General features: G+C 33.9%; 7 protein-coding genes and 1 non-coding gene across 11 annotated transcripts; 4 read left to right on the top strand and 4 right to left on the bottom strand.

Moving 5' to 3' along the window:
- The first annotated feature begins 2,287 nt into the window (after positions 1–2,287).
- On the top strand, positions 2,288–6,508 carry LOC125850671 (protein DETOXIFICATION 16-like). 2 transcript variants are annotated; one of them, XM_049530525.1, is made up of 9 exons: positions 2,288–2,512; positions 2,663–2,761; positions 3,571–4,115; positions 4,217–4,303; positions 4,403–4,459; positions 4,546–4,784; positions 4,868–4,986; positions 5,669–5,755; positions 6,110–6,508. In XM_049530525.1, the coding sequence occupies exons 1-9, from the start codon at positions 2,351–2,353 to the stop codon at positions 6,149–6,151; spliced, it is 1,437 nt and encodes a 478-aa protein (XP_049386482.1). In that variant the 5' UTR covers positions 2,288–2,350; the 3' UTR covers positions 6,152–6,508. The 2 variants fall into 2 exon arrangements, with proteins under 2 accessions (XP_049386482.1, XP_049386483.1); XM_049530526.1 differs by lacking the exon at positions 4,403–4,459.
- A 1,900-nt stretch (positions 6,509–8,408) lies between these two features.
- LOC125850668 (putative RING-H2 finger protein ATL71) lies at positions 8,409–9,019 on the bottom strand. The gene has a single exon (XM_049530523.1). It carries the CDS (start codon positions 8,953–8,955, stop codon positions 8,416–8,418), a length of 540 nt encoding a protein of 179 aa, XP_049386480.1. The 5' UTR covers positions 8,956–9,019; the 3' UTR covers positions 8,409–8,415.
- Positions 9,020–11,566: 2,547 nt separating this feature from the next.
- On the bottom strand, positions 11,567–16,456 carry LOC125850665 (dnaJ protein homolog 2-like). 2 transcript variants are annotated; one of them, XM_049530519.1, is made up of 7 exons: positions 16,304–16,456; positions 16,051–16,219; positions 13,587–13,752; positions 13,353–13,494; positions 12,989–13,262; positions 12,704–12,902; positions 11,567–12,087 (listed from the first exon to the last, which is right to left on the bottom strand). In XM_049530519.1, the coding sequence occupies exons 2-7, from the start codon at positions 16,198–16,200 to the stop codon at positions 11,759–11,761; spliced, it is 1,260 nt and encodes a 419-aa protein (XP_049386476.1). In that variant the 5' UTR covers positions 16,201–16,219; positions 16,304–16,456; the 3' UTR covers positions 11,567–11,758. The 2 variants fall into 2 exon arrangements, with proteins under 2 accessions (XP_049386476.1, XP_049386475.1); XM_049530518.1 differs by having other exon boundaries at positions 16,051–16,208; positions 16,304–16,399.
- A 4,809-nt stretch (positions 16,457–21,265) lies between these two features.
- Positions 21,266–23,200, top strand: LOC125850670 (glycosyltransferase BC10-like). The gene is made up of 2 exons (XM_049530524.1): positions 21,266–22,348; positions 23,052–23,200. The coding sequence occupies exon 1, from the start codon at positions 21,312–21,314 to the stop codon at positions 22,344–22,346; it is 1,035 nt and encodes a 344-aa protein (XP_049386481.1). The 5' UTR covers positions 21,266–21,311; the 3' UTR covers positions 22,347–22,348; positions 23,052–23,200.
- A 2,677-nt stretch (positions 23,201–25,877) lies between these two features.
- Positions 25,878–36,495, top strand: LOC125850666 (exocyst complex component EXO70A1-like). 2 transcript variants are annotated; one of them, XM_049530521.1, is made up of 13 exons: positions 25,878–26,179; positions 27,663–27,758; positions 29,367–29,572; positions 30,133–30,381; positions 31,597–31,735; positions 31,806–32,018; positions 32,263–32,468; positions 34,437–34,637; positions 34,730–34,829; positions 35,326–35,435; positions 35,530–35,676; positions 36,073–36,161; positions 36,242–36,495. In XM_049530521.1, the coding sequence occupies exons 1-13, from the start codon at positions 25,991–25,993 to the stop codon at positions 36,250–36,252; spliced, it is 1,956 nt and encodes a 651-aa protein (XP_049386478.1). In that variant the 5' UTR covers positions 25,878–25,990; the 3' UTR covers positions 36,253–36,495. The 2 variants fall into 2 exon arrangements, with proteins under 2 accessions (XP_049386478.1, XP_049386477.1); XM_049530520.1 differs by having other exon boundaries at positions 36,073–36,495.
- A 1,240-nt stretch (positions 36,496–37,735) lies between these two features.
- Positions 37,736–37,808, top strand: TRNAE-CUC (transfer RNA glutamic acid (anticodon CUC)). The gene has a single exon. It is a non-coding gene; the product is annotated as a tRNA-Glu (tRNA).
- A 273-nt stretch (positions 37,809–38,081) lies between these two features.
- On the bottom strand, positions 38,082–47,006 carry LOC125850667 (pentatricopeptide repeat-containing protein At5g04810, chloroplastic-like). The gene is made up of 10 exons (XM_049530522.1): positions 46,249–47,006; positions 44,924–45,051; positions 44,385–44,525; positions 43,114–43,200; positions 42,657–42,810; positions 41,861–41,920; positions 40,824–41,252; positions 39,739–40,034; positions 39,362–39,491; positions 38,082–38,972 (listed from the first exon to the last, which is right to left on the bottom strand). Exons 1-10 carry the CDS (start codon positions 46,966–46,968, stop codon positions 38,484–38,486), a joined length of 2,634 nt encoding a protein of 877 aa, XP_049386479.1. The 5' UTR covers positions 46,969–47,006; the 3' UTR covers positions 38,082–38,483.
- A 2,005-nt stretch (positions 47,007–49,011) lies between these two features.
- On the bottom strand, positions 49,012–53,823 carry LOC125850672 (uncharacterized). Its single transcript, XM_049530527.1, has 2 exons — positions 53,100–53,823; positions 49,012–49,435 (listed from the first exon to the last, which is right to left on the bottom strand). Exons 1-2 carry the CDS (start codon positions 53,644–53,646, stop codon positions 49,215–49,217), a joined length of 768 nt encoding a protein of 255 aa, XP_049386484.1. The 5' UTR covers positions 53,647–53,823; the 3' UTR covers positions 49,012–49,214.
- Positions 53,824–54,497: the final 674 nt, after the last annotated feature.

Here is a 54,497-nt window from a genome sequence, read left to right as displayed (position 1 = left end):
GAATCATTTTTCTCTGGACTTGGAGCAATAGTAAAATTGTCTACGCGTGATCTATAGCCTATAGGTCACGAGTCCGAGTCGTGAAACCAATTGTTCCATTGATGTTTGCAACCAGGGCCGGCTCTATGTATACAAAAATAAGGCATTGGCCTTAGGCCCCCAATTTTAGGGGGCCTCAATTTTTTATCAAGAATAAATTATGTGTTAATTTTTTAAAGAAAAACATTAATTATTTATGATAAAAAGTATATATTTAAAATTATTATTTTCTTCTCTTCAACCCCATTCAAATAGAAGAAATCAAGAAAATATTGTTTTATTTTCTTACACTCTCTCTACTAATACTCACATTATTTTCTTTTTAACTCCTTTTACACTCTCTTCTTTAAATTGTTGATAAGTTAGAGTAATTTTCTGTCAAAAATATCAATTAATAGTTGAAAAGTGTTGAACAAATTGAATTGTAAATTCTTTTTCCATTTCTTCTTAGATTTTCAAGCATTACAACAACCATAGTAAAATGTGGGGTAACCAAATTATCAACTTCATCAAAGCTATGGTTCTAACTCTTATATTTATTTGAAATTTGTCAACTTATTACTTGTAGAACCATGTTAACAATTCATATAATGATTGCCCGAGTAAAATAATATTTTTCAACGTTGAATTAATAAAATCTTATTTAAAACTAATAATTGAAAAAGAAATCGAATAAATCATTTATATATAAAAAAAATATTAGGTAATACTTTGCATTTAGAAATGTAAGAGAAAATAAATTTTAAATAAATGCATGTGAAGTTTATTTAGATTTTAGGCCTCTAATTAAGATTTCGCTTTAGGCCTCCAATTACGTTGAGCCGCCCCTGTTTGCAACTATGCACCAAGGTAGGCTGTTTGCATATGTCTGTGTGTGACTTATAGGTCACAAGGTTTGAGCAGCGAATCAGATGTTGATGGTTGCATCAGGGTAGGTTTGTTACGTATATGTCTCCGTGTGACTCAAAGGTCATGGGTTCGAGCCTTGGAATCAGTCATTGATTCTTGTGTTCAGGGAACACTGTTTACATATATGTCTCTCTGTGACAGGTCTCGGGTTTGGGTCGTAGAATCAACCATCTATTTTCACGTCAAGGTAGGTTGTCTAAGTTACACCCCCTTGCAGAGGCAGAGTTATATCATTAGCTATGGGTTTGGACGAATCTAGTAGCTTTTGCTTAGATTATGTATTTATATTAGAAATTCATGAAGTACATATAAATATTTAGTTGTGAACCTAGTAACTAAAGACAACTTATGTGTTTTGATTACAAATTCAAGATTCATAAACTTTAAATCTTAGTTCCGCCTCAATCTGAGACATGTAATACTTGACAAGCAAGTTTTCTCAAGTGGCATAACTCTACTTTTTGAATCAACCAAAGAAAGAACTACAATTCTTTCAAACAAGAACAGAAGATACTTTTAAAAGTTAAAAAAAAAAAAAAAAAGGCTGTGTACTTTTTTGAGTTAATTTCTTGTATTATCACTTGACTAACAATTTTTATTTTAAAAAGTCACTCAATTTTGCTTTATAACACAAAATCACTCAACTAATGGTAATTATATCATAAAGTCACTTAACTTTATTTTGTAACAGAAAAGTCACTCAACTATTGTTATTTCAGCTACATAGTCAAAATTGCCGCTATAAATAATATTAAAACTGAATGTCCATGTATAATATGTGTATTAATTTATACTTGAAGAGCAAGTTTTGGTTGGTGACTAATATAATTAGTGAATAACTTTTAGTTACTATGAGACTAATCTAATTAGAATCTAACTAATTACTTGGTGACTAAGTATTTTTCTCTTCTTATAAATAGGAAGGATCTCTTACCATTTAAAATGTTTAAGATCAATATCAAGATCATCAAGTAAAGTCCCAATATAAGTAGCAATTTGTGTTCCATCAAACTTAAACTATTTTTTCAACTTCTGTTACTACTCAAAAACACTTATTTTTTCCTTAAAAACTCGCTTAAACACCTCAACTCCTTAAAATAAGTACTTTTTTCAAACATACTATAAAAAAATCATCTATATTTTATCCATTCATAATTAGATGTAGAATTTGAACAGATGTTTTGTACTATCTTCTTGTTTTGGAACATTACAAGTTAAATACAAAAAAAGTCATATTCTTATTTTATATCTGTCCCTAGTGTAAAAATATAATTCAAATTTGTCCTTATTGATCTATTCCAAATCTATATGCTAAATATCTTTTTTTATGTATATCCTTGGGCTAAATATCTTAAAACTTGAATCTATTTATTTATGTGAAGGCAAAATTTGAGAAGGGAAAATGGATATTCAAGATATTGAGTGTCCACTTATAATATCAAAATCAAGAAATGAAGAATCCAAGAATAAGAGAAAATGTGATGATTTTCTTGAAGAAGTTAAGAAGATTTTGGCATTAGCAGGGCCTTTAATGTCAGTTAATTTTCTTCTATATTGCTTACAGGTAAGGGCGTCAGATGAACGAGTTAGGTTGAATTTGAACGGATTAAAATGAGCTAAGTTGATAAATTTATCGAGTAATCCATCCAAACTTAAAGGGGTTGGGTGGATCATGTTTTTATATATGGGCTGATTTTGTAACCTCTATTTATAGGTGATTTCAGTTATGTTTGTTGGTCATCTTGGAGAGTTAGCTCTTTCTGGTGCTTCAATGGCTACTTCATTTGCCACTGTCACTGGTTTCAGCTTGTTGGTGAGTATTTTGTGCTTCACATCTTTTATATGTAGATGAGAGTTTAGTGTTGTCAAAGGCGCGTAAATGCTCCAAATTTGAATATGTACACCTAAACACGTCAACTCGTCTCCACTATGTCAGTTGAACACTCCAACATACAAAATGATCACCTAGACACCTCTAAGATTTATCCGTTATATTGTATCGGGTGTCCACAAGACATTATTGGAGACAAGTTGGAGTGGTTAGTTGCCAGTTGAGATTAAATTGAGGTGTCTAGACATGCACTCTCAAAGTCAGAGTACTTGTCTGCTAAGGCCAAGTTTGGGTGTTTGTATACATATTATGCCTATAATTATTAGTCTTGGACTATACATTCATATATTTGTCTCTTTTGTTTTTCCATTTGCGCCTTTCTTCAATAAAGCTCACACTTTATTTGTGCTTTGCTCTTAAAGCCCAAACAGACCTTAGAGCTTTTTTTCCCCATTTTCGCCTAGTTATCTCTCTATATCAACTTATGTGGCATGCATTTGACTAGGCACGGAGTTTATGAACGAAAGAAAGTAAGACTTTGAAATGCGACATGACATTTCTCTGGCTACGAAGGAATACCATAAGGATAAATTGTTTCTGATATGCAGACATGTTTCATTCTTTTTGGAACAGACTAATAAGGAAAGAGAGTCAGATAAAACGAAATAGACAAGCATATGATATTTGAAGTAGAAGAACTTGTGTTATAACAGTTTGCTTCTTTAACTATTACTCAATTTGTTTAATAAAAATCTACTTTTTGATCTTTGCATTTTTATTTTTTTTATCAGATGGGAATGGGAAGTGCATTGGACACAATTTGTGGGCAAGCATATGGTGCAAAGCAATATCATATGCTTGGTATCCATATGCAAAGGGCCATGATAGTTCTTCTTTTAGTCAGCATTCCCTTAGCCTTTATTTGGGCAAATGCAGGACATATTCTTGAAAACTTGGGACAAAGTCCGGAAATTGCAGCCGAAGCAGGGGATTATGCACGTTTCATGATACCGAGCATCTTTGCCTATGCACTACTACAATGTCAGATGAGATTTCTACAAGCTCAAAACGACGTCCTCCCTATGATGCTTACTGCAGGAGCCACAACTTTGCTGCATTTATTCACTTGTTGGTTTCTCGTGCTAAAAACCGGCCTTGGCAACAAAGGGGCTGCTCTGGCTAATGCTGCGTCTTACTGGATTAACGTGTTCTTGCTAGCTGCATATATTGGGATATCGCCTTCTTGCAAAAGTACTTGGACTGGATTTTCAATTGTAGCGTTTTCTGATATCCCGAGATACCTTAGACTAGCTATTCCTTCAGCCGTTATGGTTTGGTAATTCCTCGGCCACTTCTTCTTACCAATGCATAGAGCCATAGACATATAATTCCATTGAATATATGAAAAAATCGCCTTTTTTATATGCACGGTTTCAGCTTGGAGAGTTGGTCATTCGAAATGATGGTTCTGTTATCTGGTCTTCTTCCTAATCCGAAACTAGAAACCTCAGTTCTTTCAATCAGGTTAGTTCTCAAACACATTTAGCACTATCACATTCAACATCATGTTTCATTCATATTTCGCCTTGTGTTAACTCACTGTTATATACTCCATTTTTTCAGCCTTAATACATCTTCAATGATATACATGTTGCCTTTTGGACTAAGTGGTGCCACAAGGTGAAAATTTTCATACTCCGCGTTTTCCTTCTTTCAACATTACCTTATAACTGTTTCTCACATTTTTTATCTTTGTTCCTCATCAGCATAAGAGTTTCAAATGAATTAGGCGCTGGACGACCAAAAGCAGCTCGTATAGCAGCATATACTGCATTGTTCTTAGCTACTACAGAAGGAATTCTAGTAGCAATGTTCATCATTTCGATTCGTAAATTTTGGGGGCATTGCTACAGCAATGAGGAAGAAGTAGTAACATATGTATCTGAAATGTTGATGTTTATAGCAGGATCACACTTCATAGATGCAAATCAATCTGTACTTTCAGGTTTGTTTCAAATCCTAAAAAGGAACAGTTCCTTTTAGACATTTTTTCAACAATCTTATAGTTTCAATAATGTAAAATTTTAGGTATTGCTAGAGGATGTGGTTGGCAAAAAATAGGTGCAATTGTTAATTTGGGAGCTTATTATCTATGGGGAATACCTGCTGGTATTGTATTAGGTTTTTTCTACCATGTTGGAGGAAAGGTACTTCTCTATGCATTTTGTTTACTTCTTTAACTATGTTGCTCGGACTCTCTAACAGTGTCACACAGTTCGTGTCAGATTCTTCAGAAGTAGTGGATGTTTTGAGGATACGGGACGGTCGTGGAAGCATTTATGGACTATGTTACTCGGACTTTTCAAAAATGTTGAGGGTGCATGTACGAGTGCGGCAACATTTTTGGAGAGTCTGTTTGACATAGTTCTATAATGCATTATGACAATGAACTCTCCAAGAATGTTGTATGGTGCGTGTTGAATCCTTCAAAAGTAGTACATTTTTGGAGGATCCGACACGGTGCGGCAACATTTTTGGAGAGTCCATGTGATATAGTTCTTTAATGCATTATGACAATGAACGTAACTCTCCAAGAATGTCGCTTGGTGCGTGTCGGATCCTCCAAAAGTAGTGCAGCTTTTAAGGATCCGACATGAACGTGGGAACGTTTCTGGAGAGTTCGTGCAACATAGTACTTTAATGTATTATGACACCAAACTCTCCAAAAATGTCATATGATGCATGTCAGATTCTCCAAAAGTAGTGCATCTTTTGAAATCTGACATGAGCGCATAGGAGCATTTCTGAAGAGTCCGAACAACATATATAGTTCTTTAATGTATTATGACAACACTAATGATTTTATACTTTTTTGTATGTTATTAAAAGGGACTTTGGTTGGGACTCACTCTATCACTTCTTGCTCAAGCCCTCATTTATTTAGTAGTTACACTCCAAACAAATTGGGACAAAGAGGTAAATCTATTTATTTTTTTTCCCTCCTTTAAAAAAAACTCATATCAATTGTTTTGATGTGTCACTTCTTCCTTAAGGTCTCTTTAGAGACGGTAAAATCAATTCATTTTTTAGTGACCATTCAAATACGCCCGAATTTGAATAGGTTGAATTCTGACAATTTTGTTGACTTGACCTAACAAATTGAACCCGAAATGACGAACCTAACTGTTAGGTTTTTAAAAAGGTGAAAGTGCAATCCGCACAAATTTAATCCAATCCGTCCATTTGTCAGTTCTATTTTCATTATATATTTTTGTGTTTTTTAATAAATAATGAAGTCTTCTTTGTCCTTTTTTTTGTCCTTTTTTGTAGGCAAAGAAAGCAGCTGATAGGGTGATTCCAGAGTTAGCATAGAAGAAAATGTTTTAAAGAAAGTATCATATAGAATTGAACATTTTGGATCTACAAATGGTTTAGTTTTGGGACAATTTTGTTCTTGTTTTAGTTTTGAAAAAATAAATGTGAATATTTTGATTTTGTTTTGGTTACATAATTTTTGGAATTGGGAGGTATGAACTTCCCAATGACAAGTTTCCTTTTCAACAAAGTCACTTTCGCCGTCAGAGTTTAAATTAGAGGGTTGATTACAGATTCATCTGAACTCAATAGCTTTTACTATAAATTAGTTGTTATTATTATATACATTATTGTAGACCCCTTCAAACTTCTAATCTTGAATTCGCTTACGTAACAAATGTGAGTTTGCATTTTCTTTGATCTCTAAACCTAACAAGTAAATATAATTACACACATGGAAGATAATACATGATATTAAAAATTGAGTATGAGAAAAGCCATCTTCCTTCAAATATAATGCATGATTTATAACGCCTAACTTATATATTTTAGACGGCTTCAAATAGTTTTTTTAATTCTATTTTGTATTGGGTGTTTGTGTCTACTTTGATTATTTTATCGAGTATTTTCTATTTTTCACAAACATAGATGTCATGTAACTTTATTCACTAAATTCAGACAGATTAAATTTAGAAGAAAATCACCTTAAGTTTTATTTTTTTGCCTTTTGCTAAAATTTGAACGTGAAATCATGATTGTCCCGTTTATTTCATTAATCACTATGTTCACACCCTTGAACCCAAGTGAGTCAAAAGGCTGATATAAAATTATAATTCTCTCTTTCCTTTTCTTTGCTTTTTTTTTTAAAAAAATAATTGTTTTGTCTGTATGTGTGGGGTGGGGGTGGGGGTGGGGGGTGGGGGAGAGCCAATATCAAACTATCCACAATATATCAATATAGCTGTCATAGCCCCAACCAAATTCTACTTAAAAGACAAAATATATATTTATTTAGTTTGTTTCCATTTCGTGTATGGTATTTACTTTGGGGCACTGATTAATTAAAATTTGTATCATATGAGATTCATTTAAAAGAAATTGCTTTTTATCAGTGTTTTTTTCTCTTCATATGATTTAAATTTGAGACTTTTAATTTAGAATGGAGGAATCACGAAGGAGTTGTGCATCACATTAATGATCTATTTGCCGATTAATTAATTAATGTGATATCTTAATGAATGTATTGAAAACTGATAGGAGAGCCCGACATAATTCGTTTCTAAGAAATGACCTGAATCAATAGGTTCAACTGTAATTATTGACTCGTTAAATAAAATTAAAAAAAAGTTCAATTAAGATTCAATAATTCGCCAATCGATTAATAAATTTTAAAATAAATTTGGGACTTTACACTCTCCTTCTATAATATGATTTTTAGTATCTCGATATATTCTCTTGTAGTTTTCTTCTTTGGCCAGCTCAAAAGCTATCCATATGCATGATTTGCATTTTTTTCTAATGAATTGACATTTTATAATTTATATGTGTATTAGTACTTATTATGGTGTTGGCAATATAAACAAATCATTGTTGTGCTCAAAATATATTTATTTCTTAGAAAAATTAAGAAGGTTGTATTATTTCTTTCCTATTTTATTTCTTTTCAATCTCTATCTTACTAGTCAACTAATAACTAATTAAGATTATTAAATATTTTTCTTAATAAATACAAAAACTTAGAGATAATACTATAATTTATGTGTGGTTGCCACGGATGCGAGAAGCCATCCTCACAATAATATCTTTCCGTTCTCGAGAAAGGTTCTTCCCCTCTTCTTTTAAATTTTGAATTTGACTAAAGAGCTGTTTTTTGAAATTAAAAAAAAAAGTTACAAATGTATGTGAACAAGAAACAAATTGAAGAACATGCCACTTTACAAAAAATTCCCTAATTTGGTACTAATATTTACTTTATGGTCATTTGGATTTTTTTACAACAAGGAGAAGATAACATTAACCCCCACACCCCACACCCCAACAAAAAGAAGGAAAAGGAAGAAAAACCATATTATATCTTCTTTAATAAGTTTGTTGATGAGGGGTGAGTGGTGATTCAAATCACAAAATGCGGTGGAATAGATGAGATTCTTTCACTTTTAATCAGAAGTATTGACTTTGAGTTATGGGAACAAAAACAATCTTGATAAAGAACATTTTTCTCTTTATTCAGTTTTGTGCTCCACAAATTCAAATATATCAATGATGAGTTTCGAATATCAGATAATTAAAGAAAAAATGATATATGATTGTACTCAACTTTATTATTTCATTGGAAGTGGAGAATTTCTACAAATTGGGCAAGTTGGATGAAGCCTTAACCAAGGGTCAATACATTTAACATGAAAAATATGACCACAATTAGACAATAATCTTAACATATCATTGTCTTTATAATCACCCAAACAAATAGAACATCCGGAGGCAACAATATCATCATCAATATTATTATTATTATCCTCTTTATGATAATAATGAACTTTTGCTTGAGAATATAATAACTTTGGATAATTTCTCAAAATTTCTTCATCAATACCTTGTTGAACAAAAACCAATTCATCACCAACAATTGTAGAGCTACCATGAGAAGAAGATGATGAAGAATTATTATTAGGCATGTTAGAATTGTTGCGCGATCGCGATCGCGATTGGATACATAAGTAAGAAGCATAAGCCATGACTGAAAATAATATTAGGACACCAAGTGAAAATCCAATTCCATAGCCATAATTTTTTCCAAAAGTTTCTTCACTTAACTCAACATCATTTGGACCTTCACTATCTTCCATAATTGTATTGTTCATGATGGAGTAGAAGGGGAAAAAATGGAGGATCTAATTGTGGACTTTTTGTGAGATGGAATGGAAAATGAGATGCATAGAATTATTTAATTATATATATATATATATATATATATATTAGTGAGGGACATGATGTCATGAAGGACTCAAGCAACCTAAAAAGGGTTGACCAAGGAAAAAGAATCAGCACAAATGCTTCGTACATTGGATTGTCATATTATTGCTTTGAATAGAGATAATTATTGATATATTACAATATAGGTCAAGTGATACTGATCGTGTGAAAAATTATTAAATTGTTAGTTCATATATACCCCCACCCCCTCCCCCGTCTCTAAATACTTGTCGGGTTTCATTTTACAAAAGTCAAACATATATTTTGATAACATTTTGCGATATATCTTTTCAAGAAAAATTGTTACTTATAATATCAAATTTGATTCTCGAGAAATGAAATATGACAATTAATACATGATAAAAGAAGGTATAATTTTAATGATTTCTTTTTATATTTGTAGGGTGTGGGGGGAAGAGGGGGGCGGGGGTTAAGGTCATTACCAGTCATGTAGCTTCCCAAGATTGCAACTTGGCTAGTTAAACTAGAAACTCATTCTTTATCCATGTTGACTTTAACTGACTGGTGGAGTTGAGAAATTTATGTGAGGAAAACTTATGCAGTGATAAAATATGTGTTGTGAGAGGGATTGATTTACAAAACAATTATAATTGAGTTTAAAATTCAAACTCTAGTACAAAGTACTATTTCTCATAGGCCGAAAAGTGACCAGTAAATATTATTTCTAGATGAAAAAGTACCAAAATAACAGTAAAATCGGGAGTAAATTTATAATTAAATATTTTTAAATATAAAAATATATCATTATTTTTATAATGGACTAATAATATCACACAAATTGAAATAAAGGAATCTAAGTATATTTCTTATCCAATATAATAAATTTTAGTTTTCAGCAAAGCCAAGGTAATAAAGGCGACCAATGGAATAATAATTGATCCCTCAAGTCAATAAAATCAACTGGGAATTTTATGATTTCTCATAATTGAAAAGTGACATTCAACTATAAAATATCCATAAAAATAGGTCTAATGTTTGACAATATGGAAATCCAGCTACTTTAAAGTTTATTTACTTGAGGAAATTGAAGTGAATTCAATTGTAATGGCTCTCCATGTTAAGATAATTGTTTGTATGGGAAACATATAAGTTGTGGTTTTTATTGACCATTTGAAACAGTTTCCCCACCTTTACACAACGATTAGAGCCGTTAATATGGATTAGGCTCGTTAGATCGGTCTGGACTAATCCGTAATTTAATAAAGTTGGGTTAAGATTTTTAAAGTTCATTTAAGAAAAGAGGATTTTAACGCGACCTAAATAAGCGTGTTGATTTGTGAGGTTTGAGAAATATGAATTCTGTTATTTGGGGTTCGACCTGGAAACTCCTTCATTTGGATGGACACCCATTAATCATTATCACTGCACTAAAGACGTAGCTTTGTCAAGGGTGTCCAACTTTAAATGTACATCATTTAAATGTAAAATTTGACATATCTATACAATTTAGTTTTCCGACAAAGGGTGTTCAGTTGGACACTTTGGGGTGGCTGTAGCTACACCCCTGCACCCTTACACTCTTATGAATAAAATTTTCCAGCCATACCTTGATGAGTTCGTGGCCGGCCTGTGGGTCAAATAAAAATTGATTAAAAAAATAAAAATAAAATAGAGTATTAAAAAGCGAAAATTATGCAGAGTAGCAAACATTTAGGCTATATTAGGTACTATAGCCACAGTTTAAGAAAATTGTAATTCATGGCTACAGTTTCCCTAATTCCTCAGATTCGCCTGATTTGTATGAATTCAGAATTTGTATAATTCGGTTTATGATTGTATAAATTCAGAATTTTGTATATGCTTATCCTAGCTATTTGTATGTGATTTATGAAAAATTCATAATATATTACCATGTTTGTATATTGGCAAGTGGAACGTACAAACAAAGTTATAAAATATTTCTAAATGTATAAATACAAAATTTGTATATACTTATCCTATTTATATATTCACAAACGAAATATATAAATTGGCAGAAATATACTAACCGCGACCTCTATAGCAAAAGAACTATAACTATGGAGCATAGTTATTGAAACTATAGCTATAGAGCCTCATTATGTCTATTATGTTTGTTATTTCTAAAATTTTCTCTAAAAAATAATAAGAGTCCAAACTCCAAACTCAAAATCTATTTAAAATTTTAATTTAAATACAAATTATATTTATAAAATATGTAATTATGTAATACATAGAATAAAAAACTCCCTAGGAAATCACTAGGTAATAACCTATTTATTCACGATCATCATCAGCCGTCTTCTCTTAGTAGTAATACGTCATAAGTTTCATGGAATATTTCAAAAGAGTTCATTTTTCACTTTTTTTATGAATGGAAAATTTTCATTTTTTTTTTTTTGTGTGTTTTATTGTGATCATGGGTAAACAATTAGATTATTATATGCTCGAAAACAATCGATAAATCTTCAATAGGTGATGGAGCTCCTTTAGACACATACAATAACACAACTAATAATCTCAGGTCACAAAATTTTGCTTATAGTTTTATGCAAAATAAAATTTCAAAGTCATAGTAATAATCTATATCTCCTACTAGAAGCAATGTTGTTCCTGACTGTCAATTCTTATCAGCCCTATTATCAAACCCAAGAACAGGACTTGATACTTGACGAAATTAAGTACTGTTATCTACTGAAAAAGAGTATCAAATTACTGTTGTGCACATTGCACTCTCTGTGCACCACCACCATGCATATCGTCATCATCTTCATCGTATGCCTCTTGGGCCTGTTGCTGCTGCTTCCTACGCATCTCCTCATCAATGTTCACATCATGCAAGGTGGTTTCCTCACACTCGTCCAATTCCATATCGGACGCTTGTGTTTTAGGCCTTGCTGGCAGCACTGCTTCAAGATTCTTGCACAACTCTGGGGTTAATGTGTTGGGGAAGTCCACGGTGAAGTGAATGTACAGTTTCCCTTTCATGAATGGCCTTTGGTACATTGGCATTCCTTCATCATTTATGGCCTTAAATTGATCTATGGTGCCCAGAAAAAAAAATGAGATTTCACGATATCAGTAAACACAAAAGATATTTGTAGATAACTAATTGCAGAGAAACGTCATCCATAGAATACTCTCTCCCTCTCCCCCCAGTGATATGTTTTTACGTCAATAGAAGTAAATCAGCAAGAAGACTGTTTAACCATGAGCAAGAGACGGTCATGTAGAGGCATATACTTATATTGGCAAGTGAGATATGGAATAAATAGACAGTCATGTAGAGGCATATACTTATCAATGCATGCTCACCGTGTAGAAACAGAGCAAGTGAGGTATAGAATAAGACCACAAAAGTTTAACTCAGTATGCACATTTGTAAATATTTTTAAAAAGGAAGGAAATAAAAGGAACACAGAGAAATACAACAGAGCAAAAACATGACGATGGTCTAGTTACCAGTGTGAGGGTTCAAAGAAAATCATACAAATACAACAAAATTTATTAGCATTCGCATCAAAGATATCTAAGTTAATACTTGAAAGCACATGCTATGACAAAGAAGCCTATGAAGGAGAGACTCCAAGACATCAAAAATGATGCATCGTACAAACATCAGAATCAAAAGCCCGTTATTAAGTTTCTTTGGCTTACCAGGCTTGACAACTTCTCCAGGTTGGGACTTGATTATCAGCTGTCTATTATCTAGGTGAGTCAAGACAAACTGAAAACCACAGAGAGCCTCAGTCAAGGTCAAGGTGTGTTCTACAAAGAGGTCATCTCCCTTTCGCTTAAACTTGGGATGTTCCTTCTGTTGCAAGATAAAAACTATGTCTCCAGTGACGGTATCAGGCTGCAACAGAACACAAACCATGTTAAAGATCAACAAAGGTTTTGGTCAGAAACAAAATATTTCAAACACTTTGTTGCGTATCTTACCTCTTCATCAGCCTCTCCTGGAAATGTTATCTTTTGTCCATTTTGCATACCCTTATCCACAACAACTTCCAACACCTTCTTCTCCTGCACAACTTTCTCACCCTTGCACTGTGGACACCTGTCTTTCTCGTTGATTTTCTCACCAGTACCCCTACAATCATTACATGGGTGCTGCATCTGCTGGATCATAGGGCCAAGTTGTCTGATCGAAACTTTCATTCCTTTACCTTGGCATCCAGGACATTTCAATGAAGCACCTGATTTAGACCCTGCCCTGGAAATACAGATATAGCAGCATTTCAGTAGAACCTCACAAAATGTCAGTACATTATGCCAAATATAAATAACCACATTGCATACTCACCCCTTGCACTTTGTGCACAACACATTGCGAGATAGTGAAAGCTTCTTTGATATCCCATTGTAAAGATCCTCCAAAGAAACCTTGAGAGGGTGGACAACATCCTCCCCTCTCCTTTGCCGTCTTCCTCTGCTGCTTCCACCACCTAGACCATCAAAATAATCCACATCCATAAGAAATTGGAGATGCATGAAAGAAATTAGGAACTTCAACTACAAACATGCTTAGGAAGCATACCACCAAACCCGCCTCCACCAAAGAATGACTGGAATATGTCAAACGGATCATGTCCACCACCTCCACCACCCATTCCTTCCTTAAGAGCATCTTCACCATACTGATCATAGATCTCACGCTTCTCTGGGTCATTCAAAACCTCATAGGCTTGGGCTATCTCCTTAAACTAAAATATAAAATATAAAATATAAAATTTAAAATAGAATAACTTGACTACTGCACCTCAAGCATCACTACCACACAACAAGAAACATAATCAACATTAAACATAACAATTACAGCAAATATTGTGACACTAAAGTACACATTCCTAACAATTAAAATGTATCAGGCCAACCGCATTACTACTACTTAGGTTAAGCAGAAAAATAAGACCTAAAATCCTTTCTTCCCTTCAGAGATGAAGCTCTTTTTTATCTACCCCACTCCTAGAAGGATCAACAGTGGGGATCCCTTTTAACCCCATGACTTGAACTTCCAACATACCATATAGAAGAAATGTGTCTAGCAAACTAAGTCAATCCCAGGAGAGATCAGATTAAACCTACTGTACAATTGCAAGACCTAAATATCAGGTGACTTTTCGATAATGTTTTATGTCTGGGTCATCTTTCTTGCTCCTCTAATAACCCACCAGGCATCTCTTACCTTCCACTAGCCATGTCAGCAAAGCCAAGAATTTCAGATTCAAAAAATAGTAAAATGGCATAGTTCTGAGTAAATCTTGTGTCCTAAAACAACTTATGAATCCCCCTTACCATTACATTAGAATCATCTGCTAACGTCAAGGGGACTCAAAAGTTAATATCTAACCCAAAGGAAATAGTTTTACTACTTTTACCCTATTTGCAAAGAATAACTGGACCCCCTCCTTGCCTCTTACTAATTCTACCCGTCCGCTAGCACAGGTATCCACCTCTATACAAGAAATTTATGTAGTATGTACAAATTATTAATTTACAACCCAAATATCTCAAAAGGATTAAAATCCTGAACATTAAAGCTTCAAACTCTAACTCCACCTAGTATCCCACAAGCCAATCAAGCGTCACTAACAGTATCAATTTTCCCAGAATAACTAATTTCGTAAAACAAAACCCAGAACAGATACTAAGAGGGATCTAAGGTAAATAGAAAAACACTGATCTGCATACAAAGGTAAACAACAATCTCCCAAAAGGGGTCACAAAATTAGCAAATCCATAACCAAAACAAGTCAAAGCAGAAAAAAAAATTGAGATACATAAAAAGGGTTACAAATTAGCAAAACCCATGAATAAAAACCAAGTCACAACAGTATAAAGATCAATTTTTTTTACTTCTTCAGGATCACCACCCTTATCAGGATGATTTTTAGTCGAGGCTTTAAGGTAAGCTTTCTTGAGATTGTCTTGTGGAGTACTATTAAGTACTCCCAAGATCTCATAGTACTTGGTGTTATCACTCTTCTTCAGTGCACTCCAGACATCTTTCAATACCTTAAAATAACTACTACTCAAAAGGACTAAAATCCTGAAACCATAGAACTTCAAATCCAAGCTCCCCCTCTTCCTAGTATCCCACAAGCCATTCCATCTTCACTAACAGTATCAACCTTCCCCTTTCAAATTTCCCCAGTATAATTAATATCTTAAGCTCTAAACCAAAACCACTAACAGAAACTAACTATCCTAAGCTCTAAACCAAAACCAATAACCGAAACTAAATATCCTATGGTCTAAACCAAAACCAATAACGGAAACTAAGAGGTACCTTAGTTAAACAACAATAAAAATTACAAAAAAAAACTGATCCATATACAAAGATGGACAACAAGCTACAAAAAAGGCATCACAAAATTAGCAAATGCATAAACACAAATCAAGACAGAATCCATAAAAGATGAAACAAAACCCATAAATTAGAGAAATTTACTTAGTACAGCAACTCCAAAGGACCAATATCCTGAAACCATAAAGCTTCAAACCCTAACTCCACCTCCACCTAATATCCCCACAAACCATTCCATCTTCACAAACAGTATTAATCTTCCACTTTCAATTTTTCCCAGTAGAACTAACTTCCTAACCTCTAAAACAAAACCCAAAACAGAAACTAACAGGGATCTTAGGTAAACAGAGAAAAATTACAAAAAACTAATCTTTATACAAAGATAAACAAGCAAACCCCAGAACAGAAACTAACAGGCATCTTAGGTAATCAGCAAAAACTTACAAAAAACTGGTCTTCATACAAAGATAAACAAGCACAACCCAGAACAGAAACTAACAGGGATCTTAGGTAAACAGCAAACAATTACAAAAAATTGATCTTTATACAAACAAAACCCAGGATCTCAAGTAAAGAGCAAAAAATTACAAAACCCAATATTCATATAAACATCAATCTACAAAAAGGGGTCACAAAATAACCAAATCCATACACAAAAACCAAGTCAAAACAGTAAAAAGACAAAAAAAAATACTTTTTCAGGATCACCACCCTTATCAGGATGATTCTTAATAGCGGCTTTACGATAAGCTTTCTTCAGATCATCTGGTGAAGCAGTATTAGGCACTCCCAAGATCTCATAGTACTTGGTGTTATCACTCTTCTTCGGTGCTCTCCCAAACATCTTTCAAACTTTTTTTCACCTACAAATCACAAATCCAATTCAATAATTACTCATAAAACCTTAAAAACAAATCAAATCATCAAAAGTAAATTTTGATACATACAGATAGGAATCTTCGTCGAGAAGATTAGGTCTTTAGGTGTTTGAGAAGAAAGAGAATGAGGAGGAGAAGGGTGAAGGGTGAAGGGTGGGATCTGTGGTTTTATATGCAAAGAAGGTAATTGGACGGCTGAGATTTGTTGTTGTATTGTAAATAGAAGGTTCTAGAAATTTAACTTTGTGTGGGCTTTTGGTATTCCTATGTTCCCACACTCAACAAAAATCCAACCCCTTCACTTCCAATTAAAAAAAGAATTATGTAATTACATGACTTAAAATAATATAATCTCTAAAAATTGTAATCATTTAAATTAATTACAAAAACTCTTTTTTTTTCTTCACTTTCTCTTGTAACTTATGTATTGTTTGATAAGTATTAGATGAAGAGGAGCAATGTATTAACAATTTTTGAAAAATCTGAGATTATTATAATTTGGAAAATATTCGAGATATATAGAATGTAATTAGCGTTCAAATTGTTGGAATTTTCTGTACTTTACATTTGTTAAAATTCTTATAATATTGGTAAACATATTATAAATCTTAATGTAATAAATTATTTCAATAAAAATATAATAAAATTCTGAAAATTAAGATTTTTGTTCTTAACGTAAGTTTTGATGATTAATAAATAAATTGGGATTGGGATTGTGATTAGCGTATGCTTGATGCATTGTAAAAACAATAACGGTAGTGTATTCAGACTTCTCTTTTTTTTTAATGAGGTAGACAAGTTGTTTTTGATAGGTTCTTGATAGAATACACAATAAAAAAATATTAGAGATAAATAAAGCAAAAAAAATAACAATGGTAATAAAATCGTAGAGTAAGATAATACTTAGTATAATGATTATATAATTAGTACATATAAGTAAACAAATATTCAAACTAGAACCATGTTCTACCACTAACACTTTGTTTGGATGATTGTTACCTATTATTCCATAATGTATCATATCGTATTGTATTGTGTTGTATTATATCGTACTATATATATTATTTTAATGAATATAATATTTGGATAAGTTGTATCGTTCTCCGGCATTACACAATGTCACACATTTATAATTTGAATGATAAACCTACAAGAAAACTAGGATACGGATAGAACTACTATGAAAAGGTAAAATAAATGACAAAATAGAATTATCAAATAATAAATAAAGACAAAATGAGAATAAAATATTAAGGTAACAATGTGATCGCACCAAATTTGTTGTTACACGAAATGAGTTTTTTCATTGTTACCTAATGATGATACAATACAATAAAAGTTAAGTAACAATCAAAACAAACATTATACTTAAGCTAACAATACAACGTGCAACAACCATTCAAACAAAGTGTAAGAAGAGAGAAAGACTGACTACCTACTAATTAACCACGTTCGTATCTAGGTCATGATATCAGTGAGTTAAAAATGTATCATGTCGTGTCTATAATCACCGTTCTCCACAAAAAAATCCAGTCCACTTCTACCTCTCCTCAAATCTATCACCATCAACCTTTCGCACCTCCTCAGTGGCATATGTATTCTTCCATTTTACATGCCTAAATCATATTAGTTTTGTTTTTAGCATCTTGTTCACCTTGAAGGTTGTATATCTTTGCTTCTAATCTTGTATCTTCTAGTATACTACATATCCATTTATGCATTCCCATTAAATTCTTCTACCTTCGTTGTCTTAACACACAATTATTCTTGACTGATCAACATTCCACCAATATAACATAATATCAATGCATTGCCACTGAGATTACTCGAACCTGTCTGCAGGGGCGTAGCTAGAGCTAGTTGGACACCCTTCGTAGGAAAATTACGTTGTATATATTTATCAAATTTTACATTTAAAGAATATATATATTTAAAGTTGGACACCCTTGACAAAAGATATGCCTTTGGTCTATTGGTAATAGTTGTCCATTTGAATGAAGGAGTTTCAAGTTTGAATCCCAAATAGCACAAAAATTTTTTGTTTTTATTTTGATAGTCACCCACCATTATTCTTGGATACCCTTGATAAAATTTCTCGCTCCGATCCGCCACTGCAGTATGTAATAATATAGAAGAGACAAGTGACAAAAATAAATTAACTATGTGGTCCAGTGTCATAGTAAAGCTCCATGATAGTTGGGAATCCTAAGTAGGAATTGTTGTATCATGGTGTCAGCCATTGTGTGATACGGTGACGAATTTAAGATTTTTATTTAATTTAGAGGTTTAAAATATAAAAAGTACACATATAAAGAAGTTCAAGGAAATTCAACATCTACTATACATATAAAAAAAATATAATTTTAATGATGTATAAACTATATATTTTTTATTGAAAGAGATTCAGATGAACTCCTTGACCTTATCTAGCTCCGCTTCTAGTGGATTGTATTGCTTAAGTCATATGAATTTTTGCTCGTAATTAATTATGATATTTGATTTTATTTTATTTCTATTTTCCCCTAGTAATTTGATTTTGCTTAGATATATTTACTATAAGTTGTGTAGAAGGTTTTTTGTGTTTTATTGAGGCATGCATGTTATGTACTTCAATAGAGACATTTGAGTGCATAGTTCAATGTAAGGAATGTGTAGTGAAATAAGTTAAGATATATTTGTTCTTATTAAAGTTGTTAATTCATAGTAGTTCAGTTTAGTTTTGGCTTATTGTCTTTGAGTTACAACTTCATTCTGCTTATTAACAAGTATATTGTGAGTTTTTACTTTGTGAAATATACTAAAGGTTTTACTATGTGCAGAGTTCGAGAAAAAATCGAATCAGAAAAGTTTATTATGTGAAATAAAAAAAAACTTATATGTATATCTGCAAGAGGTTGTTTCATAACTTGAATCCCTTACATCACATGACTTAAAGGACAATAGCATAGTCGAGTCATCGACCGTTAAGTCAAGAAATTGGAATTAATCTTTTAGCTAGTAGCTAGGTTAGATGGTTGTAATTTGAATATTGACTCATTATTTCATGATTTTAATTTGATGAACAATCATGTCTCGTGATTTAATTTCCCAAATAGGTTATTAGACCAATCACGATATTTAAACCAAATTAATTCCTAAAAAATAAAAATAACAACTTTAAAGGCTAACTGTTGTTGAACAAACTTATATCAAATTATTAACAAAGCATTATGTTAAGGATTACAAGTAACTATAAACTTATATATTTATGTGACATCGTATCATCGAGAATTGTAATGGAATGAATAAAAAAAAATTATTTTTGAGTTAAGAGCTTTAAAATTAAAAAAATAATCTAATAATAAGTGTATTCACCCGAGTCTGATGTGAGATAATTTAAAATAGTCGAGCATCAAAGAAANATTGGAATTAATCTTTTAGCTAGTAGCTAGGTTATATGGTTGTAATTTGAATATTGAGTCATTATTTCATGATTTTAATTTGATGAACAATCATGTCTCGTGATTTAATTTCCCAAATAGGTTATTAGACCAATCACGATATTTAAACCAAATTAATTCCTAAAAAATAAAAATAACAACTTTAAAGGCTAAATGTTGTTGAACAAACTTATATCAAATCATTAACAAAACATTATGTTAAGGATTACAAGTAACTATAAACTTATATATTTATGTGACATTGTATCATCGAGAATTGTAATGGAATGAATAAAAAAAATTATTTTTGAGTTAAGAGCTCTAGAATTAAAAAAATAATCTAATAATAAGTGTATTTGCCCGAATCTGATGCGATATAATTTAAAATAGTCGAGCACCAACGAAAAAATAGCAATTCAAAATTTTACCCAATTAAGAATTAACTTGGTCAAACCTTTGATATTGCAGTGCTATTCCTGTGGAGACCACTATTTGAATTCTTTAAAACTCTAAAATAAAATAAATCAAAAACATATATATCCACATAGGTTGAAATATTTGTTATAGATTTTAGGTATAATAGTATTTTGGCTCTCTTAATTATTGGTAATTTTTTATTTTAATCCTTGTGATATTCAAAGCATATTTAAATTATTGATAAATTTTAATTTTAGTCTTTATAATATTTGACAAAGCATATTTAACCTCTAATTAATTGAAGTATTTGTTTTCTTCTTTATATACCTATTATATATTTGAACTATTTTTAGAATTATAATGTTGTCAAATATGAAGTAATACAAGTTTAACGTTTTCTTACAATTCTGGGACAAATACTTTTCTTTTGAGCTAAGGATCTATTGGAAATACCATTTCTATCCCATAAAGATAAGGGTAATTAGGTCTACATACATCTTATCCTCCCTAAACCCCACTCGTGAAATTATACTAGGTATGTTATTTTTGTAATACAAGCTTAACGTAAGGTAATTAAGTGGTGAAACATTTGGTAATCATGGTAAATTTGTGAATGTTAGCAAAAACGTATATGTTTCACTTAATTGAAGGTCAAATATACTTAATCCTATATCATACGAACTAAAATCATAATTATCAATAACTGAGGGACTAACAATACTAATACTCATCCTAGATTTTAAGTTCATTATAATATCAGTCGTAAAATAAATAGTATAGAATCAGGTCACTCATATAAATCGCATGTGTAATATATATATATATATTAAGAATTGTTATTTGTTGAATCAAAGTTTTGATTTCTATTTCTAGAGTGTGTTTGTTTCCTAAAATAACTCACATCCTACCATGTCCACCGAAAGAATAGGAATTTAGACACAATCCCAACTACCTTGATAAGACCATCATCACCTTTCCTTTTTGTGAATTATCATGGCATCATTCTCTAATTTTCTTCTTCATTATCCACAAAATTCCAATTTTAATTTTGCTTCTTCCTTCCTCCTCTTTGTTCCCTTTAGAATTTGGGAATAACATTTACAATTCCTCCTTGTGACCAAATCCTTCTATCACATTGTAAATAACACATTCAAATTTATCATCTTCTTATATCTATCTATCTTTAATTTCCTTTTAGTTATTTTCCCCTATAATTCTTATGTTTTACCTAAGGGGTGGCTATGTTTAATACACCCTTTGTTATATCTTTTGCACTTTTGTTATCATTCCCTCTCCTTTTCCTCTTCGCGCCACAAATCTTTCCACCTAAACACGTTGAGATCTCGATCCCTGATGAACTTGATGATCTTGCTTTGTTTCGTCGTGCAACCCTAGCTTCTATTGACGTGAACGGTGGTGCCATCTCACGACTTGGCACCACCAATCCCCATATGAAGATTGCGTTTCTCTTCCTTACCAACACCGATCTACATTTTGCCCCGTTATGGGATCGGTTTTTCGCCAATCATGATGATCTTTTCAACATTTACATCCATGCAGATCCATCATCCAAGATTACCCCACCTAGCGGACGCGTCTTCAAGGGCCGCTTCATCGCGTCTAAGCGAACCCAACGTGCATCCCCTACCTTAATATCAGCCGCTCGCCGCCTTATGGCGACCGCCCTCTTAGACGACCCGTTAAATTCCTATTTTGCCCTTGTATCACAACATTGTATCCCTTTACATTCATTCAACTTCATTTACAACTCTCTCTTTCGATTTCAATTCCCTGAATATCGTAGCTTCATTCAAATACTATCGAACGAGTCGTACATGTGGGACCGTTACGTGGCACGTGGCGAGAGTGCAATGCTACCCGAGGTACCATTCGATCGGTTTCGGTTCGGGTCACAATTCTTTGTCCTCACACGAAGACATGCATTGGTAGTGATCAGAGATAGGAGATTATGGAGGAAATTTAGAATGACTTGTTTAAATGAGGATTCATGTTACCCGGAGGAACATTATTTTCCTACACTTTTGTCAATGGAGGACCCTCAAGGGTGCACACAATATACTTTGACACGTGTCAATTGGACGGAGAGTGTCGATGGACACCCACGTACTTATTTTCCTGCAGAAATTTCATCGGAGCTTATTTATAAGCTTCGGGAATCAAATTCTACGTATTCTCATATGTTTGCAAGAAAATTCTCACCGGATTGTTTGAAACCTTTGATGGATATCGCGGACAAGGTCATTTTCCGGGATTAAAGGTATGTTTTTTTAAAATAATAATAATAATATTTTGTATTAGAATTGCTACAAAAATACTAGTATTAATACATATATATCGTTCTTTATTGGCATTTTGTTTTCTAATTATTGATTCATTTGATTATTTTTTTCTTTTAATTTTTAATGGATCCCCAAAATTACCATTCACAACAATATCCATTTTTTTTATATGGTATAACTGAAACGTGTAAATTATCCTACTTTTCTTTTTTAGTAATTATGTTGTCTAAGCCAGCTTACATGCATATAGACTGCAATTTGTACCACTTGTATTTCCTACCTCTAATTACTATAAGTATCGCTGAGTCTATCTATAAGACAGAGACATATGAGAAGAAATCAACGCATTTTTACTTTTACTATAATTTGAACTATAAGCTTCATGGTTCAGAACTCAATTCATCGAAAATTAGACCACACTATTAGGTTAATGGACCTACATTCACCTTGTTGGATGCTCAAGTACGGAGCCCTTTATTTTCCGACCTAAACGTTACTTAATTCTTAGGTAGAAAACTAGTGCATACAAATAGATCACTTGAGCTACTACATAATTTAAAATTTTAGATCCGTCACTGCATGACTTAATATCTACATGATTTTTTCGCAGAATAAATTTTCTTTATTTACGATAATGTTGATCTAAGATGTGATTGACATGTTGTTTATTTGATTCTGCAGGCAAGTTCGAAATATTATATTTAGGTTATTGTAGGAACTCATAAACTTCGAAGGCTGAAGCAGGAAGAGGCTAAGTCCCATGCCAAAGCCCTCTCACAATAAACAAAATTATGTTGCTATTTGGTGGTGTCTCTTGTACATAAAGTTAGAGAACTACCTTTGGCATACTTGCTTGGTTGTGTTTACAAAGTGAGAAAAAAAATTGGTGTGATGGTCACAAATTGGTGCTTATTATGAGCTTAGAATGCAGTTAGAGAAGGATTTGGTGCAAAGGATAAGTAAAATGTAGCGGAACAAAACTTGTCTCTTTGTTCGCCTTTCTTTTTACACATTCTTTCTCTATGAGGTTTCGACTTGTAACTTACATATATCTACCTCTTATAACTTTTTATTATATTATATAAACCTCGTATTTTATATTTGTGTAATGGAATTATATTGTAATCTAGAAGTAGAAGATTTTGCTCCTTATGTGTCAATTTTTTTTTTTTTGTGTAACAAAATTGCCTCATTTTAGCTTTTTTCAGTAGATAATCTTGCAGCTCATGTCATAAAATTAGTTTATTTTATTTTAGCTTTTTTTTTTATCACTAAACTCCAATAAGACAATGATTTAGTGCAAATGATAAGCAAAATATTGTGAAACAAAGCATATCTCTTTGTTCGCCTTTTTTTTTTTACACATATTTTTCTTTCTAAGGTTTCAATTGGTAAATAATCATATATTTCTTATAATTTATATATTATACAAAACTTTTTTTTTGTAATTGTATCGCAGGATTAATAATATTATAATTTAGAGGTTGAAAGTTTTGCTCCTAATGTGTTAGTCTAGTTCTTTTCTTTTTTGATTTAGTGTAACATAATTATGTTTTTATCTTTGATTTTTTAATTATTAGTGATGTTGCTATCATGTGTCAATTTTATTCCCTCCCCCCCTTCTAGCTACTTGGTATAATAAAATCACCTTATTTAATTTTAATTTTCTGATGTTTTAAAATATGCATTCATTAATATTCTATGTTCGTCAACATTTTCGAGTAATGTTTCATACTTAATGTTTGAAATGATTTTTTTCAAGTTGATTATTATAAAATTGATGTGCTTTGTGATTTAATTCAGTTTGGTATAAGTTTAACATACGTTCATTATCATTATTAAACTTCTCTTTTAAGTACTTGATTTAAGGGCATAATTAAGAACAAATAAAGCAAATTAAGAGTGATTAATTTAAGAAACATGTCTATTTTTTTTTTAATTTCTAGAATTTTGATCAATTCCAAATTGATTGTGGAAACAAATAAATCAGATAAGATTTTAATACAGATCTTTTACTCTTTATTGATATTTTTTATATGTAAAATATGTGAGTTTCATGAACTCAAAGATATTTAGAATTATTATATTTCAAACAAGATTACATTAAAATTAAAAATAAATTGTGTAAACCTCCATTACAAAATGCTCTTATCCTCTTTATGATCTTCGTCTGTTCAAAGTCTATTATCTATACTATACTAAAATGATAGAGTAAGGTCAAAATATCACTTCTGAAAGAAAAATCACATTGAATTAGCCAAAACAGAAATGAATAGATATAATCAATATTCGTGCTGTAAAATTTAAACACGTCAAAGAAATTTCGACATAGATAGTAAGAACATATCCAATATGAATTTATAAGTGAAATATAAAGAGAATAGACTGTACGCAAAATATCTATCTATACTGAAATGATGGAGTAAGGCCAAAATATCACTTCTGAAAGAAAAATCACATCAAATTAGCCAAAACAGACGTGAATAGATATAAATAATATCTGTGTAGTAAGATTTAACATGTTATAGTAGGGGTGTACATGGCCGGGTTGGTTCGGGTTTTTCAAATATCAAACCAAACCATTTGTGTCGGATTTTTAAATTTATGAACCAAACCAAACCAATAAAACTCGGGTTTTTCAACCTCGGATTTTTTCGGGTTTTTCGGTGTTTCGGGTTTTTCCGTAAAGTATTCATACACAACATATAATTTACTTGTACTTCAAATATTTCTTTAGTCCTACCAAAATACAACTATCTAAGATGTTTCTTAAAAATATAACACAATACGATATGATTAATGACACTAAAATATCCAACAAAAATAATAATAATGAAATCGCGNTATGATCTTCGTCGGTTCAAAGTCTATTCATAAACACGTTTTAAAAATATCTATACTATACTGAAATGATGGAGTAAGATCAAAATATCACTTCTGAAAGAAAAATTACATTGAATTAGCCAAAACAGAAATGAATAGATATAATCAATATTCGTGCTGTAAAATTTAAACACGTTAAAGAAATTTCGACACACATTGTAAGAACATATCCAATATGAATTTATAAGTGAAATATAAAGAGAGTAGACTGTACGCAAAATATCTGTCTATACTGAAATGATGGAGTAAGGCCAAAATATCACTTCTGAAAAAAAAATCACATCAAATTAGCCAAAACAGACGTGAATAGATATAAATAATATATGTGTAGTAAGATTTAACATGTTATAGATATTTTAACACACATTATAACAATAAGAACATATCCAATAGGAATTTATAAGTAAAATATAAAGAAAATAGACTGAACGCACATCATTATTTTCGATACACATTGAATAAAGCTGAGAAAAAAAAAACAAGAGAAACATTCCCCTATAATAATATTTTTTTCCATTTCAAATTGACCATTATAGAAAAACAAAAGAAAAAAAAAAATACACTTTGAGTAAAAAAAAAAAAAAACATGAGTCCACCATTGTCAACAAATATTGGACCCCTTTCATCGTCATCACACCCCACCCCCCCTTAACCTCCTTCCCTCAATTTCCACCATTTTTTTTCTCCCAAATCTTCCTTGTTCCCTGCAAAATCTCAGCAAAACTCAATTTTGGAAGATGAGTATTTCAAGAAACTCAGGTGGGGTTGGAGGGGTAGTGGGTGGTGTTGATATGCTGAGTGAAAGAGCAAGAATGATGAGAGATTCATTGCAGAAGAGTCAGTCTATTACTGACAATGTTGTGAACATTTTGGGTTCCTTTGATCATCGTCTTTCTGCTCTTGAAACTGCTATGCGTCCTACCCAGGTTTGGATTTTACTTTATGATTGATTTTGTATCAATTGGATGATAACCCATGTTGTGAAAATTTTGATCTATGAAGAGTTTGGTGTGTTGTAGAGTCATAACGTGAAGATCTTGGGTTTTGATAGATTTGCCTGATAATGTAGCAGCTGATTGTTTTGATAGATAATTCGAGTTGAGGTGTGAGCAAGCTAGTTCGGATTTCATGTTAGCATTTTGCCTCTTGCAGAAATGCAGGGTAAGGTTGCGTACAATAGATCCTTGAGGTCCATTCCTTTCCTGGAACGCGCGCATAGCGAAAGCTTAGTGCACTGAGCTGTCGTTTTAAGAAGTTATGGGTTTGGCCTAACCCAATTGTTTTGCCTCTTGCAGAAATGCAGGTTAAGGCTGTGTACAATGAACCCTTGTGGTCTGTCCATTTCCTGGACACGTGCATAAGGGGAATTTAGTGCATTGGGCTGCCTTTTTCGTGTATATATGTTACGGAATCTACTAAACATGAACATATTTTAGCTCAGATACCATGTTAGCATTTGGGATGGATACAGACCCCAGCCTGTATTTTTTGGTGTATTTGGAATGAAAGAAACTGGAGATTTTTCGATGGAGTTTCAACTCCAATTGGAAACTTGAGGCTAGTTGTTTGGTTAACCTTTTTAGCTGGGCTAACTGTTCACATGTAAATAACTTTGATCACCACATGGATTTTGTTAGCTCCTAAGCTCTATAAGCCTTTTGTTCTTTCTGAGTTGACAGATCCCCTTTTTGTATCTTTGCATCTACTGGATGCTTTGATGGAATCTCACTTACTGCATCAAGAAAAAAGAGAAGAAGTTACGGGTTCGGCCTGACTGAATTGTTTTGCCTTACACTGTATATATATGTTACACTGTATATATATGTTACAGAATCTACTAAATATGATCAAATATTAGCTCAGACACTATGGTAGAATTAGGGATGGATGCACAATAGAAGTTACAGGTTCGGCCTAACCCAGTTGTTTTGCCTCAAACCCTGTATAAGTATTAAGAGATCTACTAAATATGTATGAATATTAAGTTTTTAACCCAATTACTGAAATGGTCAGTAGTTATGGTATTTTGAATCCACAAAGTTCAAATTGTGATTTTGCGTCGGTTTAGCATAAATGTGGGAGAAAAGAGAAAGGGAAAGAAAGGGGTCATTTTAATTTGAATTTATAGAGCTTATTAGAGAAAAAGGGGACAATTTAGGAAACTAGGTGATTTTTGTTGAATGTTGAAGTGATACAATTCTTGGATTTGTTTAATTTCTTGTTTCCATTTTAGGCACACTCTTTCCTTTTCAATTCTTGGATTTTTTTAATCTCTTGTTTCTATTTTAATCATACTCTTTCCTTTTCAATATTTTTTTTTTCCTGATCTAATTTTGGGCAGCACTTGCTAATTTATATCATTTCTGTTTTGGTTCATTTCTTGACTGGTACTCAATTTGTTCTTTGTAGATAAGGACTCATGCTATTAGGACGGCTCATGGAAACATTGACAAGGCTTTAAAGGCTGCTGAGGTTATACTGTCCCAATTTGATATTTCTCGTCAGGTTGCTCTAGCCTCTAATGTTTGTTATGTCGTTAATTTGCTTAGATCTGATAGAGATACTCCTTTTAGTTTCCTTAATTGAACATGGGCTTAGTAGCAAAGAGTACTTGTATTTAGCAGAAAAGGAGTTATGGTAATCTTTGTTAGAGATAAAGACTCCAACCCACTTGATGGCTCTTCACGTGTGACTGGTGTTCAAGATAAACCGAAACTCTCCTCCAATATCTATGTGATATGTTTCAGATGTATACAAACAGGTAGAAATGAGTATAATTTTCCTAGAAAGCCTGACAGGGGTAATATTTGTATAGTGCATAGGGATGGCAATGGGGCGGGTTATAGTATTTGTGGGGCAGTACGGGTTAGAGCTTTTGCGGAGGTGGGTTTAAAATATTTTTGGAAAAAACATGCGGGGCGGGTACGCGGGTTGTTTTTTTGCTGGTTGTTTTTAGGCTTCAAATTTGTTTAACTACTGGTTTGGGCAGTGAATATCCCAAATGGGAATTTTAGGAGAGAGTTCCTAGTATATGGTTTTGGGGGAAAACATTATTCTTCCTAGAATGGAATAACACGCAGCTACCGTCTCCTTCTCAAAGCGCAGGAGATATATGCAATGCTTTGATGGGGTGAATTTTTTTCTATGTTGCTCGGACTCTTCAAAAATGTCGACGGGTGCATGTCGGATCCTCCAAAATAGTGTATTTTTGAAGGATCCGACACGGGTGCGGCAACATTTTGGCAAGTCCAAGCAACTTAGATTTTTTTTTTCCTCATCAATTGTCTTCTCAAAGTGCAGGGGATGTTCATTTTTTTCATGAATTTATGAAAATAAAAGTGGTTTTGTCCCTATATAATGTTAGAAGCAGAAGAATGTTGGAGCTATGAGGGTGGGGAAAAACAAAAATTTATGCTATGCGGGGCTGGTCAAAGTCCTTGCGGGTTAATGCAGGTTCACCCCTCCCTGCCCCATTTACCATCCCTAGTTGTGCATAATTATACATCTCGTACATGAATGCAGGAGAGTACAGAAATGCCTAGCTTTCAGTATCCATTTCCTTTTTGAATTTCTTCATGATATTAGAGTTTAGGCTCATTGTGATGTTGGGGAAACCTCCTTTCCCTGCATTCACACCATTTGTAAATGCTTTGAGATGAGACAGGACAATGATGAGCAAATTTGAACAAACACACCCTTACAATGGCATTTGTAGTCCCAAAATTTCAAGGTTCAAGGGGAACAACACGTATAAACTTCTTTAGAGGAAGAGGACAATCAATAGGTAGAGACACTAGACCACCCAACCAAGATGTTTTGGTAGCACAAGGGTTTGAATTTGAATTCTCCCATTGTTAGTTATTTTCATTGCTTGTGCTAATAAATTGTTTTTGAATTTAAATTCGCCGGAGAAGTGACCAGACTTGAATTTGAGTTCGCCGGAGAAAGTGAAAAAAAATCCCATTGCAAAATTGTAGTCTTTTTTTTTTTTTGTCTTTATTAGGTGCAATGTATCCTTGTTTTCTTTGTGATAATTTTATCACTTAAGTTGGTCTCTCTTAAATGCACAGTACTTTAATTAGAACTTCTTAATGAATGATACCTTCATTTTAGGCGGAAATTAAAATACTTAAAGGGCCACATGAGGACCTGGAAAGTTATCTTCAAGCAATTGACCAGCTGAGAGACAATATTCGCTTCTTCAGCAACAACAAAAGCTTCAAAAGTAGTGATGGAGTGCTCAATCATGCTAATAGTTTGCTGACCAAGGCTATTTCAAAGCTCGAAGAGGAGTTTAAGCAGCTCTTGTTGTCTTATAGGTTTGCTGACATTTTTACTGTTTTCATCATATTCTTTTTGTAGACTTGAAACCTTGTTCTGTACTCTATAATTCATTCTTATCTTGTTTTCTAGATATTTTTCATGTAAATTCATTCACGGCAAGACTTCTGTGGAAACCTATTTGTAATTTTATGATAGTTTTGTGATTCAAGTATCAACATTGATTGGAATTGTAGTTTTCTCCTATCTTTCTGGTAAAGATTGGTGAAGTATAACCATCAAATAATCTAATCCTTATAAAATAATAAAAAGCCTATAAGGAATTTAAAATGGTTGTTTCAGTCTCTTTAAGTTAGCCTTTATGTGGGTTGTAAATTGTGATTATGCTGTAGTACTATTTTTGGGATTGAGATTCGAGGCACTTTTTGTGAGGAGTGTCCTTGTTCTGCTATCAGTTATAAAATCCTATGTCTTGCCGATGTTCTTAACCTTCAGTACTCCAATGGAGGCTTCAGAATTGAAGTAGAAATGCATCCTTATACTGCTATATGACCTTCCAATGGAGCTTTTTGACTAAATCTGAATTTAACATTTTCAGTAAACCCATTGAACCTGACCGGCTGTTTGAGTGTCTGCCAAATTCAATGCGACCACCATCATCACCTGGACACCAGGACTCTAGTGGTAAGAGTCATCTGTCCAATAGTAATGCTGAGCAAAATGGTGCAGAAAACGCTGTCTTCACACCGCCAACCCTTATACCTCCAAGGATCCTGCCTTTACTACATGATTTAGCCCAACAGATGGTTCAAGCTGGCCACCAACAACAATTTGTAAAAATATACAGGTAAATATCTATTTTTAACTATGAACTATGTGATCTTGTACAGACAATGTTTACTCATTGTATAATATCCAGGAGAAAAAATCAATCTACTGGCCTAAAAGCTGAAGTTTTTCTCTCTATTAATCAGTTCATGCAGAGAATAGGTGAAGCTTAAGATGAGGTAACTGCCTGACATGCTTTGTCAGTGTCTGGAGTTGAACTCATATATAGTTGATACAGTTTCTGCTTGTTGCAGAAGTTTAAATGTCCCATACAGTAAATACTGGGTTGTTCATCAATGTGGTTATTATGGCTTTTAATATTCTTATGCTGGAGTAACAAGAACAAGAGCAGTAAAGATGCTTTTTTTTATGTGTAGAATACAATACCATGTACATATGTGCATCTTTTCATTCTCATTCCTATTCGGGATATTTTAGGGCTGTGTACTGTCTTGTCAAAGCAAGATAATCCTGGACATGGCTAGAAACTGCTAAACTCAAGCCTTGAACTTCAACAGTTTCTCAAGCCAAATGGCCCATTTCATTCTTAGGTATGAAATGAAAACTATTTGCCAGGTTGAAGATTTAATTACTCATTGACATCTAAATACTCTATAGAACTCAGCAGAAAGCAAACAAAATAGTGCATACATGGGTGGTGGTGGAGTCTCCAGGAAGCTCACTTTTGGTTTACGAGGATGACTGGAATAAAAGGAGAAAAGCTGACTGAAAACAATTGTGTGTGTGAGCGAAAGAGCTCCTTAATATTCAGTCTTGCTCGAAATCTCAAATAGTCTAAGTCAGTTGGTAAATCTGTGTTGTTATGACCTCAAGTTTTATAATATAACTCATTCCACCTTTAACTTGGAGTTCAAAGGTGAAATACTATGATGCCCTTTTCTGGCAAGATGGAAGACCTTTTAGTTGCTTCAACTTTGTTCGTATTGAAACCCCCTGGAATAGAAGAGTAGAAGGAAATAAGTAGTTGTGGTTTAAGTACCTTTTCATTCAGTGAACTCTTTTATTTACATATAGAGAGACGGAGGTGAGGAGTGTAAATCTGTGACTTCAGGACAAATTTCTTGGCTGTGCTCTTATTGTTTAGCATAAGTAGTAGTTTCTTGGTAAATTTTACACGCACATTGCAACGATGTGTTTTGAAGTGCTATAGATTCCTTTCCTCATTTCATTTCATTCCTTTTCTTATTCTTTTGATTTATAAATGTCTCAATAGGGATACACGTTCTCCCGTACTGGAAGAAAGTCTTCACAATTTGGGAGTGGAAAAACTTAGCAAAGATGATGTTCAGAAGATGCAATGGGAAGTTCTGGAAGCTAAAATTGGAAATTGGATTCATTTTATGCGAATTGCTGTAAGTTTTCTCTAATGCCCCTGGAAGTAGATTAAAGCTTGCCTTGACTTTCTTATGGTCAATTGAACAGGTCAAACTGTTATTTGCTGGTGAACGTAAGGTGTGTGATCAAATTCTCGAAGGATTTGATTCACTCAATGACCAATGTTTTGCTGAAGTTACTACTGCAAGTGTTGCTGTGTTGCTTAGTTTTGGTGATGCAATTGCAAAGAGCAAAAGATCACCTGAGAAGTTATTTGTGCTTCTAGATATGTATGAAATAATGCGGGAACTTCATTCAGAGGTATGAGACATACTAGCAAACAAGCATTTGATTCATTATATTATGCCTACATGGAATACCGGAAAAGAGCAAACAGACGACCGTTATACAAATTTCATGGTTTATATACTAACAATGTATAGTTTGAGCTCTACAACTAAGGATTTTGTAGAACCTACCCAAAAAATAAAACTAAGGAGTTCATAGAATCTTTCTTTAGCCTTCTGGTCTGCATATAAGATGAAGATATTGCGTCTTTCTGCAGATTGAATCACTTTTCATAGGTAAAGCTTGCAATGAAATTAGGGAATCTGCCTTTGGTTTGACAAAGCAACTTGCCCAGACAGCCCAAGAAACCTTTGGTGATTTTGAAGAAGCAGTTGAAAAAGATGCAACCAAAACTGCCGTCTCAGATGGAACTGTCCATCCCTTGACCAGCTATGTGATTAATTATGTGAAGTTCCTGTTTGAGTAAGTTCACTCAACTACATAATGTGTTTTTTTTCTTCCATTTATGCATGAAAACTATGTCAGATAATAGCTTCCTTCTTCCAAGGGGATATTACTGGTTTACCACGTCTTCCTCACTAAATTATATGATTACCATCAAGCGGGGTGTCCCAAGGACTCCTTAATGTGCCATAATATGAACATTTGTGCTAGCGAACTGTAGATAAAAATTACTCTAATTGCCATGGTTTCTGGATAAGCTCTGGATTTCTTTTGTTTTTCAGCTTTGAGGGTGGATAAATAAGTTCCATCATATACATGATACAATAAAGAAACACAAAGGAACTGGTTTGTAACTTCTTAGACTAAGAACTGTCGCAACTATGTTGGGACTTGGGCCTCAAGATTCATAAATAGAGAATTGTATAACACTAACCACAAATTTGGGCACAAGGGTTAACGTGAAGAGTCTTTAAGGTTTTGAGGATTCACATACCAACTGGATTAACATATATTTTAGGAAAGACCTTAAACCAAATTTTGCTCGACTGCAAGGTTGCAGAATGTTTTTGTTTTGTTTGTTCAGAGTTCGAATGTAAGTAACAGTGAAGCTGTGGGGATCTTTATTCTTGTAGATGAGGAATGCTATAATGACAGCCAGTTGTATCTGCTTATACCTATATTTGTGATGCCTTGTAAATAGCAGCAAGTAGTCCTTGTTAATTTAAAAAGTTAGTTAGGTGGTTAAGCTAGGAGGTTAGTGGTAACTGATCTATTAGTGCTAGAGATTGCTGGTTACCAACATGGGTTGTGGTGGGATGGTTGGGATCCTTCCATCCTTAACCAGAGGTCTCGGGTTCGGGTCCCTGGGAATGGAAAAAGTTCTGTAGGGAGCGCTGCCCTCAGAAATGGCCCCTGCAATGCCGAATCTGGATTTAGTCGGGCCCTAATGCGGGTACCGGGTGGGAAACCAAAAAAAAAAAGAGAAGACGTTTCTGGTTAAGTAGAACATTTTTCATTCAAAGATCCCCCCCCCCCCACCTCCACACACACACACACCACACACACGCACACACATTTTCATTTATTCAATTGTTTCAATTCAGAGAGCACAGGTTGAGCTCTTTGAATCCCTCTCAATCTCTCTCTCTCTCTCTGCATTTTGATCGTCCTCTAGACCTGAACTTCACTTAACATTTATGTTATGAGAAACAAATGGAGTATGTACTCTTGTCCCTCTTGCAGCTGCCATGTTAGTGCTAAGCACAGAGAGAATAAACAATTAGCACATTATTATTTTTTCCATTTTTTATACTTTGCTACTCACCTGATATACCCGTTAGTGTGGATAGATTGAGTTATGTCTAAATTGTTTCTACTTCATAGCTTTAAGTTGCATTCAGTTTACACCTTACATATGGGGGAAAATTTATTTAGCAAGAGGAGACACCTGAAGATGAATAAGCTTGGTGTTCAAGCTCAGTGATTAATAGGCATTGTCAGATGAGAGGTGCTACTAGTGGAAATTGGAGGATGACTGTGGCAGTGGCATATAGTAAAGCTTGGGGAACAGTTGGCCTTACAATAGTAATAAGTTCCTGAGTCAGTGGGTTGCATAATTCAGATCTCAGGTAATCAAATGAGATAGGAGTTGAGTTAATTGGTCAGGGAGATTAATAATGTCAGATTTGAGAAAGATTTATACTAATTGGGCAATTACTGTGTACTATCAGGGCAATCGATTCCTATAATTTATTCTAAGAGAATTGCGGACTTCATAGGTTTTAGGTCTATATTATGCAAAAGTTCTGGAGACTGAAAAGGGTATATGGAATGAGGTGATATCAATCAACTAAGCTTCTTCCAAATCAGTTGGAATCAACCACTGGAATCCTCTATATTTTCTTCTTATGGAAAGGAACACCTTGTAGATAAACTGTCAGTCTTTGTTGATATAATTGCCTTGACGAGTTGCACATTTTTTTCCAGCTATCAATCAACATTGAAACAACTATTCCAAGAATTTGAAAATGGAGGAGATTCGAATTCTCAGCTAGCTGCTGTTACAATGCGTATAATGCAGGCTCTTCAAACCAATTTGGATGGAAAATCTAAGCAGTATAAGGATTCTGCTCTGACTCACTTGTTCCTTATGAACAATATTCACTATATGGTCAGATCTGTCCGCAGGTTTGTTGAACTAATATACATCAGGGTGAAGACCTTAAAGGTTATTGTATGTATTACTTTATGTTAGGGTGCTTATCGTTTGTTACTTTTAGGTCTGAAGCCAAAGACTTATTAGGGGATGACTGGGTGCAAAGACACCGGAGAGTTGTACAGCAACATGCAAATCAATATAAAAGAATTGCTTGGGCGAAGGTATTTCTCATCTCGCTTTACCCTCCTTCCCATTCTCTGCCTCAAGAAAATGGGAATTTTTTTGTGTAGGGGGTGGAGGTAGAGGGGTTAAGGAAGGAAGGGGACGAATTCAAATCTTAATTTTTGAACTAAGTTAATCATATTAGAGCTTCTCCAAGTCAAGGTCAAGTTAATTTCAGTACCATAAAGGATTGTTTTTTCTGGTGATAATTTTAATGGGCATTAGTCTTTCTGATTATGCTGTTTTTCACTTCTTCATTTTTTGTCTATGATTATGGTCTCAGTTAGAGTGATGATTGCCTTGCTTTCACTTGTTAAAGAAATTGTAGTAGCCTCTTTAATCCAAATTTCGTGCAAATTGCCTGCTCTTTTTGAGCTGTCTAATTTTTTCCAGATGGTGGAATTATGTGATGCCATGAGCATGATCACAGTTTACATAAAATATGAAATTTGCCTATGATTGTCCTAATCAATACCTTGTTTTATTCTTGAGTAGATCCTTCAATCTCTATCGATTCAAGGGCTAACATCATCTGGAGGCAGTAGTTCTAGTGGTGTAGATGGACAAAATAGCAGTGGAGTTTCAAGATCCACTGTAAAAGAAAGGTAGGTTCTCAAGTTAATTATTTTATGAACTTCTGTTGACAGTCATGATCTAATCTTGTTTCTGGTATTAAAACTTCTTGTTACTCTTTATCAGGTTCAAGATGTTCAATGCGCAGTTTGAAGAGCTTCATCAAAGGCAATCTCAATGGGCTGTTCCAGATACTGAGTTGCGAGAGTCATTGAGGCTTGCGGTCGCTGAAGTTTTGCTGCCTGCATACAGATCTTTCATTAAACGCTTTGGGTATGTTTAATTTGATTTTGCTATCATTTCTCTCTTGCATGCTTGTTTTCTGTGAACTCCAACACGATGTAGCTAGAAAGTTCTTTGGTCACTTGAAATGTTTCAAATATTTGAAGCAGAAACAGTTCGTTTGTTTCTTTATCTAAGTAAGTTGCATTAGTAGAAGAATATAACCTTCTGATCCGGTAAAAATCCATTCTTTACACTTTCCCGAATAAAATTTACACAGAAAGTACATAGAGTAATATAGATCACGAATGTGTAAAAGATGGTTGAAGAAATCATTTAAACTGTTTTGACTCCCGAAATAGTTAAGTCAGATAAAATGTAACATAAGGAGTGCTTTCCTTATGAAAGTTGAGATGATGTAAAATGCTTTCTTTTCCTGCGTGACAGGCCTTTGGTTGAGAATGGTAAAAACGCCCAAAAGTACATCAGATATTCAGCTGAAGATCTTGACCGTATGCTGGGTGAATTCTTCGAGGGTAAGACGTTTAATGAACCCAAACGGTAAACCACAGCTATGCTCTATGCACTATCCTCTCCTCTGCCGTTGCTGATTCAGTTGCTACATGATTGAGTTCCTACAACTAGTTGATGACAGCCTTCTGGTTCAACTCCGTTCGTTTTTTTTCAAAAGAGCATTCTGTATAGAGCAGTTCAGTATATGAATATGGAATCTGTTCCAGTATTATAGTTTTGTCACATCTCTTGTCCAAAAATGTGGTGCTTGTATTAAAGATTGTCTATATTTTGTATGCTTGTGTACAGCAAAACCTTTTGATGTTTGCTCTTAAAGAGTTCTTTTTTGGTCCTAAATGTTCATAGTTTTTCCTTGATGCTTACACAATTACCTTTTGAATAACTTATAGTTAAATGAACAATATAATAGATTTATGTTCTCCATATATATGCATTCATGGTGAATATAAAACTGGATTGTATCAACAAGAATAAAGAGGTTTTTTATTATATTATGGCTCGGGTCGATTTAGGCGTACCTCTCATCAACACAGATACTAGGTAACTTCTCCTTCGAGACTTGGACCGAGATGGAATCACTTAAGACAACATAATGCATGTATTCAAAGAAGAGTACTTCTAGGCTTTTGGATTCCTATTCAAAGAGGGCATGACTGAATGTCAAAACTCACTAGCCTGTTGATTTGGGATCTAAATTTGAGATTTTCCTTGGGAAGTATCGAGTAAGATTTGAAATGAAATAATATCAATTCATATAGAAGAGCAAGTTGGGGAGAGAACATTTCCACGTTGGATTTATTAAAGATAATACTAATTGAGTAGATAAAGATGGTAAAATTTGACCTTCATGTCGATTTTTTTTAATAGTGAGTTGCTTTTTAATCCTCTCAAAATGGCAACGCTATACCTTTTTTGCGATTTCTACTAAAGAATCCTACAATCAATGAATTCCCTCGTGAAACACTTTGGATTGAATAAATTTGATTAATTCCAAGAAATTTTTGATGGGGAAAAGGGAACAACTCAAATAATAATAAAAAAGGTATAAATATAACATGGATAGAAAAAAGTGCATTACGTCTGGTTAGAAAGCTAAGTCCAAATTACTTTGTATGCTTAAAGAGATAATTGTAATTAGCTTTTAATTCAACAACTAAAACAATGTTTTATTATTCAACTACACTTGCCTGTTAATGACAACTTTGAGGTTTTGGAATTATAGAGGCGGATTCAAAATTTAAAGTTTATGAGTTTTTATAACAATTTCATTGTATACGGAAGCTCTAAACAAAAATTACTAGTTCCCCACCCCTGACATGTATTCACAACATTTCTTATATGCAGGGGCAAAACTAAAGAGTAAATTCCTTTTGTTGAAAAAATCACAGTATATACTAGGTCAAAAACCTTTGTTTATCCATAGACAATAGATGTTGAACCCTTCAGTGAAAATCATGTCTCCGCCATGGCTAACGAGTACCTATATGGTCAGAAAAAAGAATAATTTTATCCAACTTATGGTTTGTTTTGCAGTATTCTCTGGGTTTGGACGTGGAAATGTAATTTAACTTGCAATTCCGTTGTAGTCTAGTTGGTTAGGATACTCGGCTCTCACCCGACAGACCCGGGTTCAAGTCCCGGCAACGGAATTCCTTTGTTTTCGTCTACTCGAGGTAGGAATAACGTTTGCCTACATTCTAGCCTCCTCAAATCCCACCCGTTAATACCAAATATGTTGTTGATGTTCTCTTTTCTTTTTCATTTTTCGTCTGCTCTCATTTGAAAGTCTTCCGAAAACAACCACTACCTCCATAACTCTAAGATAAGAGTACCGTCTGCCTACATTCTACCCTACTCAAATCCCACCCATGAAATTATACCAAATATGTTGTTGAGCTGATAGTGATACATAAAATCTGATCACAATAAAAAATGAAAATTGCAAAATAATAATGTGCTTTTAACAAAAGTTACATATTTAATACATATTTGTACATCCAAAACTAATCCCTTTAGCTACTTCAAGTCTAAACCAAAAAAGAGACATTTACAATTCAAGAATATGGAATAAATTGCACAATCTTAATCAAGCCAAACAATCACATACCCAATGTAATCCCAAGGTTCGAGAAGGGTAGAGTGTACACAAATCTTACCCCTACCTCGTAGAAATAGAGAGGTTGTTTACGATAAAATAAAACAATCTTGATCAAGCCAAACTAGTGTCAAAATTCCATATACACACCTAGGGACTCTTGGGCACAAGCAGCAGCTAGGCTGATAAAGATTATGCCAACGCCTCCTTATAGAAATCTGAATCATTGTTAGCATTTCTTTACCTCATAAAAAGAACTACGTTCATCGTCACCACTGTCTGACCCTTCCTCATTCTCATTGTCATTTGATGTTGCATTAAGAGTTCGGTGAGAACTCCAATCAGGTGGGAAGGTCTTTTGAAGGGATTTTGTTATATCACCACCAGTCCTCTCAATTTTTCTCAAGCACTTGGACCAATGAACTGCAGTTCCCATATCAACAGTCAATCCAGACTCCACCATCTCTTCACAAACATGTTGGATTCCCGTTATAATGTTATCTTGATCAGCAACTGCCGCCCTTGACAACAATGATGTCATTAAACAGTGGTATACAGCTTTGTCTGGTTTCAAACCAGACTGCTTCATCTGTTCAAAACATTTCAAACCCTTTTCGGGAAGAGAAGCCCGTGCCCAACCATGTATAAGAGTGGTATAGGTTTTTAAGTTAGGTTTGATCCCAACAGTTTCCATCTCTTCAACTGCTCTCATTGCTCTCTGTAAACAACATGAAAACATTGATCAGAATCTTTTGGTTATTACTTGTAATAACATAAAACAGTACATAACTTTGTTTGCCAAGAAAAGCCACGATTTAAAGACCAATTAAGATAACGAAAAGCAACTAAAATCAAATTCCTGAAAGCATCTGATGCAAATAAACCTTGCAAGCCAAGTATTATTAGGACCATAAAGTTGCTAACTCAATGTCATGTGGATGAAATATATCTCAAATAACTTGGGAGTAGTAGTAGTTGTTGTTTCACTGCATAATAGTTGCTCCGCTTTAAAATGCGTAATAAGGAACTATTGATCAGCATACGAAGTAACAAATGATTTCAACATATTCACCACAGGCATTAAGACAACTATCATTAAGTACATACTTGCATGTCTCCAGCTTTACAACAAGCATTTATGAATGATGTGAATGTATGGATGTCAGGTGGAACTCCTTCTTGTCTCATCTGTTGCATCAGGTCAGCAGCCTCCCAGACATCACCTCGTCGAGCCCATCTGCATCAACACGAAATACAGAAGAAAGGAGGAGAATCATGGTCTAGTAACAAGAAAGGCAAGCATGAACAGAAGAACCTCTGGAGAGTAGGGAAAATGGAAATCTAAATTATGCTAATCGACATTCCTTCTGTTTTTGTTCTATTGGATGATGGTCCTAGAATAATTAAAGTATAAAATGGAAGATATGATCCTAACAAAAGCAGTACGATAAACAGGTACACATCAACTGTAAATCTAACCATACCCGTCAATTAATATGTTATAAACAAAGGTATTCCTTGGGATGCTTTTGGCACTCATTTCTTTTGTCACCATCAAAGCACTTTGCATCCTGCCTGATTTACAGCATGCCTTGAGTAACGCCTCATATGTATATATGTCGAGCTCTAAACCCTCATTTTTAACTTTTGAAAAATATTCACAAGCTTTTCCAATATCACCAAGAGATGCATAACCATGCATAATGGTTGTATATGTGTACTCATTTGGACTAACGCCGGCAAGCAACATATCGTCTAAAATTTGTACACCCTTCTCCATCTGCATCAAGTTAAAGATAAAGTTAACAAATAAGGAGCTAAGGAAAAGCATTTGCATAAGCACGGCATTTTTTCAGAATAGAAATTGCAGATGCCAATAGGGTTCTTTGACTTTATTTGCTATCTGATCAATCCAAAATGTGGGAGAGAATAAAAGGGAAATGGGTTAGGATGTGGGTCGGGTAAAAGGAAATAGATTAGGGGGTGGGCCGGGTTTTATTTGAATGGGTCCAATGTTACTTTAGATTTTAATTAAATATTGAGTCTTTTTAATTAGGTGATGTGGACCTTTAATAAGGGGCCACATGGCATAAATGATTTTGCAAAACTGGATATATTCTGTTAAAAAATAATGGCACGAATGAACCCTTTTTATAAGGGCAGTGGCATAGATGAACCCAACTTTTACCGGATGGCATAAATGAAGCCATTTCTAATAGTTCGATGGCATATTTGAGCCTTTTCCAACTATAACACTGGCATGCTACATTTTCCCAAGCTACAAATGAATATCCTCAAACGGAAAAAACATTTTTCCTCTCTTATTCCTTTGTTTTTTTCTTGGGGGGAGGGGTTGTTGTTACAGGCAGCAGTGCTAGTTAACCATTATACGTGTCTGCCTGTATAATCAACAATTTGGCTTCAGTTTGGAATTTTTGATTTTATGTAAATAGATCACACTGACATGCATGTCCCCTGCTCCGATAGCAATTGACATGATAGTTCAGAAGCTAAAATGTGAGGCTCCTTTTAACTCTGCCTAATGCAAATATATGGTTCAGTCATTTACCTGACGCTTCTCAACAAGGCCAAGAACTAAAGCATTGAAAGTGTGAACACTTGGAATGCATCCACTCCTCCTCATCATATCAAAAATGTCAAGTGCTCTTCTTACTTCTCCAGCTTTTGCAAAAGCATGAATGATTGGCATAAATGTCCGTGAGTTTGGCATATACCTCTCCTTCTTCATTTCCTCAACAATGCGCAGGGCGCGATCCAAGTTACCCATGCCACAAAATGCTCTGATAATGTTATTATAAAGTACCACATCTGGCTTCAAACCATCTCTTATTACATCCTCAAAAATTGCAAAAGCATTAGCCCAATCTTTCAAATTTATGAATCCATTCATCAATATGGAATATGTCTTCATGTTATGCTTTATGCAAGCCAATTTCATCAGTTCACTGACCTCAAAAGCTTTGGATACCTTACCAATCTGCAATGGTTTAACACCAATTATACGAAATTCAGATGAACAAAAGAAGTTGTAATATGACTTATAAACAATATCAAGTTGTGAGTAGTAGCTAGAATTGTATGCTCAAATGGCCCAAAGATTTCATATTGCAGAGCCTAACTAGTTTGGAATAAAGCCTAGTCAACTGAAGAATGATGGACTGATTGAAATGGAAAAGAAGCGAAGAGCAGAAATGACCAAGCTATCCAATTTAGTACTTTGACTTGATATACACTAGTTGGCAATCCCTAAATAAAGGGTTCTTGCTGGTTGAATAGTAGCTAAATTTTTATTTGTTTAGCACAAGTAAAAGCTTTCCACACTGTTGAGTCTTGGCTTTTCTGAAGGAAGAATTTGACATGTTAAACTGAGAGCGGAAGTCCGATTCTAAACTCAATTATTCTTAAAGTGCCAATTGCCTATATCTGCATGGTCTATGCTACAGATATCAGACCAAGAGTGCGAGAAAAAGAACATATAAAAAGAAGAAATTTCCACAAGTTTTTTTTCCTGTAAGTATGAAGCAACTTAACAAGTTAAATGTAAGGAAGATTCTGAATGATCTAACAGCAAGCAGAGTAACCCACCTTGATATAAAGGTTCATCAAACATCCATAGCTGACAACTGAAGGTGTAAATCCACACTCCTGCGATAATAATTACAGCAACTCGTTAGATCAATCATCAAGAACGCTTAACATTCAGAGCACAAGCAGCTGCCTATTCATTTTAAAAGCACTGTTTAGAAAGGCTGTGCTTTACTGCTATTTTGAATTGTTCAGGTTTTCTACGTTCTCCTTTTCTGTATGAAGAGTTTTCTTCACCTATGGAAAACATTTGATGACGCTTAGAATACTTCATAGCAAAATGTCTAAGGTAAAGCCTGAAGGCTGTCCCAGTCCCTGTTGATGAAAATGTCAACCATCTTTGTTTTTTTGAGAAAGTAAATGGCAACCATCTCTTCTCTTACGAACACCACTTCGTAGCAAAATGTTACAATTTGCTAATCCTTTCTATCTAGAAGTTATATTAGTAGAAAAAATTATGTCATAAATACAGCAGTAAGATGCCCAAAAATAAATAAACTTAGATAACTAAAGCCTATTTGACCTAAAACCAGCTCTTCTAATAAGGTATTAACAGAGGAAGAGTAGAGGTCTCTCAGAAGGATAAAGGGAAAAAGGAAAACAAATGCTTCAATATAATGTTCACTTGACATTCTCCAATTTTTCTCAATAAAGAAACTACAATATCCAACCAAAATAAAACGAACACGAGAAAAAACCATATTAAACACGTAGAGATACATTCAAGTTTCACCAATTCATATTGACTTTCACTCATCAATCAAAATCTGTGAAGTTACATTGAACAAACTTTTACCTTAAGTCTATCAAATACAATGAGACATTTTTCTTCATTTCCTATCATAGTATAACCATCCATCATGGTATGATAGATATCAATTGGAGTATCGATACCCTCCTCTTCCATCTCCCTGACCAATTCTTCGGCTCGATCCATATTGAATGTTTGGCTGACATTTGACAATAAAGCCAACAGACAACATTAATTTGTAATAATATCTTTAGGAGAAAAATTTAATATGAGAAGGCTGAAGAGAAGGAATACTGCTGCAGAAATTAGCATTTGGCCAACATTAACTCGTAATAATGTCCTATAAAATAATATGAGAGAACTGCAGAGAATGAATAGTGCTGCAGCAATTAGATTTTGCCAACAACAGCAATTGTTTACACTTAAACTGCATACACAAGACCAAACAAACTCTAACACGAAAGAGGAAAAACAAAAAGGATCAAATTCAATGAAAACACACCAGTTAGCATAGATGATATTCCCATATATGATTGCATTTAATGTCAGATCCCTCTTTTTGGCTTCCTCAAACCATCGCTCAGCAGCTCTTCAAGAAACAGAAAGAGAAATGACATATCAGGAAAAGTTCTCATCAGATATCCCGAATGAAAGTTAATACTCAGAAAACTAGAGAGAACTCTCGATAAAAAACAAATAAATTGAGAGAACTAAGAAAACTAGATTACTCAAGAGAAGTGTTAAGTGAAGACAATTCTTTTACGCATTAAAGACATTACCATATACACATTTACCAAATATGGAAAATCAGTTTTTTTTTTCAGGTTTCTTATTTTCTAGCATGCAGTAGGACTAAGTTGTTTAGATGCCATGGGGGCTACACTTCAAAGAAAAGAAACAACTGAACAGAACAGTACAGATACTCCCCCAGTGTAAGGCACTGAGCAAAGGTTAAAGCCTAAATGTGGTTGATTACCCAATTCAGTACCAGTTGGCTGTTAAGTTATTAGACTTATCCATTAAGTATGTTTGATAAGGTAAATTAAAAATCACTTAAGAGATCTGCTGGTCATTGAAATGCTTATACGAAAGTTTAGGTGCAAACAACTCAAACCTAAGAATGATGAATATCAGATGACTTTTTGATAAAGATGATGCATATTAAAAGATAGATGATAGAGATTTCAATGCCTAGAACTTTGCATGTGAAAATGCAACATGTTACTTTAGATTATTGAGGTTAACAAAAATACTTGTCTGTATACTGGAGAAACATGACTTGCATCTTATCTCAAAAAAAAAGAAACATGACTTGCATCTGACCTTACATATAAGAAAATATGTGACAATTATTGAGGTTAACAAAAATATTTGTCCGTATACTGGAGAATTTTGATTTGCATATGATGTTATAAGAAAATAAGTGCTCATACATTCAGCTTATTAATAATCACAAATTGTTCAAGAGAGATATGTTTAACTTTCTACTCTAACAATATCAAGGATGATAACTTTAATCATGCACAATTTTATATTTTAATACTTAAAATAGAGAATATAGACATATTTAAAGATAGTCTAATCAAGTCTCAATTTTTGCTCTGTGATATTGTTTTCAGTTTCATCAAACATCCGAGGTCCTTTATTAAACAAAGGTGAAAAAAGGAGAGCCCAACATTTTCAAACTAATCAAACTTAACAAAGCTAAGTCCATGTTAAAAACAACACAATGATAAATGAATAACAACATTTAAAAGTGGTTGAATTGCTCACTCTATATTGCCCACTTTGGCAAATCCTCCAATAAGAAAGCTGTAAGTTACAAGACTCAATTCAATTCCTTCATCTTTCATTTTCCTCACACAACATAGTGCTTCTTCCATGTCTCTACCCACTGCATAAGCATGAATAAGGCTGCAAATGCGAAACACTTCCTTTGAAGCAATACAGATAATACAGTATCCATTTTCTTTTCATTTTCAGGAGTAGCATATAACACAGAACCAATTTTCAGAAGTAGCAATGCTATATATTTCAGAGGAAATAAGCATAGCATAAGTAGTTACAATAATAACCAGTTCCCACAAGTGTCTAAAGAAAATATTTTTTTGTGGGGGGTGGGGTGGGGGACAGGTTCGGGTTACACTTTAAAAAAGAAGAAATGTTGAACTGAAGAATGAGCAAATATGTGGCCAAGATTGGCCTTGAATCATATCCGTCCATAAGGATTTAGTTATGGGGTTATTTACTGGAAGAGTTGTCTAACGATGGATAGATAGAACTGAAGTAACAGTTAATAAAGGTGAACTAACTTGGTATATACATGAGAGGTTGGTTCTATTCCTCGAGCACACATCTTCTCAAAGGTTTCACGTGCATGATGCATGTCACCCCTCCTTGCGTAGTAGTTCACCATTAAGCCAAATTCTTTCCTGGATGGCTACAAATAGAAGGAATTATTTTATCTGGATGCTATGATCAAGAGTTTTTTAAAAGCCTGACACACAACTACACATGAGACTAAAATGAAAATAAGGTATACCATAAATAAGTATTAACTTTTCTTCCACAGAAAGGCATATCAGAGATATTAGTAATAATAAGCAGTATATAGTAGAATGTAAATGTATTTACATGCAAGTACAGCATATCCACAAGCCAATAGAAGTCTTCTAGGACTTGAAATCATCAAAAGTACACATTGTCGCTGCTAGTTACAATCCAAGGAACAACATAACTTCGCTAGCACTTCATCTTCTCCTTACATATATGACACATAATCTTATGAAATTAGTGGTAAACCAAGAATGAAGATCTCCGTTTCTTGGGTCAACGGAGAAGGGGATGACCAATTAAGGACAAGGGAGTAACTAATTAAGAATTATTACAACAACATACCCAGTGTAATCCCACAAGTGCGGTCCAAGGAGGGTAGATGTACGCAGACCTTACCCCTATGTTTGTGGGATAGAGAGGTTGTTTCCAACAGACCCTCGGCTCAAAAGGAATGTTAGATTGTTATCGAAGTAGGATTGCAAGAAAAATATAACAACCAAATAGCACAATACAAAGCAAATAAAGCAATTAATAGTACCACACATAGAATAATAGAAGACCAGGCAATTACTAAATACTACTACCAATAATGAGAAGAGGAAAAGGAGGAGGCTAGTCCCCTACCTCCCACATAAAGTGCGACAATACTAGGCTACCTACTAACCTTCTACCCTAATCCTCGACCTCCATACCTTCCTGTCTAGGGTCGTGTGGATATGTTGCTTTTTCCAGTTACTGACCTCTCTTGCTCTAGAGCCACAAAGAAGCAAAATAGAGGAATATCAGAAAAAGGAAACATTGATAGTTGATAAGTACTAGACATATCACTTTCTCAGTACCAAAGCAAATAGCTCATAAATATTTGCACTCACCATTTAACACCAAAAGTATTGCCACATTAACTAAGCTAATAGCAGATAATGAACCAACTTAATTCATCCAATTCTAAAACCTTATCATGTTTTTGCTTGTAACAAGTAAAAAATGTACTAACTTAAGTATCTAAACACTTCCAATCATACATTTTAAGGGACTACAGCACTGCAAGCAGAGTACTGAAGTATTCCAGTAAGCATAACACCTTCTTGATTCTCTCAAAAGCCCGAACAACCGCCTGCCAATTCTCCGGCTGTGTTTCTAGAACCTTCTTGAAATCTCTCCCAGACCCCTCCATCGCCTCGTGCCACAAGTTCCTCTCCTCTATTTTCTCTTTCAATCTCCTCCCATCATCCAATTTCACAGTCAATACCCTTCCATGAAATTCAACACCATCAAACTCCACTGCCTTCATAGCTGCTTTCTCAGCAATTGGACCCTCATATTTCAAAAACCCAAAACCCATATTCTTTTCATTCCCACTATTACCCTTTATCAAAGTCACATTCTTTATAGCCCCAAATTGTCTAAAGAACTCAGCAACCTCCTTCTCTTTAATCCATAATGGCAAATTCCCTACAAAGATTCTTCCTTTTTCCTTATTTTCAACTCTTTTCTGCATTTCCTCATTTTTTGCTAAAAGTGGTGGAGGAGTTGGGGGTGGGGTAGGGAATGGGGGTGGGGGCGGTGACAGTTTCTTGGATAACCATAGCTTGTTACTGAGGCAAGGTGGTGGGGTGGAATTAAGTAGATGTTTGAGGGGGTTTTTGGTAAATTTAGGAGTGTATGGAGGAGGGATTTTTTCAGGGGAGCTGGAGGAGGATTTTCTGAGGGAGGAAAAGACGGTGGCGGAGTGGTGGTTTCCGGTGAGAATGGCGGCGGAGAATGGTGGCGGAGAAGGAGAGAGGGAGAAGATTGTATCCATTATCAGTTAACTCAACTGGGGAGTGAGAACTGAGAAGACAATGATTGAGTGGTGCATGAGGGCTCAAATTTGGTGTTGTGCACTAATTTCGATCCGTTTTAATTTATATGATATTTTTTAAATTTCAAAATTTAAATAAATATTTCTTTAGCTATAATCTTTAAATATTTTCATCAATTAATGAATTGGTGCTATGTCGATTTTACCATAACTAGCTATATTTTTTTTTATTTCCACTCGATATTTGTAGTTCACATTGAAGCTTGGATTGCGCACTGCAGGGCTCATTCTGCTGCTCCCAACATGATTTTCTCCATACTCATGCTCGATTTGAGACTTCTGATTAAGGGTAAAACAATCTCACTACTATATCACAATTCATATTTGATCATTTCTTTACTGTCTGAAGCCAAAAGGGCAACAAATTTTTTTGAAAATTCCAAAAGGCCAACAAAATTATTTATCAAATCAAAAGGGCAACATATTTTAACACCGTTTAAATCAGAGTTTTTACGCATTTTAACACCATTTAAATTAGGATTTCCGCTGCAACGCGCGAAAACCCATGCAACCGATAAGGCTTAGGCAACTTTTAGCCTTGTAAGTCTCTGTCATCATTAGCCTTGTAAGTCTCTGCCATCATGAGCAATGCGCAGGAAATCTGCGTTTTCCTGCCTTTTCTAAAAAATAAATAAATGAATTGCTGCATTTTGCTTCTATTTTTTCTTTTTTTTAAAGTCAAGTAGGCCATAAAACAAAAGGCAGTCATCTATTTTATTTATTGTTCTTGAATACCAAATAAAACTAATCAAAACCTTTTCTTTTAATTATCATAATTGTATCAAGCATCTAAAACCCATGTTTCTCATTTTTTATTGGTCTATAGTTGTATCAAACGTCATATTCTAAATCCACTCCTAGCTCGAATAGATGAAAAGAGAGTATCTAATGTTTTTGAGGTTTTAGCTCGATTGAAATTTGAATCTGAATTCTCACAAAGATATTTTTCAGTATTTTTAGTCTCACGTTATTAATTATGTGATATTATTTAATTGTACATTTAGAGTATAAGAAGGAAAAAAAATGAAATTTATAATCTAAAATCAATATTAGACATTTTTTATATATCTATAAATCACCATAGGATATATAAATTGAGATTTTATTTATAATTAAATTATTTTTAAGATATAAAAAGATAATATTCTTTTTTTTGGACAATTTTTTTAAAAAAATGTGGCACGTCAATTAGAATATAGGTAGTATTTGATACTTAATGTGGGGGGCGTTATTTTGAAGAAAAGAATCTGTATGGTTGATTTTCTTTATTTTAAACTTTATAATATAAAGGAGATTGTTTGTAAAGCAAAAAATCTGTATACAGCCTTTTTGTTTTATGGCCTACTTAATTTAAAAATAAAAAATAAAAAAAATAGAAACAAAACGCAGCAATTCAGAAAATGATTTTTCTTTTCTTAAAGAAAAAGCAGGAAAACACAGATTTGTGCCTTGTAAGGCTCATGGCGGCTAAGCCTTACAAGGCTAAAAGCTGCCTGCACCTTACAGGTTGCATGGGTTTCCGCACCTTGCGGCAGAAACCCTAATTTAAACGGTGTTAAAATTTGTTGCCCTTTTGGCTTCGGACTCGTTAATATAAAGTGATACCTCATTTGTTCTGTTGATTCAACTATCTATGCCTATGACAATGGACTTCACTAAGCACTCTTTCTCACTCATTTTACTATTTGTCAATGGCATATCAAGAATTGCAAATGCAAGTGACCATGGCATTTCTTCACGCTTCATCTTCCTAGCCAGGGGTGGAGCTAGATGAATGCAAGAGGTTTCACCTGAAATGCCAAGTTCAACGGTCTATACCGTACTCAACGTAGTCCAACCCTTCCTAAGATTCTGCAAATAACACAAGTTTAATGCATCGAGCTGCCTTCTTATTCTACTTCAACACAAAGATACTTAGCTGCTTTTTTTAAGAAGAAGAGAATCTTGATACACAAAAAATACAGTTTCTCAACATGCTTAGGCTTTAAAATAAATTTAAGATTTTTTTGTGTCAACACAATCCTGGCAATCAAACATTTTCTATTACAAGAGTATATCAAGAGAGCAAGCTTCTACTTGACAAAAAGATGCAAAAAATCTCAATAAAAAGTATAATGTGTAATCAAAAGTTAAGACAAACAGCCAATCATCTATAGTTAATTGGTCTTGCAACTGCAGTCAATCGATCAGGAACGATCATTAGCACTCGACAGAATCACGGAACTAACTCCAACTTTTGGGGAAGAGAGACGATCCTTCGACCATTCCTCTAAAGCTTTACGGTGCAGAGCGTTCATTTGTATGTATGGCCGTTTTTCTTTGATCAACTTCTCAGCATTTTTCCAGTCTTCGGCTAGACCAAGAGCTACTAACAGTGCACACATGACTGCAACACTCCTTCCATGACCTAGAGGAAACGAATCAAGAATTTACAATGTAAAATCAGTGACAAGTTGTATGTTCATGGCAATGATCTATCGAAGCACCAAAGAAACCAATAAAGAAGTTAAGCTCTTCAAGACAGTATCCCCCAGATATTGCTGTTGATTGATGCAGTTTAAGTATATAAGTTGTCACTACATGCAAGATAACAAATTTGATTGTAGAGTCTTTATCCTAAAATGACGACTTCCCCGAAAGACTTGAAGGTTTCATAGTTTTAACTACGGGCCTGCACATTGGATCAATTGCTTATTATTTGGAAATCTCACAATCAAAATGTGGAGACTTCTAAAAGCAATGTAAAATCACTCATTTAAGAACTACAACAATAACAAACCCAATGTAATTGCACAAGTGGGGCTAGGTGAGGGTAGAGTGTACGCAGACCTTACCCCTACCTTGAGTAGATAGAAAGATTATTTCTGATAGACCAAAATCACACATTTAGAACTCTAATACAAAAGCAAATCAGGAACCTGCAGATTTTTTGGAATAGGAGTCCTTAATCATCACATTATTTGGCAGTGAAAAGTATTTGAATAAAGCTCTGCACATTGACCAGCTTGCAAGGCTGATTGGTATTCATTACGGATCAAACTCTAGCCTAAGGAACCGTACTTTCTTAACCAAAACTAGCTCTCATAAGGTAAACTACCAGCTGCAGAATGCAATCAATCTTCTGTTACTTTTTCCCCACACATAAAAAAACTTTAATTTTCATATAGATGCTCTTTTGTAGCTACAAATGCATATTTAAGAATGATACATATTGATAAGACAAACTAGGTCATATATAGCATATTTGTATTCTTATCAATATTTGTATAGATGCTCTTCGTAAATGATATTTTCCAGATATTCTTATTTATTCAAGAATCAGAAGTAAAAAAAACAAAAGATTACATATGTCTATGTGTTGTATCAATGGCATATCAGTCCGGTCTCTTCATCCATTATTTTGTTTACCTCCATTCAGTAGGAAAATGACAATACTAAGACAGCAACTTACCAATTCCAGTGGCACAATACTGGTGTACATGAAAAGAAAAGTGAAGATGGAAGAGGACAAACTTATTAGTGGACTTCAATAGCAACTTGCAATTCAGCTTTTAGTCTTAGTATAAGTATCAACTCTTAAGTCTGTTCAATAATTAGTATCACGGGATTTCCTCTTCCACTGTCTTCTCTATCCTTTTATCGCATTCCCATGATTCAACTAATAAACTGTAAAATGATGACCAGATCCCATCCCCTTACTGAAGCTCAGGGTATCACCTCTGGCCTTCCTAATACTCGATAGAAGTTATACATTGGAAACTGTTAAGATTCATAGACTAAGCCTAGGAGTGCATCAACAGTGACATAAAGGTCTATCATAGTGTTCGTTGAATGTTAAGAGAATGTATCTACATTCACACATGTCTAGAATCATTGAGTTTTGAATAAGGAAAAATATTATAGAATATTTTGTACAATACCTTAAGATATTTTATACCTTCTTTTTTAGAAAGGGGTAAGGAGGGTATTTTATACTTTATTATCGGATATGATCTTACATTATATGGACAATAGAATAGCTTTTACCATATTTATGTAGCCTAAGACTTCTATGTAAAGAGTCCTATTGTACATTGTTATTCAATCAAGTTAACAAGAAGTTTGTTATTTTCACACAATATCAAAGTCTTTATGACCAACACCCAAGAACCGGAGGAAATAAATTATGACCTTAAGAGGTTAAGTAACATGATGAACAGATGATCAAATTTTAATCCATACATGCTTCCTTCAAAGACAAAATGCCAAAAGTCACTAACCTTCTCGCAATACACACCATACATATATCGTCAAGCAGAACATGGTCTGTCTTTGAAGGAAGCGTGTATGGATTAAAATTTGAATACAAACTTGAAATAGAGTGATTGATAAACAAACTGAAAAAGCCTCTGGAAGAGCATCATACTTTGAATTTCTTGACTAGATGACATTATTATATAGGCTTATGCAAATTTTGCGGCCAATTTGAGCAATAATTGATATTCCAGAGGTTTCACATCACAGTATATTAAATAAACTATAAAACCAGGATAGAAGAGTACAAGATTAAGTCTACACCCATTCATTTCCTTACACAGAAAATAATAATATTGATGCAAGAAACCTGACCTAAAGCGACTTAATTGTACAGACACACCTAACTAGCGCATTATTCACTGACATATCACAAAGTTCTCAATTTCTGCTCACAAAATAACAGAGTCAATTTTGCACAAGTACCTCAAAGTAGTATAGCATTTACGTATATCTGGAAGAAGTTTAAAACATTTAAGCAAGTTAGTACTCCCTCTGTCCAACAATACTTGTCCATTATTGACTTTGCACAATTCTTAAGAAACTATAAATAGAAGGGTAATTTTACTATATCACCTTTTGAATATAATAAATACAATGTCTAGAAAAATGTAATAGAGAAATGATAATAATTAATGATTAGGGTAAATTAGGAACTAAGTGTAAAATTATCCATTGATTTCATAAAGCAGACAAGTATTGTTGGACATCCCAAATAGTATAGTGGACAACTATTGTTGGACGGAGGGAGTAACAACAATATTTTCTAAGACATGAAGGATATTATAAAAAATGATCACCTCATGACTACAGACTACCTTAAGTTTTATTCTTGGGGAAAAAATCAAAAGCATATGGACGATTTTTACATTTGTTTTGGATATTGCTAAACCAAGCCTATCATTCATAAATCACACCAGGAACTCTTATGTATGGATAAGTCACCTTATAGAATAATCAATTCGGCCCAAGACAATTCATGTTTTCCCTATGGAAAATGGATAATAGACTGCTAGCTTTCTCCTATGAACTATCAGTTGAGAAGTCCTATGATTTTCAGTAATAAATACAATAGGTGAAACCGAAAATATGAACCCAAAGGAAGAATGTATGCAATGTATCCACTATACCACAACCACACATTAATGAAGGGCAGGCAAGCTAGTAACAACTGAAACTTTTACTCCCTCCATTTCAATTCAAGTGTCTTACTTTCCTTTTTGGTCTATCCTAAACAGAGTGTCTCTTTCTATGTATAGTAAGTTTTTCAATTCCAACATCTGGCATGGCAAGTTTAAAACCACAAGGTTTAAAGGACTACACAGTACACACATCAGACCCCAAATTCATAAGTCTCCCTTTATTTATTCAACTTCGGTGCTCACTGCTCAGTCAAACTACCACACTTAAATTGGGACTTAGGTAGTAACATCTAAAGGACATATCAAAATATGACCCCACTTGACAACAATGAGATACCCAGTATAATCCCACAAGTGAGGTCTGGCGAGGGTAGAATGTACACATATCTTACCCATACTTCGTAAAGATAGAGAGGTTGTTCCCAATAGACCCTCAGCTTAACTAAAGCCTGCCAAACAGTTTGAAAAAGGATACAGATACGGGAGCTACGGGAGCAATAACAACAACAAATTAGTGCGAAATGAAGAGTGTTACACAACATATTGGAGAAAGAACAGTAACGAAAACGAAATAATGCAATAAACGGCTACAAATACATTTATCTGAAACAAAAGTTTTAAAGTTCACAATCATACCATATGCACAATGGATGAAAACAGGTATCTTCTGAGCTCTTTTTCTACAAGCCCACTTAACAGCAACCTCTATATCAGCTGGCTGAGGTGACCTTGTATCCCAAGTTGGAATACACAAAAATGCATGATTTCCAGTAAACTCCAACATCCTAGGCATCTCACAAGTACAATCAATAATAGCAGGATTACCAGGTGGCAATTTATCAAGTGAACAAGGCCAACCCCCAACATACAATCCTTCAGAAATCTCACTATATGGAGGTTCCCCACTCTTTATTCTTCTCAAAGCTGAAAAACCCCTAACAAAATACAAGTAAGGACTAAACATAACAAGTGACCAAATTGGGAATGTCCCATCTGAGTTTTTCCCCAAAAGAATTGGAAGATCAATTGAAGGGTTAGCAGCTAATGCTACCAATAAAGATACCAATGATGCATACAAACATGGTATTGACAATAATGGGTATCCATAATTCTTGAGAGTTGCAAATAATATGAATAAAGTTACTGACTTTAGGCCTATAAGCACAGAAATTCCAACACCCATTTCAGTTCTTGACCAAAAGAATCGATTTTTACGTCAAAAAATCAGATACAAAGTCGAAAATTCAAATGGGTTATACCCAATTCAAGAAAATACGAGAAGGGAAAATTTTAAGGCAAATACCCAAAAGAAAATTGAGAATCCAATGGAGAGAAAGAGGGAAAATCAAGAAGACAGGCAAATCGCTTGATGAGAGTGGAAAGAACTTAACTTTTAGGAGTTGTTTGGTTGGAGTTAGTAGCCCTAGTAACCTAATGAGAAAAATGAGTTAATAGTAAAACAAAAATTCATTTGAACTACTCCCTCCGTCTCATTTCACGTGACACTTTTTAGATTTCGAGATTCAAACAAGTCTATCTTTGATCGTAAATTTTTCATCGATCTTTTAAATATTTTGAATTATCAATTATTGTGACTTATACTTCCTCCATTCCATATTAATTGAATTTTTGAGGTGTTTCACACCCTTTAAGAAAAATAGATTAGGACATAAATTGAACATAGTTTTCCATTAAAAAAACAAAACAAAACATAGTTTTCCATTTTTACCCTTATTAATTATTATCAAATTAATTGAAGTCATTACATTGAAAATCCAAATGAAGGGTAAAATTGGAAAAACACTCTAAAAGTAGTTTTGAAAACTGAACGATTAAGTTAATTTGAAAAATGAAAAATGCTTCAAAAATTCAATTAATATGGAGCGGAGGGAGTAGTATTTTTTACCTAATTTACAAATATATAAATTTCATTTAAAAAAAATAAAAATTCAAGAGCATATTTCCACAGACCGTTGATGTTTTTACGACCCGTAAGTCGTCTCGTGAACCTTGACCTGAGAACCAATTTTCAAG

Source organism: Solanum stenotomum, unplaced genomic scaffold, assembly GCF_019186545.1.
Source record: "Solanum stenotomum isolate F172 unplaced genomic scaffold, ASM1918654v1 scaffold18507, whole genome shotgun sequence".
In the NCBI taxonomy this organism is placed as follows: domain Eukaryota; kingdom Viridiplantae; phylum Streptophyta; class Magnoliopsida; order Solanales; family Solanaceae; genus Solanum; species Solanum stenotomum.
Note: the sequence above shows the minus strand (reverse complement) of the source record. Positions and strands in the feature narration are given on the sequence as shown.

What these genes read in the sequence shown, in the direction of transcription:
- LOC125850665 (XM_049530519.1), bottom strand. Translation starts at nt 16,200, where the DNA reads ATGTTTGGGAGAGCACCGAAGAAGAGTGATAACACCAAGTACTATGAG. An exon ending in TGGTGGAGGCGGGTTTGGTG is followed by an intron (nt 13,495 to 13,586) that starts GTATGCTTCCTA and finishes TTGATGGTCTAG; the next exon opens with GTGGTGGAAGCAGCAGAGGA. An exon ending in TGGAGAAGTTGTCAAGCCTG is followed by an intron (nt 12,088 to 12,703) that starts GTAAGCCAAAGA and finishes TGGGCACCATAG; the next exon opens with ATCAATTTAAGGCCATAAAT.
- LOC125850670 (XM_049530524.1), top strand. Translation starts at nt 21,312, where the DNA reads ATGTTTAATACACCCTTTGTTATATCTTTTGCACTTTTGTTATCATTC.
- LOC125850668 (XM_049530523.1), bottom strand. Translation starts at nt 8,955, where the DNA reads ATGAACAATACAATTATGGAAGATAGTGAAGGTCCAAATGATGTTGAG.
- LOC125850666 (XM_049530520.1), top strand. Translation starts at nt 25,991, where the DNA reads ATGAGTATTTCAAGAAACTCAGGTGGGGTTGGAGGGGTAGTGGGTGGT. An exon ending in TTCATTTTATGCGAATTGCT is followed by an intron (nt 31,736 to 31,805) that starts GTAAGTTTTCTC and finishes TCAATTGAACAG; the next exon opens with GTCAAACTGTTATTTGCTGG. An exon ending in AGATCCACTGTAAAAGAAAG is followed by an intron (nt 35,436 to 35,529) that starts GTAGGTTCTCAA and finishes ACTCTTTATCAG; the next exon opens with GTTCAAGATGTTCAATGCGC.
- LOC125850672 (XM_049530527.1), bottom strand. Translation starts at nt 53,646, where the DNA reads ATGGGTGTTGGAATTTCTGTGCTTATAGGCCTAAAGTCAGTAACTTTA. An exon ending in TTTCATCCATTGTGCATATG is followed by an intron (nt 49,436 to 53,099) that starts GTATGATTGTGA and finishes CGTTTCCTCTAG; the next exon opens with GTCATGGAAGGAGTGTTGCA.
- LOC125850667 (XM_049530522.1), bottom strand. Translation starts at nt 46,968, where the DNA reads ATGGATACAATCTTCTCCCTCTCTCCTTCTCCGCCACCATTCTCCGCC. An exon ending in AATATCATCTATGCTAACTG is followed by an intron (nt 42,811 to 43,113) that starts GTGTGTTTTCAT and finishes GTCAAATGTCAG; the next exon opens with CCAAACATTCAATATGGATC. An exon ending in GTAAAGCTGGAGACATGCAA is followed by an intron (nt 38,973 to 39,361) that starts GTATGTACTTAA and finishes TGTTGTTTACAG; the next exon opens with AGAGCAATGAGAGCAGTTGA.
- LOC125850671 (XM_049530525.1), top strand. Translation starts at nt 2,351, where the DNA reads ATGGATATTCAAGATATTGAGTGTCCACTTATAATATCAAAATCAAGA. An exon ending in TTCTTCTATATTGCTTACAG is followed by an intron (nt 2,513 to 2,662) that starts GTAAGGGCGTCA and finishes CTCTATTTATAG; the next exon opens with GTGATTTCAGTTATGTTTGT. An exon ending in TCACTGGTTTCAGCTTGTTG is followed by an intron (nt 2,762 to 3,570) that starts GTGAGTATTTTG and finishes TTTTTTTATCAG; the next exon opens with ATGGGAATGGGAAGTGCATT.